General features: G+C 40.7%; 2 protein-coding genes and 1 non-coding gene across 3 annotated transcripts; 1 reads left to right on the forward strand and 2 right to left on the reverse strand.

Annotated features, from left to right (window-relative positions):
- Positions 1-16,125: 16,125 nt before the first annotated feature.
- On the reverse strand, positions 16,126-16,206 carry LOC113996984. Its single transcript, XR_003543957.1, has one exon. It is a non-coding gene; the product is annotated as a small nucleolar RNA SNORD93 (small nucleolar RNA).
- A 4,486-nt stretch (positions 16,207-20,692) lies between these two features.
- On the forward strand, positions 20,693-26,128 carry TOMM7 (translocase of outer mitochondrial membrane 7). Its single transcript, XM_027738372.2, has 3 exons — positions 20,693-20,894; positions 24,674-24,722; positions 25,904-26,128. Exons 1-3 carry the CDS (start codon positions 20,792-20,794, stop codon positions 25,917-25,919), a joined length of 168 nt encoding a protein of 55 aa, XP_027594173.1. The 5' UTR covers positions 20,693-20,791; the 3' UTR covers positions 25,920-26,128.
- Positions 26,129-34,781: 8,653 nt separating this feature from the next.
- IL6 (interleukin 6) lies at positions 34,782-37,821 on the reverse strand. The gene is given in 5 exon segments (XM_039390941.1): positions 34,782-35,178; positions 37,010-37,156; positions 37,373-37,510; positions 37,512-37,548; positions 37,550-37,821. Coding segments are annotated over 5 exon segments (786 nt in total). The 3' UTR covers positions 34,782-34,986.
- Positions 37,822-62,747: the final 24,926 nt, after the last annotated feature.

Genomic DNA, 62,747 nt, shown 5'->3' on the forward strand with positions numbered 1-62,747 from the left:
GCAAAATGAGACACACAGAAAGCTGAAAGATTACCAGAGGAGGGAGAGCTTTTGGAAGAAACCTCCCATGGCTCCCACCTGACTGCAAGGGCAGGCATCATCCTATCAAGTAGAGCTCGTGCTATGGCATTCTGCCCCTTCCCTGCCTCTGCCTCCTTCTTAGAGAGGAACCTGAGCGCTGGAACTACCACAGTAACAAAAAGAGGAAATTTAATGCTGAAATAACCCTACACAGGACTAGAAGAACGTTTGTGGGCAGCACTGGTGTCTGCACTCTCCTACATAGATTTAAGCATTGATGTTTTTCTTGTCATGCTTTGGTGTCAAGAAATGCTTTTGGAAAGCAAAAAACCAAATGCTCAAAGAAACTTTAGCTGAAGGACAGAGTCTCTGGCATTTACCACCTTAAGAAGGGGAGGAATCCTGTGTGGTGTTGCATGCAGAATTCCCTTAAAGAATGTACTTGAGCACCTGTAAGGAACCGAAAGGAGAGGGAGCAGAAGAGAACCTACCAGCTACAGGGGTCAGAAGGTCTTTGTGGTGAACTATTGCTAGAATAAAAAGCTGAATTCAACTTTTTCAAAGGAAATTAAAATATGAGTACAGATTCCTTACCTATAAAAACAGAACAAGGGAAAAAGCACACAGGGGGAGGAACAGGAGTGGGGGCTGAGGCAAGCAAGTGTAAGAAAGTATTTTCGAGAAGATTGACATTGCCACCCCATGGCCAGTCAGTACAAGGACGAAGGCTAAAGGTGGTGTTCCTATGGTCAGTGTCACCACTTCTTCTCTGAAATGACAGTGGAAGGTCAGGCATCCTGGGCAGTGCACAGCCTGAGCTGTGCATCATTCCCCCCCAGGCACCGCGGTGACCCCCACAAGTTCCTTTACGTGCCACAGTACATTGTCTGAATAGACTCCTTATGCCAAGAAGAACAATCCGGTGACTCACAAGGTCAGTGTCTGATCTCCTTTCAGTTATCACAGCAGATAACATTTCCTTGAGGAAATGTAATGGAAGTCTCCCAGTGGTTTATTTGACTGTGCTATACAAAGTACTTGAATTAACCTTTTTCTGTGCAGCTTTCATTGCTTGGATGGATGACATGAAGCACAGCAGGGCTCCAGTCCTGAAGTCACTCTATGGGTCCTTCTGTCAGAAGTGTGATCTGACATTTGCTCAAATCTCTCAATATCTGCTCAGTGGGCAAGTTACTAGCTAGCATAAACTCCTCTCTAACCTTGCCAGTCACCTCTTCTAATCTCTGCACAGGCAAATCAAAATGTCAAGTCAAATGAAACACCAAGCACCTATGACAGCAGGCCATCATATGGAAAACAGAGGAAAGTCAAAAAGGAGGTTCAAAGTGCCTTGGCAGCCTTTTTTCTATGGACTAAAATACAGTCCATGGGAAGGGAAACAGCATAAGAGAATATACCAACTCTCATTCAACAACGAATGTGAAACACCTGCATCGCTTTTCAGACACCACAGTACCTCTTAGTAGATGTGCATGTGTCTGTTGTCAACTGCACTTATCCCAATTCATATTTCTTGGGAAAACTTTCTTTTCCTGTAGGGTTATATAGATGCTGACTGAATTATCTGAAAAAACTACATGGAACTCCATGAGAACATGTGATAAAGGAGAAATACTGGTTAGCTAATTAATAAAACAGATAAAACCTAACTTTTTATAAGCTACTGCATTGTATAGATGAAATGAGAGTTTTGCTGTCATAGTTGATCTGTGCTAATTACAGCAATTATAATACTTGCAGAGAAGGAAATTTGCAAAAAGTATATTAAGTGTTCAACACTCAGCTGCTTGTCAGCTGAAAGGAAGGCAAGTTAATTGAATGTAACAGTCTATCCTCTTTCTGTTGTTAATCAGTGGTTAATTATAATGTGCAGCTACATGGCCATATGTCACTTGCTCTGGCATGACAGTACTGTGTCATGTTATTGATCACTACACTGGTGGAGCTGAAAGCTGCTCTACCCCTGTGCTAAATGCCTTACAGAGGGGACACTGGTTTTAGTGTTGCATAAAACTAATCTTCATTCAAAGTGTGGGAACTAAAATTAAGCCATATATCCTACCAGAATCTAACATACATTTAGTGTGTTGTATCAGTCTGTGATTTTTTAAATTATTGCTATGTATTGTAAATAGACATAAAAGATCATAGAATCATTGAGGTTGGAAAGGATCTTTAAGATCATCAAATCCAGTCATTAATCTAACACTGCCAAGCCCACCATTAAACCATGTTCCCAAGTGCCACATCTACACATCTTTTAAAGACCTCCTGGGATGGTGACTCCATCACTTCCCTAGGCAGCTTGTTTTAGTGTTTGACAACCATTTTAGGGAAGAAACGTTTTCTAATATCTAATATAAACCTTCCCAGACACAACTTGAGGCCATTTACTCTTGTCCTGTCACTTGTTACTTGAGAGACTGACCCCCACCTTTGCTGTAGAGAATTATAAGGTCCTCCCTCAGCTTCCTTTTCTCCAGGCTAAACACCCCAAACTGCCTCAGCTGCTCTTCATAAGTCTTGTGTTCTGCACCCCTCACCAGCTTCATTGTCCTTCTTTGGACTTAAAATCAAAATAAAATAGATGAAGTGGCAGAAGTATCTCCTAGGAGCAGGCACAGAGTTACTGAGAAAGGAGATGTTGCCAAGTGCAATTTTTCTGTAGACTTCTTGAAGCTAAGTAGAACTGATTTAATGTCCCCAGGTATCTGGAAATTGGCTACTTTTAATCTATAGCAGCTTTGGTTGTCCATTAAAGTACAGAATTGTCTAAAGGACTGCTTTTCCCAAAAGTAGTTGTTCCTGCTTTAAAATACTGCTTAGAAACCAAGTGTGGTTTTGAAATTAGTGTCCCATAGAAATCAGTCCTCTACCTCCCCTCTCCTTCAGGCCCAAGGACAGGTCTGTGTAGGTGCAGATACCACAAATGAGTGTGGGAATGAAGACAAAGCCTTATATCTCAGAGGCTGGCTGTTTGGTGTAGTAAAGCAGTCACTGGGAACTGGAGATAATGGCACAGTTACCGCAATTAAAAAAGGATAATAAGGAATATATGCTAGAATATATTGCCAGATATTCCTCTAACTTTTCCCTGTGTAAGCACTTTTCATCTGTGAGGATCAAGCTGAATGTAACAGTATGTATGTGGTATGAAGGGCAAATACAGCATGGTGGAGAAGGTGGCTTAATGAAGCTAATGAGGCTAATAGTGAAAGGGAGGCACTTCCCAACACAGATCCATTGTGTCTTCCCTTCTGCTTCAGGTAGCTCAATATTGAACGTTGGATGAAAACATATGTAGTTTTGTGATGCCAGGAAAACCACTGCTAGTCCAGTATATTAGATTGCATGTGTTTAATCTTTTTTATTCCCTATTAACTTAGTAAAAATGTGAGAAACATGTTGAAAAGGGGAATTGGGTCTCTACAACATTTAGTTGTTTGAAGGTGAGAAAGCATCCAGCTACCTTCAACTATAAGAGAAGGCATGCTGCTTATTCATTTATCCACCTGTGTCTGAAAAACAGGGACTTCTGTATCTGCCTAAACATTTGCAGTAACTTACACTGAGGACTCCAAAGCATGGATAAAAAATTAAAGGAAGATTAAAGGGTAGTTAATGCTTTGCCCATTTAGACCAGAGCCCTTAATGTCACTCATGACAGCTGCAACCAGAAAGATTTGCTCCAAAAGGAGAGCACAGCATGATCTGATTTGAATAGATCAGATATAGTATTGCTCTCTTCTGAAACTATTCACAGCTCTTCATGGGAGGCTTCAGCACCCTTTCACAATATTTCCACTTACCTGGAATGAAGGTGGATATTCTGTTTTCTATCAGCAAACACCTTGACTTCTGAATTCAGTAAGAGTGGTGGTGTGGATGCTCATGAGACCACAATGTCCTCCTTCATCTTAGACTCTGTTTTTATTGACCCTACATGAACCTTCCTTTTTTAGGTACATGGTTTCATAAATAAGCATTGCTTGCATGCAGATTATTACTTAAAAGTCAGTGGCTTTCAAATTTGTTTTTCCAGGCCAGCATTGAGAAATCTCACAGAACCAGAGCTTTCAACACACAAGCTCTGAGATTTCTGTAGTGGCTTGCTCTGCTTGGTGCTACGTATGTGGTGCTGTGGCTCTGGTTTTGGAGCATCTCTGGAGCTCATCTTTCAGTCATATGGTGGCTGCTCAAATGGTATATCAGCCATGTCTGCTTCTAGGGCATAAGAGCCCTCTCTAATTTGACTGAACCTTGGGTTGCTCCCCCTCACCTTGCCCTCATAGGAAGGCATGAGCAGAAAAACAGGAGAATATCATTCTGGGGCTCCCTGTTCCAGTAGGCCAAGATGAATGGCATTTCTGAGAGGCACTTTTACTTCTGAAAGTACAGAAATCTATCCAAGAGCTGATATGTACTCAAACACCAGACTGTTTGGGGCAGCATGCCCAGAAATGTTGGCATTTGAGTTGAAAATGTAAGTGTTCATACATCCCACTTCCTGCATTTTTCTGTCTAGTTATGGTATGGATCTGCTTTGTCAGGCAGAAACAAAAACACCATTCCCCTTTTTCCCTTTTACTCAGATGGTATTTTGCAACGTACGTATCTTTCACAGGCTTCCGTGGGTACAGGCTCTTCCTGAGAGCTGTTCTTGGGTTAGTGGTGGCTGCCTCTATCGAGCTGTTTGTAGGCTTACTAGGAAGTTGCAGTGACAGAGAACAAAGACATAAGGAATCCTTCTGCATAAGGAACAACTACCATTTATGATTCCTGTGAAGGAGGGAAATGGAACATCCCAGGTGAACAGGTAAAAAAGACATGAAGGCACCAATACCACTGAGAGCCTACCCAGACACCACATTGTCACAGCTTGAGAAAAACAGAATTTTTTAGTTCTTGTTGCATGATAGACTGCACATTTTCAGATAATATGGTCTCCTATCAGTGTTTATCAGACTTTTCACTTTTCCTCTGTGTTAACTGAAACTCAGCTGCCCTGAGGTGAGTGAGAACAAACCAGAGTTTCTGACAGTAGTGCATACCCTCTTCTAGAGGAAGGGAGCTGATCCCACTAATTAAAGGTATTTTATAGTTACAGTGTCAAGGCATTTATTCCATAATTGCAGACCTCTCAATCTAAGAAACACTCACCATCTATACAGGGCTGGAAGGGAGCATGAACTTTTGCACAGAAATGCTAGCATTTTGAAATGCTCTGTTCCTAAATGGGACTTTTACGAGGAAAGTGCGTCAGAAACACTGGTATGTGTCTTCTCCACTGTTCGTCTATGTGTTCCATATAAAATATATAAAAGGAAATAATTTGTCAGGTTGGATGGGACTTCGAGTAACCTGGTCTGGTGGAAGGTGTCCCCGCCTATGACAGCTCCCAGAGATGACTGTCCATGTAGCTGGATTCTGGCATTCATGGTCAAAGATCTGCCCATGACTGTTTTTGTGTCACTGTCACATAAATTTCACAAGACAATTCTTAGACGTGCCTGTCTTTTGGTAGCTTCCCTCAGATTTATCTCTCGCAAGCAGTTAACCAAAACTGTATTTAACATGTACCTACCAGCAGATGATAGACCACCCCTTCCCTCTGTAGCTGGAGTAACATTCCAAGCCTTTTAGTCAGCATGTGCCTCATATTCTTGGAGATTTGATAGTCTGAACTTCATTTGCAAGTGATGCCTGGGCCATGGTCTTATGCAGGCAGGTTCATGGGTCTTTTTGGGACAATGATAGGGTTTGTCCAATAAGCTTCTTTATTTTTTTAAGAAAAATGCTTTTGTGATGTCTTCAAAACAGAGCTGTTATGCAGCTGGATGAGAGCTTGCTAAATTTGCACCTTTTCCTTTGAGCTTCTGGTTATTGCCTTGCTGCCTACTATGGATGCTGCAGCCTTGTGCAGAACTGAGGCTGGGTTCTTGTGGTATGTCTGTACTACTGTCAGTACCTGGTGCTTGGTTGTTTTCACAGCTTAATTAAACTTCAGTAGTGCAATTTTAGAGTTCTGTAATTTAGTAATGCCTGAATTAAGACTCTTTATCCTTGAAGATGATCTAGAAAGTGGATTATTCATTGTGCTGGGCTGTTATGACCTGTCTTGCCTGGCAAGTCAAAAGTTGATGTGATAAGCTGTGAGGGATCAGATATAGCATAGAAGTCCTGAGCACCTCCAGTGGACCAGCATTTGTTATCCCTACAGGCTAGGCTGGACATCTTGCAGTCAGGTCTTCTCCTGCCTCTATCAGCTCTTGGTAGCCAACATGACTGAGAGTACCCCTCAGGTCACCTACCCAGGTGACAAATGGTCCAGCTGGGTGAGGGAGCAAATTGGGTTTAAACACACTTTTGCACATCACTTTTTCACCCCCAAATACGTAGTTTATTGTCTGGCAGATACAGTTCTTAGCAAACCAGGCTTTCCCCCTCCCCAATGCTCCTTTTTTTGATTTGAGTGCCAAACAGATATGAAGGCAGAAGTTTGGCAAGCCTTCTAACATCAACTGTAAGAGAAGAAAATACTGAGCAAATTCCTGCTCTTAAGCTCTGTAAATCTAGAGGCACTGCAGAGAAGACAATTATGAGATTGTGCTGGATTTGAGGCATCTTACTTGGGTAGAAAATCCAGTTTGTGAATGCCAATAATAAAACATTTGAGTGTTTGAACACAAACTTAGTTTCTCAAAGCTTTCACACTTACCAGGCCCCTGATAAGCATTGCAAGGCATTGATCTCTAAGTAGCAACAATCCCTTATAGCATCTGCCCTCCTTTCCTTCAGTTGTTGAGGGAGACTGTTACACAGAGGTGAGCACAACACCAAAGCAAATTAGCAAGTGTAACATTCTCAATACATTTAGAAAGACCAGCTCATGGTAACCTCTGGGGACAGCAGAAGCCAACTGGCTGGTGAGTTACCAGTAGACTTCCTACTTTCTGCAAAAGTCCAAACTAAATTTGAAAGAATAAACATATAATTGTGCCAGAACAAATATCTAAGCTCTTTTTCTGCTCTAAGATCAAATACAGCCAGCTCCCAGGTAACATCTGACTAGTCGTCTGAGAAAAGGCTTTTGTGGTAGTTAACATGAGGACTTTGAGCCTCACTGACTTCTGGCTGACCAGCTAAATGGATGTAGGTTCTTTTAATACTACTTTGGCAAAAGGCAAGGACAAGGATATTTATTTCTCCACCAGATTTTTACTGGAAAGTGCAAAAGGCAGTGCAGTCTGTTGCCCTAATCCTGTCATTTACAGACAGGATATGTAAACACTATATGCGAACACTATCATGAGCCAAATCTCCATTTCTGCATGCTACAGCTCAGCCTCATTGTAACTGAGCCCTTCTAAGAGTCTCCTTCTCTGGCACTATGGATCCAGAGTAGTGTGGGGTGTTGGAAGGCATTATTCAAGCATTCTACCAACTTTGAGTCACACTGTGATGTTGGCCAAGTCCATATCATCCTTGTATCAGGCCAACTTGTTATTTCCTCATTTTTATTGTTTTAGAACTTAAAGTAGACTTTTTCACCCTTCTTCCTTCACTTTCTCTCCAACCCTTTATTTTTCATGTGGCTTTCCATGGAGTAATTTGTTCTTTATCAACAATTACTCAACTATCATTCTATGATTATTTTACTCCAGTAGTGCATGGATTTCTTCAGAGAAGCTTAAATTCCATGTCATGAAATGCTGTACAAAGTCCCTCTGGGTTGAGCAAACCAAGCATTTGGAAAAACAATGGGAGGAAATGATCATCTATATACTTGTAGATAAAGTGACATACAGTTTGTTATTATGCCACATCTAGGAAGGAATGCAAGAGTTAGAGCAAGTCATGAGCATCTCTGTCCTTCTGTCTGTGGGGGAGTTAGGATATGATTCTCAACATGAATGACTGTTCATTCATGTAACAATGGGAAATTGCTGAATCAGTGTGAGAAAGTTTGGTGTGAGATCTTATGAAAGGGGAGAAGGTATTTATTTACAAAATCTTTAAGCAAGTTGGTTTTATGCACTCACACTCATTCTCCTATAAATTTAATTCTCTGACACTTGTATATTCAGGAGCACACCAAAACATAGAGTCCCAGTGGCCTGGCCAGGATCACTCGAGTTTGACACAAAGGAACAGGGATGCCCACTGCCAAGCCCTCACTACAAGCCCTTGACTAGGGGACAACAGACTGGTTTCTGGACAGATCTTTCATTCCCCTTTAGGAGGCATCAGGTGGTATATGGTCATCTTTCACCTCAGAATCCTGTTTACTTTGTTCTCCATAAATGATAGGCCAGGTTGCTGCCCATTGCCTGTTTTATCTTGTTTTCAACACATGTTTTCTGGACAGGCTAACAGGAAAGGTAAGGCGTATCTGATGCTGCAGCCTTGTTACCGTCCCCCTGGGGTCAGGATAGGTCTTTTGCTGACAGGTCATCTGTTTTCAAAGTGCAGGTCTTTGGCCTTGACATAAACAGAACAATTCCTTATTTTTCTGCTGGGAATGGTTTTCTGTGTTAACAAGAGTCCCTCCTTTTAACTCTCTGTTCTGGTGTTCCTGCTGATGCATTCATGAACTTCTATCTACACTTCATTCATACCAGCCTTCACTGTGCTGTTACACATCTCTACACCTCCTTTGGACATTCCTGATGCCCTTTTATTAGAATTCATAATCTCTCTAAAATATGTAATTTACTGCCCCGTGGAGTCTTTGACAGGACACAGGTGAATGCTCTGTTGAAATGTAAATTAAGCTTGTAAATCTTAATATATACCATGCTCAGTGAAAGAAACTCTAAAATTTGGGGGGGAAACGCACACAACATCCCCCATGTTTGCTGAAGCACTGATTTCTTGAAATGCTGAAATATGTGTGAAATTAACTAAAATACTGAGGTGGCCAATATAAACAGCTTGAAAATAACAAAATTATGCCTGCCAAAATAGTAAATGGAAAACTGATAGTCTGTATTTCCCATGACATGTGCTGGAGGATTTGAACACTCTCACTGATGTCATGAAGTTAATGCTCTAAATTTATGGTTAGTAGGAGAAAACCAAACCATTGCTGGTTTAGTGTCTTTTCACTTGTGCCCAGCAATGTGATAGGTTACTGCTGACAGGAGGCAGTACTTTACCCTAAATCTTGAAGCTGAGGTTTGCTAGTCCTGACCGGTGCTGGGTGTGAAGTCAAGAAGGGTGAGTCTGCATTTAGCAGTCAGTGTTACAGTGTGCAACTATATGACAGCATTAGACACTTTGAAATGTAGGGTAGCACAGTGAAGTCAATAATTAGTCTTTGCAGCTAGTTATTAAAAGCCAAAGTTGATCAACTGAAAACTGACCAGCAGGAGTTTGCATGTTCCTGGCTTTTAGCCTTTTTTTTGCTTCTCATTATTCTTTGGAAGTAAAATCTTAAACCCCATTCTTTTAGTAATCTTGTTCTTCTTTCTGTAACCAGATTCATTTGAGATACCGGGGCTAAGATGTGTTTCTGACGTCAGTGCCTTGTGACACAGATGCAGTCAAATGGGATAGCCTGAAAACTCCAGCTGCCTTAAGGGCAGAGAAAAAGTGCAGATTCATGATACAATACCTGAAAGAAAACAGAACTTCACTGATCTAACAGTTTATGAGTTCTAATGCAGAGCAATGTCTTCTAGGGACAGGTATCTGGACACCCTAGGGACTGGAAGCTGCAAGGCTGGATTTATCAAAGTCGGAGATAAACCAAATTTTGCACAAGCTACAATTTGCATTTTTATTTCCTAGTGTTGAGATCTACTTGAAAATGGAAGTTAAATGTGGTTAAGATCCCATAGAGGAACATAGTAAGAGATGCCACACACTGCCCTATGTACAATCTTAATGCAGAATCCTTGTTCTCAATCAAGAAGGCAACCATGGAACCATGGTATGTGACTATTTTTGTCACCACACACACTTTCTGGCTTTTTCAGAGCTTGGACTGGACTCTGGTGTAGCATTCATCACAATTGTACAGGAAGTGCATGAAAAACATTTAATTTGTTGTGAAAACTGGAGTCAGAAATTTCCAGACTATCTGTTCCTACTTCTGCAATAGAACTGCTATGTATCAACCTAATCACTCCAATCAAAATGCTTCTAATTTTCTAATGTCAAATATTTGCCTAGGTGGTTCTAGGTAGCTGAAACACTGAGAACTTCCCAGCTGCAGCTGAGGTTTGCTCTATGTGTCTATACATGTATCCTCAGTAATGGTGTTGGTATTGATAGCCAAGCTGGCTCATTTTCAATTAATTCTGATAAACCTACAGTTCCATACTGTATACACTTATATACATGTAATGCATGTCTAGACACGTGTACACAGAGTCATAGAATGGCCTGGGTTGGAAGAGATCTTAAAGATGATCTCATTCCATGAGGAGGGACACTTTTTACTAGACCAGGTTGCTCAGAGCTCCATCCAGCCTGGACTACGTTACAGCAAGATGCCCATAACAGAGAAATAATTATATTCAGTGCACTAAAACTGAAACAAACAGTAGTTTAGAAAATGCATTGTAACCACCAGTCCATTACACAGCAAACATGGCAAGTACTGAATTTACTAGAAAAGCATCCGGCAACCAGAGAAGCAGAAAGAAAAAAAAAATTAAAAAAACTGTGAGCAAGGTTAAGAAGCATTTGTGCAAATGGATATATTTCTGGCTTGGAGCCATGTGGGGAGAGAAAGAAATTACTATAGATAGATTCCCAGAAGGTGTAACAGAAGTTTCAGCAGGCTGTTGGAGGCTGAAGTATGTCAAGAATGAGGTTAGCAATTAGTAGTTTCAGAGAATTTAAGCAGAGTCTGCTCACGGGTAGCAGACTCCACAGAATTCTAAACACAGAAGCAATTGTTGGTATTCTTCTACTACTTGTGACAGTAAGTATAAACATTTTTGATTTACTAAAAGAGAGAAGGACACTTCAGCACACATTCAAGGGTCCTGGCAACTTGACAGTAGCAGGCTTTAAATTCCACAGATGTAGAAGTATCTTTACCCTGTCACTAAAACTCTCATTTCTGAAGGAACATTACCAGAACAACTGATCTTGATCAAATACAAGCTTAATACATGGCATATTCCAATTTTTTTTAATCCATAAGTAAGTATACTTTTCCAAAAAAATACTATTGTATTTTTTGTCACAGGCACACAACATCATGTTCTCTACTCAGACAATACATACATCTATCCCTTTGTTTCCGTGTAAAGAAATATAGGGACAGGCTTTTGACCAATCTGCCTATAGCAACAGCTGCTGTTCTAAGACAGGTTTTTTGCATTATCTGTAACTTCTTCTGTAACTGAGCTGGAACCTACTCAGCAAAACAAATACAACTGTATGTAACAATGATGTGTTTTTGAGGTAGTAATATCTTAACTGCTCTTAAGGCACTAATTTTTTAAATATTTCACACATACATTACAAATAAAAAGGCAAGTTGGGTAGAAACAAAGGAAAATATACACCATCTAGGATTAGTATAGGAAAAGATCACTGTGGAGCTTACAGCAGGAAAAACCTGCCGTGCTCCCAAAACCTCAGACTTATTTCTCCTTAATAACAGTTAACAGTTTTCAGCAATGTATAACTGGGGATGAATAAAATAAGTTTCACACTGGAAAACACATTTTTCAAAGCAGCAGTTTTAGTTAATTGAATCATTATCTTTCTTCCTTCTTCTTGAGCTAAGGGATCCAGTGGTTGACTATAAAACAAGTCTGTAAACAAATGCCTTCAATTAGTTGTTATTTTGAGGACAGTTTATGTTCTGCAGAAAAGCAAATTAATCTTTTCCCTTTTGAGATAACTGCATATTCAGGCTTCTGTGAATTATGGAAAATGATGACTATTAGGAGGTGTCAGCTCTTTGTGAAGTGTAAAATTACACAAGGTACAAGGAGAAATCACCAAGAAACTTAGAGTGGACTCCTTTGTAATTTATTCTTACAAACCTTCACACAGACCTTAAAAATGTTGAACATAGAGTTAAAGAGGCAGTAACAGGCTATCATAAAGGTTTTTGAAAGACTACAACTTAACTTAGTGAATGACAAAGATATCTAAAAATGCAAAGTACTCGTTTTAATAATAAAATACTATTCTTAAAACTGATTTTAGCCATCAGATCTGATCGCCACACATCTTGGGGAGAATATTTTTCTTAAGATCTACAACCTGGTTGTCAGTTGTCTGCTATTTCATTGGTGTAAGCTCCTCAGTCTCAGCGATTTGGGCTGCTAGCAATCATTTCTATAATGTTTGCAAGAGTTAGAAATGTCATAGTTTATGTGTGCAAAGTGCTGGATCAGAAATCTGGATTTTGTTCTTGTTTCTGTAAGTCACTGAGATGGGTAACCTGCGAACCTCTATTCCTCAGTTTCTTCATCTATAAAATGAGTATATTGATATTCACTAGCTTTTAAAAATCATTTAAAGATATACATGGGTTAATGATTAAGCAGTGTGAATTATCCCTGGTGAGTAAAACACAGCTGCTAATCCACTGACTGATTCACTCTCATATTAGCATCTTTATTTAAACATTCGCAAAACACTCATTTTGTCAAACAGCAACTGCAAAGAAGCTTTTATCCAGCACAAGTGTAATTAGAGTAGTAGAGAAGCAATGAGACTGTGATCAGCTTTGAGCTCAAGGGACTATCTGATATTTTACGTTCAAGTAACTGAAGCAGCAAAAAGAGTTTCCAATTCAAGTCTGCCCTCTGCTGGCTTTAACAGAACACTGCTAATACATTTTGGATCAAAGGTGTCTTTCTGAAATGAAGTGGAAGAACTAAATTAATAGAGGCTGATAGTCAGCATTTTTTATACTTTTTAATAGTAGTTAAATTATTTTTAATTTTGTTTTTTAAAAGTCCCATCTAGGCTCCCTGGCAGATTCATGTCCTTCAGGTTTTCAAAAGCCCACCAGCATATCATTCATATTAAAGTTGCTGGAACTAATATACAACATGGAAAGTAACATTCTGCATGTGGCTGTAAAGACATTTGACAGAAAAGTTGCAGAAAAATATTTTGCTATGATACAATTAATGACTCTAATATATAGTGCTGTATGTACTAGTCAAATACTAATCCCCTAAGAGACCAGTCTAAGTCTAATACTCCGTCACTAGAAGCAGCCTGTCCCCTTAAAATATGAAAGGAAAGAAGAATAATTTTTATTACTGTGTTTATTTTAGAAAGAATTTGCCACCACAAATACTACACACAAATAACTCATCTCTCAATTCAGGGGGACTCCTTTTCCTTTCTATATTTAAAATAGGAAGGTAATTGGGGTGTGGGGAACTATCTTAGTTATACTTACTCTCACAGATTCATCTAGCATGATTTCAACCCCAAGGTGACATTTGTGTCTGAAATACAAAATCTGTATCATTATGTGCTGAATGATGCTATCGAGCTGAAAAGCCTCTGGTTCATTTATCTTGTAATCTTCATGCTCCATTACACTTAACAGCATCTAATCTCTTGTGACTGCTACCTAAACTTAAAATAAAGGAGTAAAATATTGTTTCTTCAGATGTGTGCCTAATATACACTTTTAAAAAAAGGGAAAAAAAGTATTACAGAAACGGCATTTTGTTTTGGCCGTTCACGTGCTTGGAAATCAGGGTCAGACTCATAGCCTGTGCCAAGTGCACCTAACAGACTTCATAAGGCAGAACCTAAGGAACATTCACAAGTTCTTGGAATGTCTTCTTCATCTGCTAAAACTCTTGCTTAAATAGCTTTCATGCAAAATGAAACCTTTAGGAGTCAGTGTAAGATTTTACAGGAAGCAGTGAAAGGCACACAACTAATTTGCCCTTGCTGGTTTGGGGTTTTTGTTTGTTTGTTAACTTTTATTTTATTTTATTTGCTTTAGGTAGGAAGCTATGCAAAAAGCTACTGAAATCTCATTAATCACTCCAGTATGTGCTCCTACAAATCAACCTGACTCCAAAGAAACCAGTATCTAAAATGACTCATTCTGCACTTACAGGAAATTAATGTTTGAGATTTTTAATAATCCTAACCAAAAAGCAGTAGCATTGATTAAAACACTGATAGGTATTTCCCTGAAAGGTCATTTGTTTTCTCTGCATAAGTGGAAAGAGTCTTAGATGAACTTACAGGCATGTGAATGAGGCTGTCAATACATAGAGAAGATACACTTGTGTGTCTACTCGACAATGTTTTGAAATTAGTAAAATCTAAAAACATTTTTCTGGGCTAAATATGGGTTATGATTACGCTAAAATAGGCAAAGTATGGACAGAAATTGTGCATGAAAGGGAAGCATTTTAAGAGACTAAATTTTATTTTAATAGAATAGTAAAAACTTCATTAACCATGAGTTGCGCTTCATTTAATCTGATAGCACCAGACTAGACTTGCAAAGGAAGAAGAGAGCTTTCCTTGATCACCTTCTGGTATCTTGGAAAGGCCTTAATTAGTCTTCATTATAATACTAAATTACTGATTCTAATCTTCCATGTGCTGAAGATCCCAAAGAATTTTCAGTGAAATCTGAACTACTGAAATGCAAAAACTAAAGACACACATTACTGCTGATACTTTTATCCATATTGGTTGGGTTTCCAAGTTCTGAATGGCAGTTTTTGCTGGAGTGTCACCTTGAGCAGGCAGCTCATGCAGCGCACTCTGATGGAGCTTGGCCAGAGGAGGTGTGAACTGCCTCTCACCTTGTTGGTCATGGTTAGGTCATGCTGAATTAGGAATATGACAAATGCTCTGTCCTTAAGTTTCTGAAGTGAATTCACACAAAGTGAACAATGAAGATAAATTAATACCTACATTCACTTTACCTAACTAATTCATTCAACATTTAAATATACTATGAGTTATTCCATTTGTACATATACATGACAGATTTACTTCATTGACTGGCAAATCTTATTCAAGATCTGAAAATTCAGATATTTTTACATTTCCTATTAAGCTCTGAACTCTATAATTTTTATTACAAGTTGTTAAAAACTATTATAATGATAACACTAAAACCTAGACTATGCTGTGCTTTAAATTCTATTTAAATTAAAGACATGCTAAATTAAATTTTAAAAAAATCTCAATTTTAACAAACACCCTTCTTGTTTTGGAGGCAACAACAAAAAAGGATACTTAGGGATATACACAGTAACTGATACACTATATAATTTAACAGTGACTTAACACAAAAGCCAGAACAAACATTTTGGCAGGAAACGCATAGACATGTTTCACATCTACCTGGCATATTGCAACTTTGAGGTTCTTCTTTTTGCTTTATTACCTGTTTTCTCTTTGCTTATAACCAACGTTGTTAGTAACTTCTTGCTGTTGCATTTATCTTGTAAAATCTGAAAGAGTGCATCCAAGAGCATTACTGTAAATCAGTGAAGCAAATGCTGTGCATCATTCAGTTGCATTTTCAAATACTTCATTGTCAGAAAAAGTTTCAGCAGCATATTTATTTTTTGTAGTTGGACGTTAAGAAAATTACACCATTCACAGAAGAGAGAAAGCAGACTACGAACTTATAATTACTATTTTTCAAATCTCAAATTCTACGTTCTATATCAGAGAGAAATATTTCATTTTCATGTGCAATGCTGCCAACTAATTGCAAAGACTTACATTCTCAGTTTTATGGTTGTTTCACCATAATACAATTCACTAAGGTCAGAATTTGTACAAAGGCAAGTATACAAAGCAAAGATTGTTTTGAAAATCAGAATATATTCATTGTTTTCCTCATCTTGTTTCAATCATAGTAAAACTTTGCCTAAAATAAACATTTTTTAAGTCCTTTGAAATCTTTATGGATGTGTGCTGTTGAAACAACATATTCTCACGTAACAAAAATCTACTTGAGATCTGTTGACAAAGAAAAGGTTTACATTCAAATATCTTTAGAGGAAAATCCTCCTAGAGTTACTGAAATGTTCACTGTTCAGATGCTAAAAAAAGAGCTTAATTTAAAAACAGAGAAGGAGTAAATATATATATTCGTTTTGGCCTCAGAAAATCCTTTCATTCATCATTTCTGCGTATCAAGCATGTAAAGAATCAGATTATTGTTTTCATCCTTGGCCAAGTAGTGCAATCATAAAAACATGCATTTAAGAACTGTGGTGTTTTTAGATATGGTAAAAGGTAGCAGTATCTTTAAGTGTAACACAATTTTCATTATTGAATGAAGATGGGGAGAATGGGAAAGCTTCAAACAACAGTAAAGTTTTGCAGCAGGTAATATTCAATTTTTAAGCACATCAACAGTTCTTGTCAGAGGTCTCTAAAGGCACTGGATGAGGCTCTTTGATTGCTGTCTCACCTCAGATTGCTGTTCCTTCTTCCCTGGCCTCGGAAGCTGTAATGAAAAGTAATGATTGTAACTCGACTCCACTCAGTTTTGGTTTATTTTTAAATAAATAAATTGTACAGTTACTGTATTGAATATACAAACACACTACACTTTCCCTTTTGTTCCTACCACTCTGATAATTCTACTAATTTTCTAGATAACCATCTGTTGTGGTTTCACCCTAGCCAGCAGCCGAGCCCCACACAGCTGCTCACTCACTCCCCCACCAGCAGGACTGGGGAGAGAATTGGAAGGTAAAAGCTTGAAAACTCATAGGTTGAGATAAAGACAGTTTAATAGGGAAGGCAAAAGCTCTGCACACAAGCAAAGGAAAACAAGGAATAAATTCACTGCTTCCCATGGTCAGGCAGGTGTTCAGCCATCTCCAGGAGAGCAGGGCCCCGTAACGGGTAACGGTGACTCGGGAAGACAAATGTCATCACTCCAAATGTGCCCCCTTTCCTTCTTCTTCCTTCTACTTTATATACTGAGCACAATTCCATGGTATGGAATATCTCTTCAGTCAGTTCAGGTCACCTGTCCCGGCTATCTCCTCCCAACCTGCCATGCACCCCCAACTTTCTTGCCAGCGTGGCAGTACGAAAAGCAGAAAAGGCCTTGGCTCTGTGTAAGCACTGCCCAGCAAAACCAAAAACATCTCTGTTATCAACCCTGTGTTCAGCACAGATCCAAACCACCACCCCATACCAGCCACGGTGAAGAAAATTAACTCTACCCCTGCCAAAACCAACACAGCATCTGACAATATCACTTTTCTTGGAAATATGCCATATCAGACAGTGACCACGGTATATCCAACAAGTATCATACAGCAATTCATGTGGAAAAGATTCAAATTTGGACAAATTTTTATATGCAATACAGCTCTGCATTCCAAGCATGTTTTGAAAATATGTCCTCTTGCCTTTGTGAAATGACAAGGGACATTTCCCAGACCAGTGGTTCTGTAGAGGAGCTGGGATTTATTAGACTAAATAAATAGGAATATTAAAATTGAATAGAAGGAAAATCATTAGTAGGGCACAATAAAAATAGAGAACCTAATTATAATAATGAAGTGAAACAGAATGTCTAGTCATAATATGCTACCATTTTTATTGACATGGTAAAGATTCAGCCTGCAATGGAAATCCATCAATGACCTCTTCCTTATGTTCTTGTGTTATTTATACTGATTTATGGTGTAATCCTCAAGTATGAAATATCTACCATAGCGTCAAGAGTCAAACAGAGTCAAACTCAAACTTTCATCCCAAGAAGCTGAATTTAATGCAGTTTCTTGTCAGTAAAGTGAAGGGAAAAATCTCAGAAGTGAGAGTGGTAAGCACATAATGGAAGTTTGCAGGGATTTCCTATGTCAAGTTTACAGTGATTTTTCACAGACTTCAATGCACTTTGTCTCCTTCATCAGCCTTCTGAGTTGCACATACTGTTGCATGGCTTTACTTTCTGGTGTATTGAGATAAGCTTTAGAGGTCTGAAATTCTTTAACCTGAAAGGTACCCTTTGCACTCAAAAACAAAACGACATGTTACAGCCATCTGACCGAGTGACATTATTTCCCCAATCCTGAGACAGACACTAAGAGTTATTCAGTCATGTCTCCAAGAATCTCAGTTCTCTAATTTACCCATAAAAATGGAAATATTTGGCCATTTTACAATGTGTGTTAGTGGTATTTATTTGCTGTGAAAACACAACACTTGTGGAATTACTGCTAATCGAGTTAGTAAAAAAAGCACGCATTCATATTCTTGTTGTCCCTGTTAAAACATCTGCAATTTTATTTCTGATTTTATTGTTATTGCTGATCACATGAAACTACGAGGCTAAAAGAAATTCAAAGAGATTTTTTGTAACAAAAATCTTTCAACACATATGGTATTACTAATTTTCTTTTTCATTCCAGCAATTGGAGCTCTTGTTCTTATTTAACAGATATACCATTCCAAGTGGTTTTGTCTTCATTAACAGCCATAAAAAAAAATCAAATAAAATCAAAATCCTTCATGAAAGGGTTACCACAATAAACTACAATTACATGGAGTAATACCCACAGCACACCCACATCATCTTACTTCTGTCTTCTCTGGGCAAAGCCTCCTCCATCAATTTCTTACGGTATCCATTTCTTTGGGTATTACTTATCCCTTCAAAACAGCTAATTTTTTTCATGCCCCATCACAGGAATCTTTGTTTTAAGGGTTAATTTTCATTATTTCAATTATTTGAATAGCACTGTCTCACGAACTTGCAGGAAGGATGACTGCTGCTCTCTTCCCCCTTTGGCTGAGTCAATAGTTCATCAAAGGACTGCTGAGCTCTTCGACCCTCTAGCATCCTAGGTGCCACAGGAGCCAAAAAAAGGCATGGAAAACTTCTGGAGTCAGTACAACTATTTACTCTTTGCATGCTCTGCAGTTTTTTGTTTTGTTGTGGAGGTTTTGTGGTTTTGGTTGGTTGGTTGGTTGGTTGGTTGGGTTTTTTTACTACAAATATGATACTTCGGACAGTATGAGACTATGGATGTGTGTTATGACGGAAAAAGTGCTGTTCTCCAGTCACTTGTCTTAGTTTACAGATATTCTTTCACAGCCTCAGTATGTAAAACCACGTAAATCTAAACTGGTAGCTATAAAGAACCAACACTGGTTTATTTGCATACCAAACACACCCCCTTGTGCTCTTATAGGCCACAGCAGTGATTTTGTTTGCAAGAAAACTGGCAAAGAAATATTAACTTTCTTGCTATTCATTTCCTGGCTTCTATTAAATCAAGGAAATAACCTACAAGCTTTTAGTCTAACATTCAAGTTGGCAGACATGAGAAATGAGTGCTACTAAGTTTCTGTGCTCTGAAAATTATTCCTTGACTTAATGCACGAAGTGAAGAAGAGAAAGAGCTGGCACATGTAGCACACTTTGGTGAACACCCTTTCTCAAGAACATCCACAATAAGATTATACGGTGTCACATGTGACACAGTTAAACCAATTCTCAAAGAAGACAGAGCTTTTTAACCCTTTGGATCAGCTGATTAGTACATCTGACCTTCTGAATCCCACTTACACTAAAACTACAGGAAGTTTAAGGAAAAATACCTTTCGAATTTAATTCCACTACAGTGGGTGACATTTTATTGTACTATTTTGTAAGAGATTGTTAACGAGCTGTGGGCTGTAATGAACAGTTGGTTTTTTATGTTTGGAAAGAACAAGCTGTAACAGTAACCACAGTGTGGAAACTGATCTTACTTGGCCTCACCTACACAGGAAAACCAATTTAATACAAACTGCTGGAAAATAGGTTTCTTTCTGCAGCAACCACTTCTCTTCCTTTGCAAGACTCAGAAAAGCAGGTTCAATATTTTGAGTTCTGTTTTGAGTATGACAAGCCATTACTGACAAATGAAAGTGCCTCAGTGCTTATATAGGCTGTGAGTTGTAAGGACAAGGCAAATGTGCTCTACCAGCAGTTTTTAGATATTAGGTCTCTCCCTATATTTCTAGTCAAGCTTTCATTCCCTGAACTCTTTTTCATGGACTGAACACATTGTGCAGCCTGGTATCAAAGATCACAAAACACCCAGAGCTGGAAGGAACCAATAAGGATCATCGAAATCCAACTCCTGGCCCTGCGTGGGTCACCAAGAGTCACCACGGGACACCATGTGCCAGAGAGTACTGTCCAAACACTTCTTAAACTCTTGTCAGGCTTGGTGCTGTGACCACTTCCCTAGGGAGCCTGTGCCAGCACCCAACCACCCTCTGGGTGAAGAATCTTTCCCTAATATCCGACTTAAACCTCTGCTTGACACAGCTTCATGGAGAGCTTCATGGGGAGGCATTTCCAGTTTCACCCAGAAATACTTTTCTCATCACTTCACCTGTACCTTTCACTTACCAAAGGCACTTCCCACTCTCCAGAGGCGGCGCGCGCATACACCTCGAGAGCTGCGGGGAAGGACACAAACATGACTCCTGCAGGACCTAAGGCAGACGAAGAAGACCCACAGCGTTTGTAGACCCCCCTCCCAGCCGCCCGACCCTGGTGGGCCACCCCCGACCCCAATCCCTCTGCCTGTGGCAGTGACACGCGGGCGGGACCAGCCGGCGGGCGCAAGCAGCCCCCGGCCGCCATTTCCTCGCCCTTCCTCGGGCAGCGCCGTGCCTGGTGCCCGCCGCGCTCCGTCCCCGCCCCGCAGCCCCGCCATGGGTCCCGCCCAGCGCACGGCGCCGTTACGATATCGGCTGAGCTCCTCCTCTTCCTCCCCCTCCTCTCTGCCCCGCCGCCGGGATGCCGAAGCTTAGCAAGGAGGCCAAGCAGCGGTTACAGCAGCTCTTCAAGGGCGGCCAGTTCGCCATCCGCTGGGGCTTCATCCCCGTGGTGCTCTACCTCGGTCAGTGCCGGGCGGGCGGGGGCCGCGCGGGGGGCGCTCGGCGGCCATGACCGGAGTGGGGGCCGGAGCCAGGGCGGGCTGCGGAGCCTGGGTGGCTCCGCTCGCCGCTCTCCGCCCCCCGGCCCGTCCGGGCGCTGCCGCCCGCCGGGGAGCGGCGGGGGCGAGGAAGGGCCCGACAGGGCAGGACCGCCCCGCTGCCCGGGCCCCGCGGCCATGGCCGCGCATGTGCAGAGGGGCAGGGCCGGGGTTGCCCTTGGCAGAGCTGCGGGGCAGTGAGGCTTCGTGTTGGGTGGTGGTTTTGTTGTGGGTTTCTTTTTTTTCCTTTCCTTATAAAGAAGAAGAGTGTGGCCAGCGGGTCGAGGGAGGTGATTCTCCCCCGCTACTCGGCCCCAGTGAGGCCACATCTGGAGTTCTGGGCTCCTTAGTACAGGAAGGACAAGGACCTACTGGAGAGGGTCCAGCAGAGGGTTACGAAAATGATGAGGAGTCTCGTCTCTCTTACGAGGAGAGGCTGCAGGAGCTGGGCCTCTTTAGTCTAGACAAGAGAAGACCGAGAGGGAATCTCATTAATGCATATAAATATTTCAAAGGGAGATGCCAAGAGGACGGTGCCAAACTCCTTCCAGTGGTGCCCAGTGACAGGACAAGGAGCAATGGCCATAAACGAAAATGCAAGAAATTTCACCTCATCATGAGGGAGGAACTTTTGTACGTTGAGGGTGGCAGAGCACTGGAACAGGCTGTGCAGGGAGGTCATGGAGTCTCCTTCTCTGGAGACATTCAAAACCCACCTGAACACATTCCTGTGTAATGAGCGCTAGGTGACCCTACCTTGGCAGGGAGGTTGAACTAAATGATCACCAGAGATCCCTTCCAACCCTAACAGGTCTGTGATTCTGTAATAAAGAGTTTTCTGCTCCTTTTCCTCCCTGGAGGCTGTTTCTGATCTGTGTGTGTCCAGTGATGGGAGAGCCCCTCAGGGGAGCAGGCAGAGCAGGTACCCAAGCGGCGAAACAGCAGACGGAGCTGTGATTTAACCTGTGTCAGTGACCAGCTGCTTCTGTAGGCGAGGCTGTGTTCCGTGCTCAGGGAGGAAAAAGCTGCCAAGTGATGGGAGTGCTGATTTGTGGCACTGAGGGGGTTGCCAGCCTCTGGCTAAGGTTGAATTTCCAGCATAATGTACAGGTTACGGTCTCTCTCCCACCCAAAATGGGACTCCTGTTTCCAAATTGCAGTGGAACATTCAGGGGATGCCTTGATGTCGTGCCTGGTGCCCGGGATGTATTTCACTTGCTCCTGTCATGGGACTGGGCAGGTGTCACTACCACATGGTAGTTCTGCTGAGTTAGGGCTCTGTGCCATCAGCTGTCCTTATTAAAGAGCCTGACCCACTTAAGATAGGCAATGTGCCATAGGCCTGACACTTGTTCACTTCTTTTATTACAGGGCGCCCCAGAAAGGCTGATCCCTGCAATTCATCTGGCTTACTTTCTGCCCAGACTCAGTTGGGCCTTTTGGGAAAAGTAGCTAAACCAGGCAGGCATCTCTGCGTGGAACACAAACATGAAGGAGAGCCGGGAGCTTAATGTATTTACAGTCAAATCTGATAGGTTGTTTTGCTTAATTGAGGGGAATGCAGTGTCCAGTTTGAAGGGCTTTAATTGTTCATAGATAACAATCAGGGAAAAGTTGGTCTCTTCAACTGTTGCAGAAGTGCTTTAACAAAAACTACAAGAAAGTCACTTCAAAAACTATGGAAAAAAACTAATTGGCATTATTAGGTTTAAACTTTAATTGCATTTCCATTTTTAGTTTATAATTTATTTAAATTTATAAGTATTGGGTGGGAATTTCAGCAGTGTTTTGTGACGCGATTTTGCTGTTGCTGAAGTTTTGTTTTGATTTTACTTTCAAGACAGTATCTGTGGATATGGGAAAGATGCTCTTTGTTCTGAGTGACATCAGAGGACATTAAATACTTAATACTTACTGTATAAACTTCAAGTTATATAAAGCCATCTTACTGTATTTACAGTTGCACTAATGTCAGGCTGCCTACTACAATTTTGCTATGTAGCAGTGAGAAACTCAAATCGTAGTAGTTCGGGTTCATACCTCCAGAAAATAAGTGTGCCGTTCCATGTCTGCATTGCCTTCTTATAAATTTGCCTGCAGTATTGAAAGAACATTAAGTATAAGCAGATGGGAAGGGGATGTGTAGATGCTAGCTTTGCTTGCCATAGACATTTGGAGGTGGCATGCATTCGAAGCCTAAAGGATTGAAAGAACCTCTTCTATGCTGGGATTACGTTTGAATCTGGGAGGGAAGGTGTGACGCAGTGGAAAGGCAAGAGGCTACACAGTAGTTAGTGTCGCTGATTGAAGGGCAGTTTTTTTATTGATCCCTGTGTAGAAGAAATACATGCTAAACTAAACGTAGGCAAGGAAATGTTCAGCAAATCTGAGCTTTTAATTTCCTCTGAAAGGCTTTCTAGCTCAGGATGGGATGCTCCAGGGCTGTACAAGGGAGCCTGGTATGTGAATGTGCAATTATAAGTCATTGGGGGTTTTTTGTTGTATTTTTTTAAACTTGCTTTGAAGTGGCTGCCCTGGTTTTAAGTTGATAAATTAGATCAGTGTAGTTTTGTTAAACCTGGTTTGCTTATTTAAAAATAATGGGGGTGGAGGGAAAGGAGCCAGAAACATTCACACACACACAGAGTGTGACTTGTAATACAACTTCATGAATTTTAAAGCTGTGTTGCTGGACAGTATGGCAACCAAACAACTTGTATCAGGGTATTTGATAGTCTCAAATCATGCAGGGTTATCTTCAGAGAGCTTTTCCTTTGCCTGTGAAGTTAATGGAAGTTTTCCCATTAACCTTTGTGGCCTGTGTTTTGGGCAAGGTGACATAAATTATTTATTTTCTGTAAATAAGGGAAATAATATACTTTTCATAAATTATCCACATGTAGATAGCCCATGTAGGAGGGAGTGTGTTGAACAGTGCCTGAATTGTGTGATTCTCCTTCAAGATTTTTAATTTACAGTCCAGGGAGCAAAGATACTTCATATATTAACCCTTAGTTGCTTCTCCAGCATTTGTTTACTTTAGTCAGTTGGTATTTGAGTCATTAGCTGGGGTGAACTCTTTGTAATTAACTTTCATTTTCCTGGGTGTTAGTAGATTGACAAACATCTTGTTTGTTTGCAAGCTTTAGTACTATGTAGCTTTTCAAAAAAATGCCAGTCAAAATAGAAGATTGGAGGTTTCATTGATTTAACATTTAGAATTGTGTCATCCTAAATTGAGTGAATTGTTACTGAAAAACTGCCTTTAAGTTCTGCATCAGATGTCATTGCAGAATGTTGCCTGTTAGGCCTCAAGGTGCTCGTTTATACCAGGTATAGGCATTTCTGTTGGTAGGGCCTTGGCTGCTTTCTGAATATCATCTAAAATCTGTGTGTGTAAAGCTGCGTCTTGCTCTTCAGGGTAGATCTCACAGGTAGTTGACCCTGAATTTTAAGTCAGGTGAAGATGCAGGTAAGACTTAAAAAAAAAAAGTACACTTGTGTTTATTTTCTCTGCTTTCTAACCCTGATAAGAATGTACAGTTTTTTTCATGTTAGTGCACAGCTTCATGAATCATAGTTCTCTATTAAGTAGTTTTTTCTTATTGCAATTTAATGGGCTGGAATAATTATATAGTGATTTAAGTAGGAGTTTGCACATACATATTTTTATATATATGTATGTAATGTATGTTTCACTTCAGGTTTTAAAAGAGGTGCAGATCCTGGAATGCCTGAGCCAACTATCTGGAGGTATGTATTGGTTCTGCATGTATTTACAAACCCAGTGCAGATAGTTACTGGTTTGGGTGTTGTCTCTGCACAACAGTTGTGAATATTGTGTTCATCCTTTGTTTTTAGTGTTGTGGTTCTTGTTTATTTAGAAATCCAAATGACAAGTCAGCAAAGCTCTACTTCTTGGGAGGGCCTTTCTCTTAATCTGACATGGCTTTTAATATATGGAACTTGCTGTACCTTTTGAGTGGCAGCTGCCCTTCTGACAATCTGTTGTAGAGCTAGTTTGTGCAAGTTTCTGCACTGAGGAGTAACTTCCCAGCTTTCTAGCACAAATTTAAAACACAACCTAATCTCCTTTGGCCTTTGCAAATGAGGTACTAGAGCTACATAAAAGCTGCATGAAATAAAGGCCTATATCCTTCAATATTAGTCACTGTCATGAAGCAAAGTGCATTTGTTCATGTTGCCTTTTTCTTAGTGCTACATGTCATGGCATTAGTAATGCTTACGTTCTAGTGGTATTTGAGTTTTATTGAAGGGCTTCTATGGATCAAACTAAGTAAAGTTATGAAGAAAGGGTGACTCTTCAATTTTTCTTGAAATACTTTTGATTACTATGCAGGACCAGGTATTCCTAAAACAAATTGGACTGTATTGTTTTCAAAAATCACACATTAACTCTTCTAGCTTCACATAGTTACAGTGAATGGAAATCCCATTTTTAGGATTCAGTGATTCAGTAGAAACAGTAGAAAGCATGGGGGAAAAAGTGTCAAGTTCATGTTTCAATTTCGGTAGAATCTTCAGTTGTCTTAAGAACTAAGTTGCTGCAGTTGTTTGCTTGCTGACAGTGTTTCTGTGTTTTTCTATGTTTAGCTTCGCTAGCAGTTTGAGACTTTTTATCTTGGTCCACTGAGTAAAATATGTATTTCATACCAGAATATATGTACATAGATACCAGAAGCAGATGTTTGGGCTAATCTGAAGCTTACAGACACTTATTTTCCCGAGCACATATTTGTGCTCTGTAGGCTTAAATTTTGAATTAATGGCATTATTTCATTATTTTGGAGCTTATCATTTATCCTGTACATTTATAGAGCTGTTCCTTCAGAATTGTGTTTTACAAATATCAATTTAAAAACAAGTACATGCTGCAAATCTGACTTTCATTTCCCTCCCCCCTCCCCTTTCAGTCTACTTTGGGGATGAAGGATGTGGTGGTCCTGTTCTAGAACCAGCGGATGAACAGAGAGTGTCTGAAGATACGTACATTCCAGAGGATGAGGCCAACACTTAGACCAGCTGGCACAATCAGCTTGCTAATGACATAGGTTGTACATATAACAAAATGGAGTTTATATGGACCTAACTTATTTACATTACAGTGTAATTAAATAAATACAATTCGAATGGATAAACGTTGTTTTTAAGTCTTTAAATAAGTATAAGTATAGTAATTTCTTTATGACAGGAGGATAACCCATGGTGTGGGTTCTGTTTTGTTGATTTTTTTTTTTCCAAAATATGTTGATATTCAAGCCCCATATTTATCTCTTTTATGATCATATTTTGGGTAAAGAGTCCTCTTTGTCCTCACAGTAACCAGAAAACTGAGCTAATGTTTTAAATACTTTGGTATTCTTCAAAGATTCCTTCCCCAAGTATTGGTAAGCCTCTGCGACTGGTTACTGTGCTGACCTGTTTAAGTTTTTTCCCTCCTCAGATATTTTTTTTTACTAGCACAGTCAGATAGTAAGTATACTTTTCTGCCAAATTGACCTTTAAATACTATCTGTGTTTCCTGGGATTTAGGATGGAGGGGAAGGATACAACAGGAGTGCTCTGTGTGCGCATGTATATAGTGCTCTTAAGTGTAAGAGGAAGTTATTAATGTATAACTGAAGGAAGAAATCAAGTACACTAACAAGGTATATGCTTCATTTTTATGCTGAAGGTTGGTTTTCTCCCTTTTTCAGTTGGTTTTCTCCCTTTTTAACACCGAAGTTCAAGCACTAAAATGGTGACCATATGGTTTCTGTTAAATAAAAGCTGGGTAGTTGGGTAGTTTGCTCTCTCCCCTCCAGAACTTTGCAGGCTAATTTGTATCTCTACAGTGATTTTTGAAAAAAATGTTTACTGGCCCCAAATTATGATTGCAATGAAGGTAATCTACATTTTGGCTTGGCTTTTTTTTTTTTTAATCCTCATAGGTTTTCAGATAATTTTTACAGTAATTAAATGTTTAAGGAATAGGGATTCCTCAGTTTTTAATCTGCCATGAAAATCCATGGTAAACTGTTACTGTGTTTAAGGGCAGACATGACTGGAAAAAAATGAGAATGAGGCAAGAGAAAAAAATTAAATTGAAAGACAAGAATTGGGAAGGAAAAAAGTAGAAACATTTATGAGGGTTAATGCAAACCACCATGTTCCTTAAAATTCCATTAATCATGATAATTTAATCAAATATTATGAAATAGAGGAATAGCTAATGATAATAGTCTGCTGACAGGGGAATAGAGCAAGGACTGAATGCAGAACATTTTCTTGTGAGTATATCCTTTTGCTATTTCAGCTTTTCTGATGGTAACTTGAGATTAATGTAACCACTCATATATCTTAAATTATGAAAGGAATTCAAATTCTGATCCTTTTTCTTGACCGATCCTAATTACAACAGTAATGAAATAATCTGTTGGTACTTGATAGTGGCTTTAATCATGATCAGGAACATTTTTCTTCTCTTGAATCTGGTGTAACAACCTGAGATATTCAGTACTAATACTGTTCAGTTCAGCGTGAAGTAACTCAGATTTCTCCATTAGATTTTGCGTTTCACAAGGGTGTACAATACCCAAAATGCAGCAGTGGGTAGATAGACCCAAACACCCACAGTGGTGTATTTCATGTCTTCTCTTCTGTGTCAGCCATTTTGGGGATGTGGTTTGTGGGTCTTAACCGCCACATGGTTGCTCTGGATGCTTTCCAAGAATGATAGTATTTGGCAAGAGGAAGCGAAGCAGGGAAGTGTCCTTACCTCTTTCATTAAAAGTTTTACAAAAGCACGGATATGTCAGGCATAGGCCAGATTCTGTGACCTCCCCATCCCAAAATTTTTTTTTTAAAGAATAGTTGCAGTTCAGTTTTTTTGAGACTTGGAATGATTGGATTAGTGTTGCTTATGTGGTTCTTGCTTTAAGCACATTGGATAGCAAACTTTTGGTAATTCACTGCTACGCAAGTATCTTTCAGGAAAGTCATTAGCATAGAACCCTTGGGTTTTCAAATTGAGCGGACAAAAAGTCTTTCGTGCCACCTTCAAGTCAAGTTAAATGGAATGCCAATATGTAGTATTTTTCATTTACACATCCAGATTTTAATTCCATGTAGTGTGCTTTCTGTAATTAAAAGGTGAGTGAAACTCCTTAAATAAACACTCATTTTTTTCCTGGGGGAAAAAAAAAAAGTAGTATTAATTGTAAATCTTGGTAATTAATTGTAAGGTAGCAAAACTGTTTATGTTTAAAAATGTTTGCTACCAAAGATGTCTTCATTTTTAATGTTTTGAAGTTACTTTGCCGGTTTTGTCATTTTCACAGAATTTGGATGTTCTTATAAGGGCAGATTAGTGTTCTGTGAAGCTGTACATTAAATAGATTCCTATGAAGAATCTTAATTCCCTACGATAAGTTCAGCAAATATGCTAGTTTTAGCAAGACTGAGGAGTTTCGGTGGTCCTAGGGAGAAGAGGGCAGGTCTCTGGAGTGAAAGGGAAGGACATTCATGTTTTTCAAGGCTGTGGACTGGGGACTTAGGTGTTATTTGTTCCAAGTGTTTTAATCTATGATTTTTGCCTTTCCGTCTTTGTCCCAGTAAAACTTGAGAAAATTTTGTTTTGCTGTCAGATGGGAGACACTTAGAAAAGAACAAATATGATCTCCCCTGCTTCACTGTATCAGTCTCTGTCAGTGAATCAGTGGCTTCCACAGCCAAATACGGACTCTTTTCTGTGGCGGGGTTTGTGATGCAGTCCTGTAAGACCACATGTGAACTCAGTGTTGGAATAAACTCAGTGAGTGTAGTTTACTGAAACTTGAGCTCTGACTTCCACAGCTGAGCTCAAGGCTGCAGTTGAGATGTGTGAAATAAAATCATTGATGCCTTGCTGTGTTTTGTGAAGATTGTACTAACTTTGGGGTGTCCAGTTGATCTTACCTGGAGATAGGGATTGGTCGGCTTAGCACTTTGTGGCTTCAAAGTGGAAGTGGAGCATGCTTGTGGTTGTTTTAGTGTCAGGGAAATAACGAAAGTGGGAGGCTGTCTCTGGAGCCTGTTGTACCTGGTGACAAACAATTGCACAAGCGACCAGAGGAGTGTCTCCATCTGGACCAGTCTTAGGAAGATCAAAGGTTACTCTGCTCAGTGTCCTGCTTGCCATAAGTGAAGGCATCTTGAGGATTTTAATGCAAGAAGAATGCCCCATTCTCTGTCTAAAGTGACCTGCAGTCCTGTGCCCATGGTCCTTTTACATCTTGTCAGAAGGTGCTGCTCTGTCTCTTGGTCTCCTCCTAGGAAAGACACAAAGGTAGCAGTGGCTTTCCTTTAGTCTCCAAGGTGTCTGTGAACAAAGGATTGTTCTTAACTCAGGACTGAAGGAATGGGCTGTTTCTCCTCCATCCAAAAACCATGCTGGTTTTTGTGAGTGAAAAACCAGCAAAGTCCCAGGAGCTTATGGTGGGCAAGGAGCAATACAGTATCCTGCCAGCTGAATAGCTTGTTTGCTGGCACGCTGTCTGCAAGAGCTGCTGGTGGTTTTACCATTCAGGAACAATTTCTGTATTTTTTATCATTCCTATATTTTCTTAAAACTGCCTCTCCCATTACTGTATTGAAATGAAGTCAGAAGATCAGATACAACCTGGTACTGTTTGGTAATCATGGTGGGCAGAAGCTCCAGCACTCGGTGCTGACAGGCCTTTTAGCAAAGCATCTCCTGCCAGCTCAGCTCTGAGGAGTGGCCCTGGGGTGTGGGCATAGCAAGCAATGCAAAGGGGGATAAAGACAGGCTAAGAGACAAGGAGGAAGGAAGGTAGGGAGAGAATTAGGGCTCTGAAAAGGGAATAAAGACAAGGAGGTCAGTCAGAACAACAACAAAGGGTTTTAATCATGGACAAGACTTTTAAAGGTGGTGAAGTGAGAAGTGAGAAAAAAGCATGCACATCAGAGGAGCCACAGAGCCCTGCGGGGCTTCTGTGATACTTGGTGTGCAATCCTGAGGGAGTCTTGAGTTTGGTGGTTTTCTTGGTGTTTGGCCCGTGGATCTCCTGGTAGTAGGCTGTGAAAAAACAGTCAGTGTAGTGTCATCACTAAACAAAGGAGAAAAAAAATATCTGGATTTCAGTATAAATTTGTTCTTAATAAGTTAATCTACAAAGGAACCTACATGTTTACTCTAACAGCTCTTCAAGGATGGCCAGCTGTGAGGCAAAGTTAAGGTGATAGGAAATTTGGAATAGGTATTTCCTTCTGATACAAATTCCTGGTGTAGACGTGGCTGGTACAAAGTAACTGTGCTGTTATCTCATCAGTTATAAAAGAGAGGCTATCTCCTTTTTTTTGTTAATTAATTCATGAGCAAAACTCCTATTAGTTTAAACTGTAGCTTTTAAACACATAAACACTGCAGACCAAAGCAATGTTCAGAGTTTTGTCACAACAGGCCCCAGTGTTGGCGACATGTAAAACCTGTCCTTTGCTGCTTTGTACGACTGTCTTCCAAAATGGCTGTGGGTGACAAAATGCTGCTTAAGATCAAGTCTTCTTGCATTGTGTTGTAAGTGAAACAGAGATCTATCATATTGGCTTTATATATAAAGCATATACCAGGGATATTTTTTGAACTATTTTGTTACAGGCTTGGAATTTAAGCTATGATGATACTAATGATATTTGGAAATTAAAGCTCATTACATCAGTTTTCACCACAGGAATAGAGATCACATCCTGTTAAACATCATATGACTAATTTTTGCAAATAACCACTTAATTACAATTTCTAAATACTTTTCCATGATGGCCTGTGATGCAATAGCCATGTCTTGGTTAAGCTTGTGGGTTACATGCATTGTTTCCTGGTTATGCTTATATTAATTCAGGATTAGAGAATGGGTGAGATGGAGGGAATGCTTATCTGCTAAGTGCAAAAGGGTATTTTCTAAAAGGGTATCTGCTAAGTGGAAAAGGATATTTTGGCAAGGCAAATCAAATCTCAGTCTTCTGATTCTGAAAATAAATGTTTAATATTTTTAAAAATGGATTTTCTCATGAAAGACTGAATCTTCTTAAATTCTGGTCACTGAATAGAAATTCAGATTGCAAAATTCCTGTAGTGTGTTTTCTGATGACTGCCAAGGTCAGTCTTGAAAATATGCCAAGATTTGGTTAAATACGTTTAGATTGCAGGAATTGGTTTTGCTAGGAGTTCGGGGAGAAAGTGGTACTTCAGTGTTGAAGCCTGCAGAGGTTGCATTTCTGGGGAACAAGGGGGTGGGTTTTGGTTTTCCTCTTATCAAAGAGAAATAAGTTGTTATCTAATCATTTGACTTGAGAAGCAAGGGTTTACAGAAAGCTTCCCACCCAATATCATAAGGTTTGTAGTTTATATATATATATATATATATATATATATTTGGCAGCACCTCCTGACACACAGGATGTGACTTTGATATATACCACTGCATACTTACATTTCCACCATTTTATCTTTTAAATCGACTGTGGAAAAGATTATTAGTCACAAATAACAGTGGCAAACTTAGGGGGAAGTTTCCCAGCAAGCTAAGACAACCTAATGGCTTGTTACTGCTGAAAAGTGATCCTGCTCCTATGCTTTTCTGGTGGCATAACTCTTCCATCTCTTGTAGTGTCAGCTTGGTTTTGCTAACCTCACTTACTGTCATCTATTAATAAAATCTGTGAAAGTATTAGACATGCAGGCAGTCTCTCAAGTAGCTGTTGTTCTTTCTGCCAAAATTTGGTTTTTGCAGCGGTACATAGGCTTACTGGGTAGGGGATAGTACTGCAACCTGAGAAGTCGGTCAGGCTGGAATGTTTTAACTTTTTTTTTCTTAGAAGTTTTTTACACAGAAGAAGCATGGTAAAAAAAATTGAAAAATGATACTTCAGAGACTGTAATTGGAAAAAAAAGTATTTTTGTATTACAGATGACTTTAATATTAGGTTGCATTCTGTCTTTTTAATTTTTTGTTGTTGTTGTTTCGATTGTTTGGGTTTTTTCCCTCTCTTGTCCAGCATTCTACTCTTATGGCAGCATTGTTAACACTGTTTCTTAATACTGTGGACTTTTTCTTGCATAGAGTGTATGCATACTTTTCAACATAGCTTCACCTTCTTCCTGCATTGGGATTTCAAAATCAGGATGAAGGGAGCTGCTAATCTGTTGAGCATTCCAGAATCTCAGTATGGGGTTACTGAGTAGGGATGCAGTGGAAGGGGAAGGGCTAGCAGGGATCTGTAGGGCAGAGCTGGTCCTGTACAGCAGCAGCCAGAATGCTGCTTTGTGTGCTAATTTCCTTTTTTTTTTGGTAATTATTAGCAGGTCTTTTTTTGTTTGGGTTGGTTTGGGGTTTTTTTGTCATTATTTTGTTTTTTAGGGTTTTTTTGCCTTGCTCAGTGAGTTAGCTGTCAATTAGGAGGAGCTCTCTTCTATTGAAGTGTTGAGGTATTTCATTGTGGCTAAATGTAGTTAGGAATGCCCATTTTTACTCTTGTTCTGTTTTTTTACGTGTTTGCACTGGTCTGCCAACTAAAATAAATGCCTATGTGTGTTTTTTTAATTGATGAAAAATACTTCCTACACAGCAAACTGGATAAAGGATGACTAGTTGGGTCATTTGAGAGGCCCCATAACATGCTCAACAATGTTTAGGTCTCCTCTGACTTCCATCTGAATTCCCCACTGCAAATCTTCCTGTGCCACAAGCACCGGTGAGCGTTGGTTTCAGCAAGCAGTGCTTATCCTGGCAGCAGTCCCTGAAGTTGGCACTGTGACAGCAGTGATGGCCAGCAAAGCAGCTGCTGCATTGAAGTGCTCTGAGAATTGCAGGTGGCTGTGGAGGAGCCACGTGTAAAATAATGACAGCTCCGCAGCAGCACCAGCGATATCCTACACTCCAGGAAGGACTCAAAAGTTGACCTCCCCACCAAACAAGTGGTGATCTTTGCTCATCTTCTACATCCTCAAATGTGGCAGCATTTAGATCTTTATTACAGTTGCAGACCACCTGGAGTGGCTGCCAGCTGAAGAGGTGTGGGTGCTTGTCTATCAATTGCAAGGGATTTCAGTACCTCCATTCATAGATGCTTTCTGGCCTTTAAGGAGATGAGTGCAAGTTTGTTTTGCTCCAGTGTACATAAGTAGTTAATGGTGATCTCAGGCAGCCACCTTCTACTGGGAGAGGTGAAACCAGGAAATGCCTTTCCTTTTGGTCAGTCTTTATTTTTTTCTCCTTTCTGTTCTCACATAGTAATAAGGTCGGGTGTGGGATCCACATTTGGGTCTCATAGCTGTTATTGTGATAATAAGGGCCGGAATGATCACTAACCAAATGGTCACTAAAAAAAAAATCTCTGTGAAAGGAAGCAGTGAAAAAGCCAAACCAGGCTTTCCTATGTTTCCTAGCATGTGCCAGGACAGCTAGAGCAGGATCTTGCGTGCTGTGAGAAAAATGGTTCACCACAAACATCTTTAAAGTGACCACCTTGAGGTCTCCTCATTCTTTCTCAAGATGTTGCACAACTTAAGATGACAGTTTTACCATATTGGGCAAAGCAGTGGTTTTGTTTGTTTAGAGCATCTGAAATGTGGGTTGTGAGTGAACTGGTCACTGTTTTGGCATCCCCAGTGGTGGAATGCATATGTGGACAATCAGATCGCTCAGAGGAAGAGGAGAATTTACTGGCATCCTTATCCACATTCCAGGGCATGCCTTTCATCTCCTCATCTTCACTGCTGTGCTGGAAGAAAAAGAGAGAGGGTAATTAATATTCTATGAATTTTAGAGACAAAACTCGAGTGACTTTTGCTGCCTGCATCCATTGTGAGGCCTGTGAATTCCTCAAAGTTTGGGTGTACCTGGTAGTTGCACAGCTCCAGTGCTGCAGGTGATGCAGCTAAGGAAAGTTTCAGCAGTTTGATACTCAGGCTTAGGTCTTGTTTTGTTTTGTTTTTTTTCTATACAGTATTCAAGAATATGCATTCGTGGTTTGTGGCCTGTCCATCCTAGTGGAATATAAAAGACAGATGCATTGTATCATCCATGGTCATTGACATCTCAGCAGCAATATGTTGATTTATAGCACCTAAGGAAAGAACCTAAGATTTTTTTTCTGCTTCTTGAGAGAGGAGGGAGAAATGTTTAATCAAACTTGGAAAATTCCCTTGGATGACAGCAATAAAACTAGTCAAAGATAGTATTCATGTCAAAGTGGTTAATGTGGTTGTCTCACCATTTTATTTATTTAAAAGAGATTGTTAAACTTGTAAGAAGATCCAAACAATTACAGTTTTATGGAGTTTTCCTTATTAAATATAGGGGACTTATTGTTCATTTGTTTCTCAGGAGCAATGGTAGTTTATTGTGTACACTGTTAAGTTCCATGTTCACGACATCTGGTTCCTTTATATCCAATTTTATGAATTATATGTTGACCAAGTTGTCTGTGTATGTGTGTACATACATGCTATGTAGATAACTGAACTCATTATATAGATAAATTCTTGAAAGTGGTTATTCTGATAATTGCAGGCATTAAAAACTTGAATAGATTAGAGTGCCTTAGTCTTATTTAAAGTTCACACGGGTTATACAGGCCTTTTTTTAAAATCAGCTTTTATTTGTTTTAAAAATATAAATAAGTCATAAATATTATCTTTCAAATAGTTTAAAAACATAAGGTATACAACAATTTTTCTGGGTTCTGAAAATATTTTTTTGTTGAGTACATATTAAATAAGTTGCTATTCTGAATAGTACCATTAGAAAATTGCTTAAATTATTTCTAAATATTGAAAATATAAATAAGAAACATTAGAAATTAATAAATATTTTAAATACAATAAATAACTTCCTAGAAGGAAATAAGAATGTATATAAATGCAAACCATTGTTACTATTTCTGGTTCTTAAAACAGAACAACACTCTTGTCTGCCACATGACAGATGTGTAACAAAGGATTGTGCCTGAACTAAAACATTTAGGCACTGAAACTCCTGGTATTTTTCAAATAGCGCACAGCCCTCACTGTTTTCTCCATAAACGAAGTAAAGTCTCGGAGGATGAGGTGGGTGGTGATTTTCTCTATCCAGGTCTTACTGGACTTCAGCTTTGTGCGGAGGGATTCCTGGGTAGCTGCATCTGGGATGATCACTTCTTCGGGATTGATCACCTATGAAAAAAAGACAATATTGGGGGGATCCTGGTTAAAACATTGTAATTGAGCTTGTTGGAGAGCATCAGTTTGTGTATTCCCAACCAGCTGCATATCCACACTTTCTGTACTGCAGACAACAGCCCTCCCTGGGAGCTGTGCTTCTGTACAGCCATGCTTCTGTGGAGGGCTTTGAGCAATGCTGATGCCTGCTACGATTCCTGTGTAAGAATCTCTGATCTATACTGTTTGCTCTGGTTTGAATGCAACGTCTGGCATTGTGGTCCCACACTGCACTGAGCAGATCAATGCACCTCTCCTGCTGTCTGTTAGTCTTGTGGGGAGGTGGGAAGGCCCTGATCATGGTTTGTTCTAACCTGTACTGGCTGCTCCATCCTGAGTTACAGAAGCTGACATTGGGAGTAAAAACTCTCATGTTTTGTAGTAGATTAACAGTTTTCAAAGATGTCAAATTTGTTTAGTTGCTTAATTCTTACTTTCCAGGCATTTAGTCACAGAGGAGACTGAGTGCCGCCAACTTTCACTGATGTGTGGGAGCACAACTACAAGATGAGTGAAAGGAGTTATGTACTTTATTATTATGCAAGCCTCCTTCTGGAACATCTTTTTTTTTGTGAAATATAAAATATAAATATTCTTTCTGTCCAGACTACTTGGAAGTGGATTCTGATCACACCCCCTGTTACTGATATACCCAGCTCCTTGTTGCACTCTGTAAAAGTTTGTGTCTGGATATCCAGACAGGTATTGTCCTGGTGGATCTATCTAACCACAAGTGACAGATTCTTGCCTTAAATAGCAGATTTTTCTCTCATAAAGAAAAATTTCCAACTTGAAGATGAAGACTTTTTCTCAAAAATTCTGTAGTTTCTACAAGCACAGGTTTTGCTTTTGATCACTGTGTTTCATTCTGCCTGTTTGATTACATTGATTCTACTAATTTTCCAAAAAAAACCCCTAATTTCCCTCAGTTATGAAACAAACTTTCTGCAAACTAATATATCAAGTTGGAAGCCAGTAGTCAGTTGCTGTCTTATGATGGGACTATTATTCTCAGCTAGCACTGTGTGAAAAAAGCAGTTCAGCTTCCTTTCACTTTAAAGAATGATGGGCATAAATCAATATGTTAGGAAAGGTATGGCAGACAAACTGGACTTTTCACACACCAAAAATCATCTTGAAGGAAATAATACCCTGAGACTTTTGCAGTCCTTACATGGATGGTTTTTACTTGGGCAAATAGATCCCCCAATGACAAAGGAAATATTTATGTTAAGGATTTTTAATGTGAGCAAGAACTACAGGAAATAAGTGAATTTTTGAAGTGTGATCTTTCAGAGCTCTCCAAAACATGGAAAATGTCTGTCAGAAATAAGTAGCATTTAGTTTACCAAATCAAAATAGCATTTGTCAAGAAAAGGTTTTTTTCCCATGATCATTACAAGCAAAATATGTGCTTTTTAATAGGCAGCTATCTTCCTTGATTTTTAAGCTACTGATAGATATTTCAATATACCATACAGCTTGGCTTAAAAGTTTGTTTTGGAGAGTTTTAAAGATCAATACTGTTGTAAAAATGTATTTGCCTTTTTTTAAATGCATTTAATTGGTTTGGAAATTAGAAATTCAATAGAAAGTAGGAAGAAGAGTTGTTCTTTAAGAAAAGAAACCAAAACTTTGTAAACCCTCTAAATTAGTCATGAGGATAAGGAACTGTCACCTGTTGTTTCATTGGGAAATGTTCAGCTTCGCATAGCATCCTCTATCTCTGACTGCACATCAGTATTAAGCCATAACAGTTATCAGAGTGAATTTAAAACCAACTCACCATTTGTCTTATGGTATGTGCCAGGTGCTCTGTACTATAGCATAGCGATTCAAGGTTTTGGTTTTCACTAATAAAAGTTTCTTGCACATATTTGAGGTATGTCTGAAATGTATAAAGCCCGCTGGAGATTTTTTTCAAGCATTTATCCTGAAATGAGAGAAAGGTGAGAAAGTCACTTACAGCTCAAAACGCCTTGATCGCAATGCTGTGTGCAGGTTAGCAGATGATGCTTATACAGAGTGTGGAGGTCTGGCTAAAGCCAGCTGGAGCCGGCACAAATCTTTAGGTCAACTTCCACAGGTTTTTTTAGCAGGCAAAAGTTGCCCCAGGCACATAGGGTTAGACCAGAAAGGAGTTCCTTGCCTCATCGAAGCCGGCATGCAGACACCCGTCTTCCTCCGTCACTCTGGGGAGGTTGAGGTTGTTCTGGAGGAGCATTTCCACGCTGTTCTCGCAGACGGTGAACTTCTCGCACATCTGGGGAGAGACACCAAGAAGTTTCGGTCGCGCCTTGGCCGGAGGCAGCCCCTCCCGGGCCGAGCCCGCGGGCCGCCCGTACCCACCTCTCGCTGCAGCTGAGCCGCCCGGTCGCGCAGCAGCTGCGCCAGCCGCAGGCTGTGGGGCAGCGCCGCCCGCCGCGCCGCCGCCTCCTCCGGCTCGGCCTCCCCCGAGGAGTCTGCGGCCCCGGGCAGCGGGACGGCTCCGGCCCGCGGCAGCAGCAGCAGCAGCAGCGGCAGCAGGAGGATCGGCAGCGCGGGCTGGCGGCGGCCGGAGCGGGCACGGGCGCAGCCACAGCTCGGGGCGAACTTCATCGTGCGGCTTCTCGGCTCCGGCCCCGGCCCCTTCTCGTCTGCTAGGCTGGCGGGTTGAATGAGCTCCGGGCATCCCTGAACGTGTATTTATCGAGGGGGCTTCGAGATTATTCATGGCCTGGGAAAATCCGGCATGAGAACACGGAGGGGGGGGGGGGGGGTGCTTGAAGGAGCGTGCCGGCTTGACATGTTGGAGAGCGGGATTGTGAAACGGGGCCGGTGGGAACATGAAGTAATCCTGCTCCGTAATTCCTTGACGGCTGGGCTGCCCCCTGCACACACCGCCGGCTCACCTGACCCCGCGGGGTCTCGGCCGGGGCCAGAGCTGGAGCCCCCGTGGTCCAGCTGTCTCTGAGCCTGCCAGCTCCAGCCCCACAGAAAGGCTTGGAAATCACCTACCTATTTTACATGCATACACCATATGTGCCATATACTTTCTGGTATTTCAATATTTTAAAATTTATATTTTGATATTTTATGTTTATTTAAAATATATGGTTTAATGTTTTATGAATTTTGTATGATGTATATTTATCTCTGTATTTCGGCTATTTTTATTGTGTATATATATATATATATATATATATATATATATATATATATATGTGAAACTAAACACCCCTGTTTAGGTGCAGGGTATGTACAAGTTGTAAGTTGCCTCTTCCCCTGTGAACTACATATGGGTAGATTAAATACATCATGTTCATATACTTTAAGTGGACCAAAACCAGCTCCCACAGCTCCAGCAGGAGGGTGGCTGCAGGAAATGCCATGAAGTTCCCTGTTATCTGCTGCCTTATCTTTTTCTGCCTACCTGGTCAGTGTTGCAGGAATTTTAACCTTTCAGAGGGACTCTTCACCCAGGGCAAGTGTGCTTGTTTAGATCAATCTTGTAGAATGCAGACTGAGTCAAACTGGGCAAGGCATGCTGACATTGAACTTCTGGAATGTCTCGAACTGATTTTGGCCAAACTGACTTTTTTTTTTTTTTAATATGAAATCAGTTCTGTTTTCTCACATAACGAAGACCAGAGTGAGACCTTATTCTCCTTTGGGAAGTGCTAACAGGCGGGTGCAGAGTGAGGAGAACAGAACATGGGGCATAAGAGAGGTGATAGACAATACAGTGACTGAACTTGGGTGTCCTCATTTGGATTCTCCCTTTAAAAAAAAACAACAGATACTTCTAATTAATTTTCAGCTTGAATTCACATTCAGCTTGGATAGAGAGCCTCAGGAAAGAAGCAGGGTACTACTATTTGTTATTTAAAGTCTTGTTCTGCCAGTAACAGAAAGGGAGCTGCAGTAATTTTGCCCAGTTGAGAGATATTAGGGCTGGAACACAAGTGTGAGAGAGCAGTTTTCAACTGAAGCAATCCGTCTCTGCCCAGGTCCCTGAGCACAGCAGAGGGGATATTGCCAGAACAGTATCTACTGTAATGTTAGCTCTCCCTTACTAAGTCTGTGGAGTTAGGCATAGGAGAAAGCATACCGCTAACGGTACATTTGACTAGTATCAATTAAAAGATCCTATTGCAATGGTACAAAAGGATTAAAACAGCCAGACCAGATGAGCTCGGTGCCTGGTATTTGCCTTCTGATGACCATCAGAGGCAGGTACAGCAGGGAAGGAACTCCTGCCTACCTCTTTTTCCATTTGCCATAGCATATGGATGTACGTGTCTCAGAGAGGGATTTCCTTCCGCTGCCAGACGACTCATAGGCTGTTCCCTGCAGACAGTCAAACTTTTCCTTTACCTAACCAAAGTGAAAATACTGCTCTTAAAATGACCAAAACTTGGTAGAAGGTTGTGTTTCCTTCAGAATTTTTTTCAGCAGACATTCTGTAATTGAGTCTTGTCTGTAACTCTGTAAGTTTTAATTTTGTAACCTGATTTTATGGGTTGTCATTTTCTTATTATGTCATGAAAGTATCTATTCCTTAGCAATTTTCAGAGAACCTTTTTGTGATGATCACTGTTATACAGTCTTGATGATGTGTGTAGTTACATTTTAAGAGTGAAATAAAAGCAAGTTTCAACTGTTGTTCCTCACATAAAAGTCTCTAAGCCTTCAGTTATTATTTTCTCATTTTGGGGTTTTGTTTACTTTTTTATATGAATGTCCATGTGACTTTTCAGAAGTACAAAGTATACTTACATGCTCCAGTGGAAGTTGCTCATTAATGCCTTAGAAACTCCATTTGATAATCTAGGACAAAGCATAGCATTCAAGGGAAGAAGGAACTGGAATTTACACAACAGCATTAAAATACTTCTTCTATTGCTGGGGACAGTTTCTTATGGAAAATCACTTATTTAATTGGTACTGTACATAATAGAAATACTTTGCACTGATCTATCCATAGTAATGGTTAAAGTTTGTGGAGTGCTTAAAGGAGGTCAATTAATCCACACTGTACTACACTGAGTTACACTGATTTATCAGTAGTCACGTTGTTCAAAATGTATTAAGCCCTGAACAAACAGCACTTGCTCATGAGTTAGATACAGGTCAGAAGATCTGCCTGGTATTTGAAATGCATGAGTAGTATTGCTGAGACTCTAAGTTGTAGTTTCTAGATACCAAGGAATTTCTTTCCTGCATAACATCTCTGTAATGCTGCCGATTACTGTTCTTTTTATTTCTATTGCACTTCATTTCACTGTGCAGGTTATTTTTTTCCTTGGCATTTATAGTATCAACCAGATGGCTGCATTCTGACATGTAAAACCTTCCTAAGGTGTGATTTCAGAAATTCTCAGTGTTTATCCAACTTTTTCTTCTGTCCGAGAAATGAGAATTACTCCTGTAGATTTCTGTAGGAGCAAAGGGTCCAGTTCTGAATGTTCTAAAAAATCTCTCCTCTCACACTTTCCACACATGAAATTGTTCCTGATTGCAGTCAAGTGTGAGTTTATAGGCAGGGAGCCAATCCAGAATCATCCCATGTGTCAATATCTTGTTTTCTAGGATCAGTGTGCAACTCACTGACCTGTTCTGGAACAGGTTCTGTTTCTTCTAGAATTGCTCTGCCCGGGAGCAAGCCCATGCCACTTTTGCTCCTGATAACCTGGGAGAATTGTAGAGAGGAGGCTGTTTTCAGGAGAGGTGTTTGACAACAGCATGGAAATGGTAGTGCCACTAAAGAATTCAACAAACTGCAGAGCTGTCACGGTCAAAGCTTGTCTCCCCTCTTCTGTCGGCTGTCAGGCACATGTCTGCAAGGAGCCCTACCGTGGGGCAAGGTAAAACACAGCAGCAGGAGACCTTGCTTGCTGAATGCTGTGAGTCAACTAAATGGCTACATAAATGGTATTTCTAAATAGAAAAATAAGGTATTTTAGTAAAGTAGAATTACTAGGGTTACAGTATGATCCACTTTGATTTGTGTGTTTGCTTTGACTGTCTTTCTCTTTCTAATAATCTCCACTATGCTACAGTATTAAGACAAACCACTGATGCTTATTGGGGGATTATGACTTTAAATAGTACTGTTGATAGTAAGAGATGAAATACAAATGGAAATATGGTGTTCTTCTATAGAAGTGTTAGATTTTGTGTCGAAGAAAATGCCAATTGTCAGAAGACTGTTCAAGAGGGATCATGACAGTGACTGAGCAAATAACTTCCAAATGTCTTGAATGAGGTTGGAAAGCTGATGTCCCCTGACATATTTTTGGTTGAATTCCTCAAAGCTTAAAATGAGGGAACTTGAGTTCCTACAGATCTTGTAAAGAATGTCAGAGTTCTTTGTAGTGTTAAACCAAGCTGCCCTGTGCTGTATTTGAAGTGAACAGGTTGAACAGGTCAGTAATACCCTGTGTTCATGTTTCTTATAAGCAAACATTGCTTTGACAAGCTGCATGTCACCAAAGACCGATGGAGCACTTGACTAGCAACCTGTTGCTTTTGTGGCTTTACAAGTTCTTTGGTTCTCTGTTGGTTGTTTGCCAGGGAACTGCAGAGCTCTTTGGGGATTTTTTGGTGAAAAACTGGGGATTGCTCATTTTTCTTTCCTTAAGGAAAACATGCATCATTTTTAAACAAGACTAGGTCTTATTACAATAAGACCTAATTTTTTTTCTTTGAGTGCATCATATGCAAACACCATGGATTTTCTTGCCTTCAGCTAAATCAGAGGTCTAAAGGAAAAATACTTGCTTACCTTTAAATTATGTCCTGGTTTTCAGCTTTATCTGCTTCCTTTCAAGAAGAAGAATCATGCCATGGTCTTCTCTAGTCAACTTCCAGGCATGCAGGCAGGCAGTCCTAGGAGAAAGAGGTCCTAAGGATAACTGTTCTTGGGGAATATCTGAATGGTACAAGTCACTTTAAGTAGACACATCTTCAAGTCAAAATGATTTCAGGCATTTTAATGCTGGAATGGGAACATCGTGACACTTGACAGTGAAACTAGATTTGCACTAGGAGCACTTTGCTGTTGTGGCTGCACCAATAAATGGCATCAGGAAGCAATTCCACGAACTTTTCTTATGGAATGAAAGTAGCTGTTACTTTGTCTCTATCACAGTGCTGTGTGTGGTGTGGTGGGTACCTCTTCACAGGGCTACATCAGGCACCAGATCAGAGAACTGGATGAGTTAGGAATACCCCAATGGCCTTTGGTCTTTCACAAGCACACTTTCACAGTACCTGCATGCTGTTATCTGGCTTATTTGTGAGCATTGCCCACTGTGGTAACACGCTGTTTTGACAAGGATCCCATTTGATGAGTATTGTGTTTTGAATTTTGTAGGGCTGTACTTCTAAAGAAAATCTCCTTCCCCTTTTAAAAATAAACTGAGTGTAAATTCCACTTGTGTTCAAGGAACCTGTTTGTTCCCTTTGAGCTCTCTAAGCATAAAAGATGAAAATTCAAAGAAATTGTATGACGAAGCAGAAAAGTGAGGGGAAGTCACGGGGGAAGATGAAGAAGCTGAAAAGAGAACACAATGAGGAACCTGAGTGTATGGGAGGTACTGAATGGTGTAAGTATTTATCTTTATTGTTTGCCATTTTTAACATAGTACATTAGATGTAGATTGTGTTTTACAAAGCATTCAAAAGGCAAGTTCTCCCTCCAAGGAGCTTACTCAATGCAAAAGGAAACTGAAGGAGTGCCAATGTTTATCCATAATCACACTCATGAAAGCATACCAAGTCTAGTTCAGCTTAGTAAATAGAGGATCTATTCAACTCTTATATAACAGTTCATATGTTGCTCAATGAGATATCTGTATATCTAAATGTGTTTACACTTGTTCATGACCAATGTTTTTGTGCCCATAATCTCATTACCAGACTTGTCTTGCTTGGTTTGACATGTAACCGTGCATCCTCATTTCTTTTCCTGGTGATTGCCTTTCTGTGACATTGTAAATTACCTACACATAACCCAAGTCATTTAATGAAATTTTTGTGTTTTTTCCTCGATAGCAGCAGTTTCTCTCTGCATTGAGAACAGAAGTTGGGTGGTATCAGCAGTTATTTTTGCCAGTGTATGCATAATGATGCAAGAGAGAGTATTTCTCATCCTTCGGGGAGTTTTATTTCTACCTCAGAGCTTAGAATAGGGAAATAATGCTGAGTGTGGGTATTTGTAATTTATATCCTGTCTAAGTACAATGAGACATGTAGACTGTCCAGCTGGAGGGCTATCTTTTACATAATCTATAACATGGTAGTACTGCTTAACAGGACCACTGACAAAGTAACTCCCTTATCAGAATCAAATGCAAGGCTCCAGTGCATTCCTTTTGGGAGATAACTTTTCAATAGTACTTTATATGTGCTGGAATTTTGTCTTAGCAGATGCGTAACTAGAAAACCAAAATGCACTATGCTTGTGCAGTATGTTGTGTGCTTTTATAAAAGTTTTCTAGCTCAAGGGTACAGTGGAGCTGCTGTGGAGTTTGCCAGTTTAGTCATATATTTGGCCTTACAATCTTGTTGAGAAACCTGAATATCACTACTCAGTGCTGTACGCATTGGGGGTTTTGGGTCTTTCTTCCTTTCTGGGTGAGTTCCAGCAAACTCCTTTACTCTTCTAAACTGAATTCATGAGCGGGAACCTACTTACTATAGCTGGAGCTCTTTCTAATGACATGCCAGTGCACTATAACAGCATTAGTAGGTTATGCTGGATCTGTAATATTCACTCTTCCCACACTGATGTTATTGAAACAAAAGTATCCTGGGGGCCAGGTTGGCTATAAAGACTTTGATCCCATCACCAGAGGATTTGAGTGGTCTAGGTCCAACTAGCTTTTTCCTTCGGGTGGCCAATTAGGTGGTCTAATGCTTTTTGTTTAGATTGCTCAACCAGGATGTGGGAGATGTTGAATCATATCCCTTCCCTATTTAAAGGGATTATGAACCCAGATTTACTCCTTTACAGGAAAGTCCCCCAACTCCTAAGTGTCTTGGCTAAGATGTTTTTCTATCCCTCCTCTTAAGGTGAACCTTTTTTGTCTCAAAGAGGTCAGGAGCCTGTGTGCCACCTTGGTGGGTTGACTGGGATTCCAGGGGAAGTTTGCTCAAATATGTAGTAAGAGAAATTCGGACCTCAGGCAGAAATAGAAAGTGATTCCCAGGGAGCACTCTGACCTCAGAGCTGTTGAGTAAGCCTGGGCATGGGTAAAGGCCTCGCTTTCTCCATGGACTGCCTTTCGGAAGGAAGAGCTGGTCTGTATGGTGAAACCCAGGAGGATTGGATGTCAGACCCTCCCTGGCAAAGGATCCTGGCTCCCTGGCAAAGATACCTGCTTCCTGGGAGGGAAAAGCTCCTCTCCCTGGAGTTTCTTATGGGCTGGTGCAAGAACTCCTCATACAACCCACCAGCTCTCGCACACCCCTTCCTTAGCAGTGGCTCTGCCCATGCCTGTCAGGGGAACACCACAGCTCTGCCTGCTCTGGTCAGGCACTTCTCTCTGTAAAGTCCCCTGATATCACTCATCCAAAATGCAGAATGTACTCCATTTCCTCTGCTGATGTTAAAAATACGTGCGAGACCAAAAGTTAAAAATAAAAACCAGAAGCAGTCAAGTTCAACCGCTTTGATACGAAACTAACCCCCAGCCCTTCCCTATGCCTGAAGCTACCTGTGACAATGGCAGTTTTGGTGTGGAGAAGGAACTTGTTGGATATCTCCTTTTGTACTTTAGCTCAGCATCATCAACTGTCACTCCCCGCTGCTCTTACTTTGATCGTCATTGTTACTTACCAGTGCTCAAATCTTGGGATTTCTATGGTCTACTTTTTTCTGGTACTTCTTGTCTGGACTTGTCAGCACTTTGAAAGTGCCTAGACTTTCAAAACATGTCTATGTGAAGGCAGCAAAGAGTATTCTCTTTATTCCCTATGAATACCGTAACCATTGGTAAACATGAACAGAGAGCAAAGGCCTCAGTCAGAATTACAGGCATTTTTAAGAAAGGATAAAACTAAACTTTTGTGTTTCATTTCACATTATTATTATTTTCCTTATGCATTTCCAATAGTTTATGCAGATTTTCTGGTGAGAAGTCGCATATTTTATACATTTTGTAAAATTACTACTTTCTAAAATTGGATTTTCTACTATTTTTTTTCAAAGTCATATAGAAGATATTCCATAGAGACTGCTATGCTGTTACCAGCTGCATGCTAAATCTCCCAAATGGCTATTTAGTAAAATCTACTGCTTTCTGTGTAACATTTAGCATGTGGTTCCATAACTGTTACAAGTTTATATGGAAACACTGGTGTGCTGCCCCCAGGCTTATTTATTATTCAAATCTAGTTAAAACTCTTTCAACGAGACCTGCTAACTCCTGGGAAGTGGGAACATGCTAACAAATGAGTACAAATGTGGGAAAGATGCTACCAAAAAGAGTGTCACTGCCAGTCTGTAGTCTGACTTGTGCCACGAGTCACTTTTTCTCACTGTGTCCCATATGTGTCAGTGCTGGTGTTTGAGCCATTATATCAGACTGGGGAGGGGATCTAGTTGGAAAATTCCACCAAAGGAATGTAATAGTTTTCATTAGGATGTGTTCTGTGATCTGAGTGATGGTCTATCTGCCCAAACACTTGTGTCAGTATGAAGAAGCAAGCTGCAATGCCTGAGTCCTGGGATAGTATTAGTAACAAATAATAAAAATCACTGTGGTTTTGTGTTGAGCATGAAAAATGTTATACCTCATCTCAACATTCACATCTCACACCTCCAAAGCAGTGCATACTCTTGAAAACATATTAAAAAAAAGAGAAAGTTGTAACACATTAATGTGGTCATCACTTTTTATTAACAGACAAAGCTAGTAGCTAAAGTCAATTTGAATTCATGAAGACTTTTGTCTCCCCGCCTGCTTTCAATTCCAGACAATGTTATGGACATTATTATTATTATTATTATTATTATTATTATTGTTGTTGTTGTTGTTGTTGTTGTTGTTATTGTTATTATTCCCTGAGTGGTCTTTTTGGTCAGCTCTGCCCCCTTGCCCATGGAAAGCCATTGCACATGTTTTGAACTGTTGTAACTCCACTGATTTTGACAGGACTTCTCTTGTCTGATGAAAGAGCAAAGAGAGTCATGATGAAGAGTTTTGCAGCCACAGACTATTGTCACTGCATGCTTTGCCATCTGAATAGGTAAGTCCACAGCTGACAATTTTTCTGCTAAGCAATGTGATGGAGTTGCAAGACCCTTTAGACTGCAAAGTTCATGGCTCCTAACCTCCAGAAAGCAGAGCTTTTGAAAGGAATGTTGATTTGTGAATGTCTGGTTTAATCAGAACTCCCAGTGCTCTTGGGTCTACTGAGAACCTCTGCAGAATAAAAAGCCTGCAGTCAATAAAACAAAGCTGACTTTCCTGGCTTCTGATGATGACAAAAAAAAATGCATGGAAGGCTTCTTTAACTTCTCTAGAATTCCATTACTTTTTGTTTGGTGTTTGATATCTTCCTTATTATGTCCCTATTGAGAAAATATTTGTAAATCATTGCCAAGAACTAGTCAGAGGGGTAATGAAAATATTTACTTCTCAGAAGGTTAAGATTGGTGTCAGACAGATAAAAGCTGTTTTAAAACTTTCTCAAAGGCATGGTAAAATTACTTGTAAGAGAGTGAACTCAATGGCAACATTTCTATGGAATTCATTATGAAACAGGCACTGTCTTATATGTAAAAGGAAAGACCAAAAAAGTGGGAAATTACTTCTACCCTCCCTCCTACTATAAAATGTACAATTATATATGTGCAATTTGTTCACTCTCTTCTGAGCCTCAGCTCATTCTTGTCAAGCTTTGAGAAAACTTTTTTAAAAACAATACCATCAGAACCAAGGCTAGCATAGTAAAAAATAGATCTAATTTTTGGAGCTACCACAAGGAGGAAAACAAGTTAGATCTTATCAGAAAAGGAGGAATTTCTAGCTGCAAATATTAGATGACATCTGCTTGAAGTCCTTTGCTTACTATTGATGCAGGACATTTCTTTTTACCAGGGCGCAAAGTCACTCTGCCTGTTCTGCCATTTTTTCCTTCGAGTTAGTCCCTTAAGCACTAGTAATCTTGACTTAGTTTGGAGTAACTCTTTTTAAGGTGTGAAGATTATTTTTTTTAATTTCCAAAAAAGGTTGCAACACTTCTAATCTGTTCGGGCCTTTTCCTGAATAGCTCTTCCTGACATCTGTAGGAATCTGTAACCCCACAGTTCTATGTCTCTTGATACATCTGAAGTTTGCTCTTAATTCCCTACTGATGCATATACTTTTTGTAGCCCCGAACCCCTCTCCTGTGCTTAGGTTCTATTTCACCAAATGTGTTTTCCCCAAAATCAACTTTTGCCTAGAATGTTCCTTTTTGTGGTATTGCATGTGATATGTAAAAAAAGCATGATTTCTTCAGCTATGTCCCATGCCTATATAATAGACAGAGTTGTACTACATTGTGGTATAGTCAGCTGTACTGTGTGTCAGCTATACCAACAGTAACAGAAACAAGGGGATACCAGAATTGGTTCACCCACTGGGAGGAGAGAACATTCCCACTCCTTGGATTCAAGCTTCCTTGAGCTGATTCATAGCAAAGCTGCAGAAAACTCACGTGGTGTTTCACGGACTCAAAGAAAGTGGGAATCAGCTCCTCTCCCTGCTGTGGGACAGACAGCAACTACGATCACACTTCACTCTGTAGTGGAGAAACTCTGGCAGAGGGGTGGTCTCTAATGTAAGTTTTACCCTTGGCTCTGAAAGGAGCCAGACGATGGCCTCAGGCACTTCACATGGCCTGGAATTGTTCCTGACTGTATAAGTGTCTCTGTTCCAATACTGATTTCCCCAGCTCCTTTCACAGTGTTATCTTAGATACTGATGAACACCAAGCAGGTACTTAGCCCCATATTTCTGAGTAATCCTGTTGGCATCCATGGTGATGCTGGGCCCACACAGCAGTGGGACACATGAGGATGTCTGCTGGGCCAGGGCTCTCCTGAGACAAAGCTTTTTAAAGGTATGCTATCTGAAGCCTTCAGCTTCAGCACCTATTTCTCAGCACACTTGAAGCTGGCAGATGTAGTTACCTTCCTCTCAGGCATAATTTTACGCAACATGGCAGAAATATGTTAAATGTTTCCTGAAAATAAATGAAAGCTTCACAGACTGAGCAAGAGAACACCAGGAGAAAAAACCCATGCAATATACTGGTACAAAACATCATGTTTAGCCATAATAAATAGTCAGTTTTACATAAATAATGTAGTTTATTCCCATTACAAATAACAAATCACATACACACGGTTTGTGCCATTTCTCTCTGCTGACTTTTAACTTTCCAATCTTCTGCATTTGATTCATCACAATTAGTGTACACTACTGATAAATTTAATTTTTGACAATTCATGTGATGCAAATACCATTTTTCCCTGAACAAATAGCAGTGCCAACAAAATTTAATTTTTAAGCTTAGTGTTGTTATGATTGAGCTGCAACAGAAGGTTGAGGTTATTGTTGTTGGAAGTTTTTTCTTGTGTGATATTTTGGTTTTTTTTAATAAAGGTTTTGCAAGGGACTGAGCAAATGAAAGAGTTGTGTCTGGTTTAAATTTCCAGGATGAAATTGCAGAATTTCCACTCACCACGTAGGACTTTTATAGTATGTTTTGAGCAGAGGATCAGGCATTTAATTTACAACTGTATTTGAACTTAGAAAGTGAAACTGTTTAAACGTGGAGTATCATATTGAAACTTGGTTTAAAATCTATTTCTACATGTAGATTTCGTAGAGAGCTCAGGATAAAATATTTCCTTGTAAGACACTCGTAATCCCTCTTGTACCAAGGGTTTTTTGCCTCTTCAAGAAGGGTTCAAGAAAATTGAAAGGAGGCCAACAAAGTGCATCTTGTTGATATTCCCCATATTGCAAAACTATTTTAGCTACAGATACTGTCAAAGCAGTGCTGGTAACTGTCTTGCTGGGAATTGTAATTGAAAAGAATAATACAACTGGGATAACCAGACACGTCTCAGCAAAGAAAGGGATTAAAAAGAAATTGAAATCTCTCCTATTGGTAGCTAACTCCTCATTCATGATTTCAGCTCTCCTCATCACTGCTTTTCTAGCTAGTAACTCCAGAAACAAAACTGCAGAGCTATGGCAGCATTTTGGATGCCCACAATCTAACAGATTAGCTCTGAGAACAGAGATAGTCTTTGAAAAGACTGCCAGCTATTGCTCTATTTGTGTCTTGTTGCATGCTTTTGGGATAATTATAAGTAATTTTGGATCTCGTGCATTTCATAATTTTTCTGGCCCTTATGCTGTTTAAAGTACAGTGAATCTCTAATTTTTTTTCCAGAAAACTCCTGGATTATTGTGAGGAAAAGTGTGCCTCTGAATTTTGGAGGGACTGTTACATGAAAGCGCAGCTCTGGTAGGAAATGTTCTTAGTTTCAAACTTCTCAGGTAAGGGCAATAACACACATATGAAGAAAAGCAAACATGGACCTCTTAGTTAAAAAGGTGGGGAGAGGAGTCTTATGTGGTTGGCTGCCATAGTATACAAAGCTCAGAAAAAAACTGAATGAAGGGGAACAGGATAAAATGAAACATGACTTTACAGATTTGGACTGTGTCAGACCAATAGACTCTTTGAGAAGCTGTTTCCTACATAAAGAAAACATACATTTCCTTCCTGGGAATTTCAATTAAGCCTTTTCATGGAGTCTTATTGGATGCAGTCATAAGGGAGCTGTTAGAAACAGGGATTAGGTATGCATAGAGCTGCCTAAAAGGGAGAGAGTACTGCTGAGTGCTAATAAGTACATGGTAAGGAAGGAGTTCATGAGCTGGGTGCTGTGATGGCAGCAAGTATGCTGGGTGGAGATAGCTGTGGAAGGGAAGGACCCTGTTGTATATGGCGGCTGTGCTGCTAATGTGATCTTAGAGTGGTCAGGTGAGGAATATCCAGCAGAGAAGAGTGAAGCTTACTGCCCTGATTCAAAGAGATTGAGATTTCATTTAAATTTTGCACATGCTTTTTACTGTTACATTAAACAAACACAAACTAAGACTGAAGGGTGCCCAGAGTGGTCAGAGGGATGGAGAGCTTTGTGCTGGAAAGAAAGCTAAAAGTGGATGCTGTATTTAGTCTAGTGAAACAAAGCCTTAGAGGGGACCAAGAGTGCTTCTTATTATCAGTATAAATACCAGAGAGGATGCCAATGAGCAGATGGGACTAACCTACCTGTGAATAGAAATGTGCTCTTCAAATGAGAGGGTGCTTTCTAACTAGGGAACAAATTTTCTAACCAGAACAATGTTTTGCAGTGGGATTGGTCAAGCATTGACATAGGTGCCAAGAGGCTGCCAAATCTCCATCCTTGGAGCTGTGCAAAACTTGACCAGATGAGACTATGCACAACTTGATCCCCCTTTGAATTTAAGTAAGATTTAGATGACTACCAGAGATGCCTTCCACCTGAATGATCCCGTGCTCCATTAGAACAAAGAAGTTCCCAGACACCTTTCACAGCACAAGAGTGAGAAGCAAAAGGAAAGAAAGAAAAAGTCCTCAAAACCCAAAATGCTGTTAAGGCAGACCTTTACAACAGGATTGTTTTGTACATGTAGGTGCTAGGCAGGAAAGAGACCTGAGGACCAGGGTGTTCTTTCCAGGCTGTGAACCTTACAGGGAAGACAGGTAGGAACAAGACAGAACATGTCTTGAAATGTCTTTTGGGACTCACAGCTTAGCAGCAGCAATGAGTACTTTTTGATACAGAAGAATTTGGCAACTTATTTATTGCTTGTCTTTATCACTCCTATAGTTTTCACAAGATTCAGCTTATTTTCCAGGAGAGCTGAGAATGGCCGAGTAATGAACCAAAAAAGGTGATGAGAGGCAGAATTAGGATATAGAAAAGGATTGGAGGAGGGGAAAGTAAAGAATCAAATGAGAATTAAAGTGAAGAAGGAGAAAGATGTGGTCAGGGGAAGCCCAGATTTGCTAAAGAGACTACAAAATCGAAATTCTTTGGCAAGTCCAATGGCACAGCCTCTCCTAAATCATTTAGAAAATGAAATGATTTGGTGAAACAAAATGATCTGACTTTGATTTTTGCATCATGGAATTATAGTTCTTGCAAAAGACGGGACATTATCCTGGGCAGACTCAGCTACAGTATTTTGACTCAGATCTCTCTCTCTAACTCCACTTCTTCTCTAGATAGCCTATATGGGTTTTGTAGGATCATCTCTAGGAGAAGGAGGCAATTGTTTCTTCAAGCACAATTCATCCCTGAGACCAGCAGGAAAGATTCGTTTCTTGTTTGTAACTCAGTTTTCTACCAGTGTCATTTCACTGAAATAAATTCAGGCAATTTGGCTCTTAATCCATTAGAAATACTATTAGCACAGAAATACATGTGCAAGGACTGGGCTGATACTTTTCTGAGATAAATAGAAATATTAAAATTGGATGCCCAGGAAAAAATATTTTTAATGGCTTTTTTTTTTTTTTTTTTTTTACATTGCAGTAGCAGGCAAAAAATAAACATACAAGGGGAACCTGAGTAATTTAAAAGATATTTTCATGTGGAATAATATTTTATTCACTGCATTTGTTTTTATCTGAAAGGAAAAATTTCTCATGCTTTTGGTAATTTTTGAATTGAGATGCATTTGTTATTTCCAATGGTAAAGAGGTATTAAGGCTCAGCTTGCCCTGGGCTCTGTATCCAAAATATAAGTTTAAGCCTTCATGCAATTCTCTATGTATGGGCAAGGAAGTCTTGGCATCTGTGAGGTACAGGACAGCTATACATGCAAAACATGCAGCTTTTCTCTGATTTTGCACTGTTTCAGCATTTCACTGAGAGCCAGGGCACGGCTTTCTGCCTACTGGTACCCTGCAACCTGATGCCTCTCAGGAGACCATCCTGCTCAGTGTGATGCAGATCACCTGCAGCACACACCCCAGTGTCGCTGCTCTCAGCCTGCGTTGTGAGCTCTGCATGCATAATGTGTGTGTGTGAGGGGGGTTGCTTGCCGAGGTGGCAGCTGCTCTGCTCTCCCAGCACAGCCATGGGCAGGGACACAGTTACGAGAAATGAAACAAGAACCTCCCCAGGAAAAACAAAGCTTTGAATTGTTTGGAAATGCCCTGTGTTCATTGCCCAGAGGCAGATGACAGTGGATGGGCAGGCATCTCCTGGTGACTCAAAGACCCAGTGCAGTTACGCATATGCTGGAGGAAGACACGTCATTCTGGGGAAGCCATCACGCACTTTCGGTATCATTGTGCGACACCCAAGGATGTCACAACAGACAAGTGTGATAGCTTGGCAGTTGGACATTCAAGAGAGGCCAAGCAAAAACTGAAACATGACTGTGCTTGTACAGAAGAGGAATTCTCAAATGCTTTCTTCCACTTCTCTTAGCTCAAGTTTTTCTTTTCCGCTGTGGTCAAAACAGTAACCGTCTCACAAGCAATAACCCCAATCAGCTGCAGACATTTGCCTCTGATAATGTCTTTATATCGCACACATTTCCTGTCAGGATACACTGTCTTTCTCACCACAGCTATAGTTAGTAGGATTGATACTCTGAGTGGCTAAAAATTTGCTCTGCATCCTCTTATGAACCCTCTGGTCTTTGAGGGTCACCTCTTGAATGCATCCTTACTACTGCTACCCCTTCCAATGTCTCCTTTCAGCTTTAGGAGCACTCAGTTGCAAGTGGTCTCTGCATCTATCTCCTGCAGTGTGGTTTCTGTGTCTATCTCCCGTTTTGGATCCCAAAGACCTTTCCTTATCTGATCCACCTTTTCTAGGAGGACTGGCTGCCCTCCATTCCTGAGCCATCTGTCTGCAGCTTTTCTGTCTTAGTAGAGGATGCAATGTAGCTTGAAGTCAGTGCTGCTGCAGCATACCCAAAAAACAGTGAAAGCTGTATTATCTCCAAGGTGCCAAGGACTCCTCTGCAGTGGCTTGAATCCAGTGCTGGACCTGATGACCACTACCTTGCAAAGACCAGTGCCACCACTTCAGGAGGTAAGAGTTGCAACTGGTGCACAGTCCTCTACAGAGAGGAAGAGAGAGGGAAGTGTTTGGTTTGAACTTGGTGTGTGTGGAGGCAGCAAAAGACAGGGAGTGCCTGGGGATTTGTTTGGAAGTAGGCCACAGGGACAGAGGGAGGTTTTGTCCACGAACTATATGAAGAGTCAGTCACTGTCAGCATCACCAACCTCCTGTGGGATGCGTGGTGGATGCACCCCAGCAGAGACATGGTTACATCACCCTAAGTGCCAGATGCATCCTTCATTGTGTTGTCTCATTGGAGAAGTTATTGTTGGAAAAACAGCAGCAGTTCATGGCAGGTTGGTCCTTTCTTTTCCTCTCAGAGGAAGGACTGTCAGTGATGATGGATGCAGGACAGTCTCCTTGCACAAGAAGGCAGGAAACGGTGTAGAGTTTGAAACTTGGCTGCACAGGGCCTTTTCAGGGCAGTCTGATCTGAGATACCATATAGTGAACAAGGTCCTTACCAAAATACCCTCGTGAAAGGAGGTCAGTTGAGGATGCACTGCCAGGTGTGGAAGTTTGAATAGGTGTTAGAACTCCTGGGTCAGATTTTGCTGTCCTGACTTCTGGTTGACAGGTGTTATAATAGAAGCACTAGTTGTTTCAATGTAATTACCTGGGTTATGAGCATAGATTCCAGTAAGCACAGACTCCATAGGATCAGGGAAGGTCAGGGAAGATTCTGCTTCATTTAGTCTTTGTTCAAGACAACAATTAAATCCACATAGAAGGTGAAATACATGCTTAAGATCCACTGAAATAGAATCCATGCTTTAAATGTTTTCTTGATACTTCTTAATCCAGTCATTGTTTCATTTATTACCTCATGAAATCCTTTTCTCTAGACTAAGCTGGAATTACAGCCCTGTGATTTCGGGACTAAATTTTATACCTAAGTGTCTAAAAATAACAAATTAGCTGTTATAAACCCAAGTTATACAACTTGGCTTTGCACTGCTGCTGCACACAATGAAGGAACAACAGAAAAAAAAAGAAAGAAAAATTATTAGGAGAGATGTTTGCCCTCCAGCTGGACTGTGTTCTTGTAAAAGCGATAATCTGCGTCAAAGTGATCTAAACAGAGCAACCAGCAAAGGAAATTAAAACTGTCATTCTTTTACACAGAATACCACTCAATAAGAATGCAGAACAGCTGTAAGCTAAATGAGCCATATAATGCTTCATTTTTCATGATGTCCTTTTTACAGACTTCACAATAGTGTTACTAGCCTATGGCTCTTGTCTGGTAATTAAATGGTTTGTACTGGTAAATTATTTCTGCCATTTAAAAATGTATTTTTCATATTTTCTTGAAAAACAAGCAAGATAACCTGTAACTTGTAACTCCTTTTGGAATGTGAATTGCTTTCTAAGTCTTCTGAGAAAAGAAAACACCATTCCAGGCCCCAGTCCTAAAAAAAGGAAAAAACTGAAACAAACTTATTTGTTTTTTACATGCATAGTTTTAGAGAACAAGTTTTGCTTATTATTATTTATATATAAGTATAAAAATATATGTATAAATATGTTAATGCTTATTTTATAAATGAAATTTAAAAAAAAAAAAAGATAAAACTTCCCCAAACAATTCAGTCAAAGCCTATTTTCATTTTGGCCTGGCTGCTTAAGTAGTTTTAGAAAAGAAGATCTTGGCAAGTGAAGAAGGTAAAGTATTTCCATTTTAAAGTGCTTTATCTTTTATCCATTTTCACTATCATTTCAGGGAAGTTTACAGAAACTATTTCCTGTGCTTTCTTAGAGTTGTGAAAACACATCCCTCTGACCCTCACTCTGCAAAAAAGATCCTCTTCAGTCCCTACATTGAATGGATCTGACTTTGACAAAGATTTAAATTGCCTTCTCCTTTGGATTTGAAGATGCAGATAACATACTGGTGCTGCTGTGCAAGTTAGATAAGGAAATGCTCTTGTTACTACTGCTCCAAGATGGAAAGAAAATACCCTCCCCATCCCTTTGGACAGAATGGCAGTGGAAATGCAGGCTGCTGCACCAGCCCGGGTACCGGTGTGCACGGTGCTCCTGAAGGGGCTGTTTGGGAATATTCTGCCTAGAGATGGGAAGAGTAGAAGGATCCTCACCTCTTTTCTCCCCTCTCCACTTGAGCCTCCTCAGACAAACTCACCACCTTTCTACTCTATTTTCCAGCCTCTCAAAGAAGGGAACTCAATTAGCCAGTCCCATTTGTCCACTTCTGTTCTGTACTGTGGGTGGTTTCACAGCATGAATCCTATCAGGAGGATACAACAGCAGTATTGCCACTCTCATACTATGCGTTAAACAAACATCCCAGGGAGCAGGAGGCTAATTATATAATGAATGTTTTTTTCTTCCTACATTTGCTTTACTGTGTTTGAGCCTGTTATTGAGGTTGTTATTCAAACTCCTCTCCATGAACAGAAGCCTTGACAATTGCTTCTTTTTTATAATTGTCAGTAGTGTTATTATTAGTGAAAGTCCAGTCCATCTTAAGGTCTCTGAAGTATTATGGCTTTAATAATGGTACCACACATATTAGAACTCTTAATAAAGTACTGGGAGCTCATGAGGCTCTAGAGTGAGTAAGACTTAAACAAATGCTTGCCCTCAGTGTGCCTGTAGTCATTTTCCCTGAAGATAAGTTGCCTAAGGAGGAAAATACAACACAATTAGAACTGCTATTTTATTTCAGAATAAAATATGCAGAGAGCATTTCTGTCACAGCAAAGTTAAACATCCTGTCAAGCAAGTGCAAAGACCTCAGGCCCCACCTCAACTGAGGAAACATCTTTGCTGGCATCAGTCTAGTGTAGCTGGGTTTCTCTCTGTAAAATCTCAAATATTTCTTTTATCTTTCTGTCATTGATGGAACTCATGCACAGTAAGGATAAATGAGAGTCACGTAACTTTCAAGAATTGAAAATATCTCAAGAAAACTATAATTTTTCTTGGCTGCATTTAGAGTCCTCAGCTGTGTGAGAGAGTTTGGGATTCTCCATTCAGTAATGTTCCTAGTGTGTTTGAGAATTAGTGATCTATTGGGCAGTGATTTTCAAAAGCATAAATTACAGCAAGGGAGCCATCTCCCATGGTTGTTACAACTGCTCCTGATTGGATTTCTGAAGCCAAGGTGTTTCCTTTGCTCTTCTCTGCGCTGACGCCCAGACTGATGTGGTGGTCCTGGTGGTAAGAGCCCTGGTCTCCTTAGAGCACTCACTTTGGCACAACCTCACAACCCTCACTGATGAGGAAGTGGGTGAGTATGGGTGATCCGCCCTCTGGGTACGACCAGGAGCAGACTGGGAGCCTAAACTCACCATGGTGTGTCCTTTTTACACCTGACCATTTTGACTTGCTGCTTTGCTGTTGTGCCCTTTTGCCAGTGTCTTTCTCCGACTGGACCAAACTCGTTCTTTGGGCGCTGCTGTCACACTTAGGAAAGACCGCAAAGATTTGACCCTCACATCAAGTTGTGAAATAAAAGACTAGAGCTATTTGGGACAACTGGTATAACCTCAGCTCTATGGCATCCTCCAGAAGCCTCTGAAATGGTTTGTCAGTCTTTTCTTCTAGTCTTGCATGTTTTTCAGGGTTTATGAGTAGTCAATTGCATCAGTGAGCCTGTGATGATATACAACATACACCAGCCTTGGGTGACAGATAGGAACTACATAGGGACATGAATTTCAAACTACGTATCAAACAAAAGTCTGTGAAGAGTTGTTCAAGTGTTTTTTGTTTCCTTGGTATTTTCTTGCAGTTTTTTTTGAAGGTTTGGGGAGCAGTGTTGTACCTTTGGACAAAAGCAAACTAATGGCAATGCAAGTGAGCCAGTAGACTGGTGAATAGTCTATTGAGTCTTTTCTTAGAGTGAATTTTGATTTGTGTTCATCCTAACAAAAAACCACCGACAACCAGAAACACATGGTGAGGTATGGATTTCAGATGAAACAGTTTCCAGATCTGGTTCATGTCTGTGCTGCTGAGGAGGCAAAAGAGAGGGGGAAGAAGATGAACAGGGATGGGAATAAGCAATGTGGGACCGGAGGGATTATTGCTATCTTTTAGTTTTGACATAGATCATTCCTTAACGTATGGTGAGCTATAACCTCTGTTTTAATTAGCGCTGAAGAAAGGGCTTCTTTTCAGAGCAGACTCATAAGAGCAGAAGATACATGCAGCTTTGAGCTTGCGTGCACAGCTGTACCCAGGAGAGACTCCAGTGAAGTCACGGTGGTCCTTGTATGACCTCTGGCAGTCTGGGTTGGAAACTATGTTGCTCAGGCAGATCAGAAAACAGGGACTGAGCCAGAAGTCTTACTTTGCTACATCTGTGAGTATGCATGCATGCCTAACGGTTGCAAAGTTGAGTTTAACTCACTCCTGTAATTTCATCTGTAAGGACTGCTGACGCTTCCTGCAACCAGTTTCTTGGCTCATCATCAGTCAGTGGCCCAACACCAACAGGGTGTTCTAACATGTTGCCGCCGTTTGTCAGCAGAAATTTTGGGAGAAAAACCCACCAGCACTGTCCATTTTAGTTTGAGGAAATGTCAGAATGCTGAACAACAAGGCTTAAAACGAAAAGCAGTAACAAATAAAGTGATTGTTCACCATGACTGACTGTAGTGGGTTGACCTTGGCTGGATGCCCAGTGCCACCAAACAGCTCTATCATTCCCCAGCTGGACAGGGGAGAGACAGTAAGACGGAAAGGGGCTCATAGGTTGAGATAAGGCAGTTTACTAAAGCAAAATGTGAAAGTTTGTGCTCGCACATGTGAAGCAGAAAATAACAAGGTTTATTCTCTACTTCCCATCAGCAGCGATGTCCAGCCATGTCCGGGGAGCACAGGCCCTATGAGAAGTGACTGAGGGAGCTGAGCTGTTTAACCTGGAGAAGAGGAGGCTCAGGGGAGACCTTATCACTCTCTACAACTACCCGAAAGGAGGCTGGAAAGAGGTGGTGGTTGGTCTCTTCTCCCAGGCAACCAGCAGTAGGACAAGAGGGCACAGTCTTAAGCTGTGCCAGGGGAGGTTTAGGTTAGACATTAGAAAGAAATTCTTTACAGAGAGAGTGATCGGACATTGGAATGGAAGTGGTGGAGTCACTGTCCCTGGAGGTGTTTAAGAAGAGACTGGATGTGGCACTTAGTGCCATAGTCTAGTTGACATGGTGGTGTTGGGTCATGGGTTGGACTTGATGATCTCAGAGGTCTTTTCCAATACTATTGATTCTGTGATTCTGTAATATGAGTTAAAGGGGTTTTTCAGACTTTCAGCCTGTCCTGCTCACCTTTTAGGAAATGTTAATTTTCCCTAAACCCTTCAGATGGACCTACAGAATGTTTTTGTTTTCACTGTTTGATGTTACACAACGGTCTAGAGAACCCATCCAGAAGTAAATCTCACATGAGTGGCAGTCTATAACTCACTGGGAATTTATATAATTCACCAGAATTTCCACCCCTCTACTCCACCCTGATTTTATAACCCAAGATACAGACAACAGGCAGCAGGTAAATACGAAAGGGAACCTAAGTAAAATAAACAGCATAAATAAAACCTAAATATAATTAAATAAGGGAAAAGGGAAAGGTGACACACAGTAATGTTGAAGGTAGGTATCATTACATGACCTAGTCATCTCAGAGATCTGACTAATTGCAGTCTATTTCTGGATCATTTGTGTGACAGGCAGCATGAAATGGTACTTAGGTACCCTTCATTGCTCCCCAGCACCATTTAAGTGAATCACACAGGAGAGAACATTCAGATAGCATCCTATCCTCACAATGTCTTTCTTGAGGATGAGTCTTATTCCTATCTCTTTTTTGACTCCATGAGGCGAAAGGTCAAATTAGGCAATCATCTTGGAAACACACTCAATTGCTCCAGTGCCACTGCTCTAGTTCTCAGAAAAGCTAAGACAGGATTTATTAGAAGGTATATCATATTTTTGGAGGGATCTTCCCCTAAAAATACCACAGAGTATAGAGCTGTGGTGACAGATTTTCTTCCTCACATTTTTTTTTCCCGTGGAAAAGCTGGTGATTCAGGTCTGCGTTACCATGAATTTAAGCTACTGTACATATTGGAGGGCTCTTCTGTGGACTTAGGACCATGCCACAGGAGCTACCATAGAAAGATCAGTGCCAAAAAGCACTTCACAAAAAGAGGAATAATGTCATCTCTACTTCCATTTTTGCTACACAAGACAACATGAGGTATCTCTTTTTAAGCAATCGCCTTATTCCTAGATGCTCAGATTGTTAAATGAAGGCAGGAAGGAAGGTGAAGGCAGCAGCCCAAAGCCCAGATTTTCCTGACTCACAGCTGTGTTCTGGCTGTGTCCTCCAGCTGCTTCCACGGACGTAACGTTTTCTGCTGAGTCACAGTATGTATGACAAGGTATTTTCCCCTTGTGATTAATCCCTTCTCTAAGAGCAAACCTGCTTCTGATTTCTGCTCTCTCCTGCCCTAGGGAAAGTGCCTGGGTCATGGAAAAAGTGGATCTTCCTCTATTTTATATCACTTCCCCCTTTTTCCTGGCTAGTGCTCACACCCTGCCTTATCTGTGGGACATGGGAATAACCACAGCTGCCTTAGGGAACCTCCAGTTATCCCATTTACTACCCATCTTATTAACCAACCTCTGCTGAGGATGTCTGTAAATGCTCTTTATGGGGATTTTCTTTGGCACAAACTGCTATGGTAGCACAGTGCTTGTAGTATTCCTGCTGCCTTTGCTGCTCTTACTGTATGTTGCAACAGCTTGCACAGCCAGTTTCCACACACTGTCACAGGTTAAATCACTCTTGGCATCAGTGGATAAGCTTTCCGGAGCCTGCAGCCCAGCCCCAACCAAGGCAGGACAGGAATCCGGGTCCTGAGCTGTGTTTTCTCACTCAAGTGTTTGGAAACCTTTTGGACTCGACATCTCTGGACTGACCTCACTAGGGCCACTGAGGAGCATACCGACCTCCAAAGTCTCAGAGCCAGAGGCACCTATTTTCAGCAAAAGCAAACAGTGTGTGCTGAAGCAGGTTGGGTTCAAAAGTAAACCATGGGGTTCAAATCCTGCTTTTAATAAACCAGGTGCCAATATGGGCCAGTGATTTATTTTTCAATTTATTACATGTTTCAGAGAGCAAAGGGTCAGATTTTTGTACTTTTTGGATAAGATTTTTTGAAAAGCCAGTCCAGTGAAACCTGAGAGCTTGCCTGTAATAACGTAGATAATACTACAGGACAACAGCATGCATCAGGCACAAGAAGGAACCACAACATGGCCAAACGTTGCAGACTGGAGGCCTGTGTTTGTCAAAAGTGTTGTCATTTCTGACACAGGAGGGGAAAGGCAAAGTTGCTTTCAGTTAGAGACTTGTGGCCAGGGCTTGATTAAAAGTTTAAAAAATGCAGAGCAGTACAAGTGGGAAATCCTAGGGAAAAATAAGCATTTGTATGCACATTGAAGAGCTATCACAATTTAGCTGTACTTGAAACATAATCTTTAATTTCCTTTGTACAAAGCCAGCGTTACAATATCTCTTTTGTCATATCCCCCTGCTCCCTGCAGCTGGTCAGTCCTGACACAAGGAACAGCTGTCACAACACTGCTACAAACAGAAGGTTAGGATAAATGGATATCTGGATGTGAGCTGAATCTACTCTATCTGAGGTCTGCAGTAAGGCTAGCTGGCCAGGAAGGTGGGGAAAATGTAAATGAAATTTGGAGATTGTGAAATTTCCAAATATCCTAAATATTAACAGAAGAAGAAACAGATTGGATTTTTTTCAATTTTTTTTTTCGACATTAGACCACCCTTGACAAACATTGGATGTCAGAGCATCAGAGAACTGTAGAATCATTTAGGTTGGAAAAGATCATCAAGTCCAAGGGCTAACCCAGCACTACCAAGTCCATAAACCATGTCCCCAAGTGCCACATCTACACGTCTTTTAACTACTTCCAGGGATGGTGACTCAACCACTTCCCTGGGCAGCTTGTTCCAATGCCTCACAACCCTTTTGGTGAAGAAATATTTCCTAATATCAAGTTTAAACCTCTGCTGGTGCAACTTGAGGCCATTTCCTCTTGTCCTGTCACTTGTTACTTGGGGGGAAGAGACCAACATCTACCTGGCTACACCCTCCTTTCAGGTAGTTGTAGAAAGCGATAAGGTCCCCACTGAGCCTCCCTTTCTCCAGGCTAAACAACCGCAGCTCCCTCAGCTGCTCCTCACAGGACATGCAGTCCCTTTACCAGCTCTGTTTCTCTTCTCTGGACACACTCTAGCACCTGCCTTTCTTGTAGTGAGGGGCAAGATTCAAGGTGTGTCCTCACCAGTGCCCTGGTCCTGCTGACCACACTATTTCTGATACAAGCCCAGATGCCATTGATTTCCTTGGTCACCTGGGCACTCTACTGGCCTGTGTTCAGCTGGCTGTTGACCAGCACCTCAAGGTACTTTTCCAATGGGCAGCTTTCCAGACTACCCCAAGCCTGTAGTGCTATGTGGGGTTGTTGCAACCCAGGTGCAGGACTCAGCACTTCACCCTGTTGAACCTCATATGATTGGCCTTGGCCCATCAGTCCAGCCTGTCTAGATGCCTCTGCAGAGACTTCCTACCCTCCAGCAGATCAACACTCCTGCCCAACTCATCTGCAAACTTACTGAGGGTGCACTTGATCTCCTCATCCAGGTCATTGATAAATATGTTAAACTGGCCTGGCCCCAACACTGAGCGCTGAGGAACCACTTGTGACTGACCACCAACAGCTTCAAGAGGCAACAACTTCAAAGCAATGAACTAGTGTAAGATGTCACTTGAAGAGGTGTGTCGAGTTAACAGAAGTCCCCTGGGCAGCCTGTAGAGTTGCAGCAAAATGTGCTGCTGCTGCTGCTGCTGCAGAGGCTTGCGTAGCTCTGCTGAAAGTGCTGCTGCTGCTTTCACATCCTGTTAGATTTCAGGAAGCCTCTCTCAGTCTCCCTGAACATGAATGACACAGTTTCAATCTCAGTTCTTTGCAGATGTTTTGTTTCATTTCAAAGTGAACAGGAAAGGCTGCCCCTTGACTAGAAACCAGAGGTACCCGCTGAGAATGAAACAGAGAAACCAAAAAGGCTGAAATGCCAAAGCTGGCTGAAATGCTGGAGGCACTTACTGTATTTCCTGGGAAGCCAGTGAAGAGAAAAAAGGTAATGTTATCCCCTTATATCCCTTCCCAACTTTCTATTATCTGATTTTTCACAGTTTGAAGATGACTCACAGACCCAAAGGTGTTCAGCGCCTCTTGAGAGCTGTGGCTAGAGAGTATAACAGCAAGGGCACTAAAGGGAAAATGCCAAGAGAACACAGAAG

The sequence above is a fragment of the Pipra filicauda genome, unplaced genomic scaffold (genome assembly GCF_003945595.2).
Source record: "Pipra filicauda isolate LSUMZ 115617 unplaced genomic scaffold, ASM394559v2 scaffold88_size2543281_pilon, whole genome shotgun sequence".
NCBI classification, from domain to species: domain Eukaryota; kingdom Metazoa; phylum Chordata; class Aves; order Passeriformes; family Pipridae; genus Pipra; species Pipra filicauda.

What these genes read in the sequence shown, in the direction of transcription:
- TOMM7 (XM_027738372.2), top strand. Translation starts at nt 20,792, where the DNA reads ATGCCGAAGCTTAGCAAGGAGGCCAAGCAGCGGTTACAGCAGCTCTTC. An exon ending in CCCCGTGGTGCTCTACCTCG is followed by an intron (nt 20,895 to 24,673) that starts GTCAGTGCCGGG and finishes GTTTCACTTCAG; the next exon opens with GTTTTAAAAGAGGTGCAGAT.